This window comes from Pinus tabuliformis, chromosome 1_2, assembly GCF_031772625.1.
Source record: "Pinus tabuliformis cultivar Carrire ecotype Pingquan chromosome 1_2, CPIR1, whole genome shotgun sequence".
Lineage (NCBI taxonomy): Eukaryota > Viridiplantae > Streptophyta > Pinopsida > Pinales > Pinaceae > Pinus > Pinus tabuliformis.
This window is the reverse complement of record NC_142298.1, coordinates 78,653,703-78,725,791: the sequence shown is the minus strand read 5'-3', so window position 1 is coordinate 78,725,791 and position 72,089 is coordinate 78,653,703. Positions and strand designations below refer to the sequence as shown.

Genomic DNA, 72,089 nt, shown 5'->3' with positions numbered 1-72,089 from the left:
GGTGGTCATTGGCCACAGGGATTGGCACTCTCTCATCCTCGTCCTTGATTTTGGGTTAGAAAACTTTGCTCTGGAGGTTTATGCAACTAAAATAAAGTTAAAATCGTCAGAAAACTACAATGAAATAAAAAGAATCAAATTTAAAAGATGGCTAGAACATTTGATTGACATGTGGTTAAAATCCTAGCATGAGCTATACCCCCCTCTTTAGCCATCACCCGATTCCTAAAGCACATGATTCTCCATCCATAAAAGGAACCCTTTTATTGTCCCAACCCCAATGAACGATAATTGCCTCATCATTAAGGTATATTAAATGCTAAATATCAAAAGGCAAGCTTAGGCTCCTAAGCTATGCACCAAAATCAAAGCATGATCATAAAGAAAGAAAAGGTGCACTAAGGGGTGGAAAAAGCAGGCCACCGAAAGGGGTAACTAATGCCTCCATGACTTATCCCTCCTTACATCTATACATTCAAGATGTTGGACCACCCTCTTCTATTCACTTGGCTATGGCACCTTGCCCTGAAGTCATGCCCACTCCTTTGTCACCATCTTCACACACACCTACGAATTGATGGGATAACTTGAGACGTATCACTTCCCCTTAGGGGCTAGAAACACCTAATAGAATTATCCATCTAACCATCCTTAACATAGGGATGAAACACTTATACAAGATTCAATCTAATTAAATATTTGAAGGTGATCTTTCTATGAAGTATTAATGTGCCCCTGACATTAAGTGTGATCCACCATGATGCATCCATGGTTATTGTACCTAATTATTATTGATTTTCAGTTGATCTTGTGAAGGTTATGTTAGGTGGTTCTCATCACAACAACATAGGCTTCTTGAGGTGATTACCTCACCTTCTTAACATAGTGACAAAGGCGATTTTACCCATTGTAGAGAGAGTATGGCCTTATTGATGTATCATTTCCTATATAGAGTAGAGTGTTGGGTTACTTGATGATCCCACATGATTCTTGACATTATAAGGGACCCCTATATGTTGAACAATTGAACCCATGAAGCTTGGTGCCGGAGATAGTGATGATGTGCCCAATAGAACCAAGATGCCCCTAGCTTAGCCTTGACACTGTTTGATGGGCATCACTTGTTTCAAGCTCAAATGATGATGGTCATCCTTGAGATGATAGGGGAGGGCTTACAATTCACTTTGGAGCCCCAACGCTTGAGCTAGAGAGTGCCATGCATCCCTCTTTCCCTTTTGAGGGTGACATAGGGCACCATGGACATGGCGGATTGACACAAAGGCGCTTTGGAGGCTTGCATATGACTTAAGAGATACATCTTGGAGCATGGAGCACTCATTAGCCCTCACTCGATGAGGCTTTGCACCAGGCCTACTAGATTTTGAAACAACATGCCCAATTCTATCCATTGCTCATGCTTGGAAAAGAGATCGAGGTCTAGACCAAGGGAAAGCAAGTCATGCCATGTCCAATATATGACCCAAATAGACTGATAGACATCACCCAACTACACCATTGTATAACTCCTAATCACCCACAAAAAAAGATTGAAGGCGAAGTGAGGAAGGTAACAATGGTGTATTAACTTATTATCTCATTGGTGTTACCTGATAAAACATGTGTTCAAATGAAATATTCTCATCATAAAATCGTTGCATGTCTTGTGGGAAAGATGGGAGAGAGCACGATACTCCCCATTTAAATTACAAACCCCCTCTTGCAACCTAACCCCTTTGTTGGATTTTACGTGCACAAGCTTGTTTTGCCTCCACAAAACATGAAAAGACTTAATCTTTTCAAAATATGGGACCTTTATTAAAATTCTTTACACAATTCCAAAGAGTTTAAATTTCTTCACAAAATTTTTATAAAATATAGATCTCATAATTGAGTCGAGGCTCATTCTATAGCCCAATATAATGTGTAACATTGTCCGTCCGTCATCAAAGTTGAAATTTTGCTCATGTAGACAAAACAAAACAAAAAAACATAAAAAAAAAACATCTAAATAATATCTAATTAAAAAAATACAAGTGAAAAATTTAAATCCCTCTCAATTCATATTTAAAATAAATATACACTAATTATTACTGAATCCCTATTATCATTACTATTCAAACCCCTTTACTAAATCCCTATTATCATTACTATTCAAACACCTCTATCTTTGCATTAGTAGTAACGAAATCAATTGAAATGGACCATTGACTATAATACTAAATTTAGTGGAAACTCACGTCAATGTTCGAAATAAAAGCAGTAGGTTCAATGTTTATGCGACTTTGTATTAAACTTTAAATATTCAATGTTTCCATAAATGTTGACATATCTTATCGAGGGGAAAGACGCCCTTGTCATTTCTCCTTTTTTCCACTTTTAAAATATTAAAATAGTTCAACCTTCATATTATGATTTTTGAATTGAGATAATTATTGGCGTATCTTATTGGGTGGAAAGAGACCGTTTTCATCTCTCCTGGTCCCCATTTTCAAAATATTAAAAATGTTTCAACCTTTATATATTTTTATTAAACGTAAAATACTTATTTTAATATAAATATTGTTTTTGAATTGTGACAACTATTTATAAGGTTATTATCGATATTGTTTTAATTTTTTAGTTTTATATATAAGATTGAGGTTTAAGGTTTTAGAAATCACAAGATTTTAGTGGTAGGAAAGGATATTGATTTTTTTTTATATATTATTTTGGTTGAATTTTTTTTATAGTAAAATCTAATATTACTTTGTAGAGGTGGTAGTTGTGGGTGGGTGGTGCGTGCTCTATAGTCTTATAGAACAAACATAATTATCGTATTTTTGGAGTCTAGGAAAAATATCCAATAATCAAGTAGAGATGTATGCTCTCCTACGAAGAATTAACTTGGCCAAAAAAACCCCAATTCACACACTCATTATAGTGGAGGACTCCAACAATACAATTAAACATCTCAACCTTGGGACTACTTCTATCGGGTGAACAATGACTCATCTTGTAATAGGAATGGAACCTTCCTTCAACCGTCTTAATTAAAGTTGGAACCTTCTTTCAATAATCTTGATTAATGTTGGAAAGTAAACAATGGACCTGAATGGAATTATAACTTGTCAATCGTCGCCAATTTCATATTTTTTTTTTGGGTATGTCTTTGACGATTTAAGTTGAGTCACACAACTATGCTTGAAAGATTATGTAGAGATTATTGGAGTGATTATTAAGAGATTTAAAAAAATGATAGTTTCCTAGGACATTTCTCTATGTATAATATATATTTTTTGAGATAAATAATTTGAGCTAATTATACATTATTGTTGAATATTTATTTTATATTTACTAACATAATTCTTCAATAAATAACTTAAGTATTGAAAAATCATACACCTATAAATATATATTTGAAAACATTAGCAAATCGAACGGTCTATTTTAATTGTATGAACTTATTATTTAAAAAAAAAAAACAATCCAACAACAATATATTTTAATCGAATGATTCAATTTCAATAATGTAATAATATTACATGAATGCATGAACATATTTATTTTGAATTCACTTTAAACCCTTTTGAAAGATTTCACCATGGTTTATTCTTTCACACTCATCATTTTTTCCTTCAACACGTAATCAACATCCGCAACAAATGGATTTTCCACTTTATCAAGGGTACCAAATGCTAACATTCACATATATTTTTTTTCCCAATTTCATACATTAAACCCTTTTGAAAGATTTCACCATGGTTTGTTCTCTCACACTCATCATTTGTTCCTTTCAACACGTAATCCACATCAGCAACAAATGGATTTTCCACTTTATCAAGGATACCAGACGATAACATTCACATATATTTTTTCTAATTTCATATTTACACTTGCAACTAAAATCCCAAATTTCCAATTTCATATTTACACTTGCAACTAAAATCCCAAATTTCATATTTCATATTTACACTTGAAGCTAAAATCCCAAAACATTAATTCCAATACCTATATGATATTCAAGCAAATCCAATAAAATCAGGTCTATAACTTCCTAATCCAACGAAATTATAAAGGTGGTGTCTCACTTAAACAACGCTCCTTGATCTGGGATAAAGAATCTCATAATGGCCCGAGCAATACAATAAAACTACATAGGGCTCAATTGTTTATGATCCTCGTTCTTCTTTTAAAAGGTAGTTGGAAGGTATGAAATCATGATGATTGACATCCGTCTTACCAACATCACATGAACTTCGATCAAGGTATACAACTCGAATTGGCACCCCAATGCATCTGATAGTGCAATAATATGGACATGATCACTCTCTTCTCCCATGGGCTCCAAAAATGTTTTACAGAACTACAGGTAGCAAGACAAAATAAGAAAACCAATTGATAACTAGAAGCATTGTAGAAATTGAGATTCATTGTGCAAACTCATGGAAGCTTCCTTATCACCTGGTCCATTGTCCCATTGCTTAAACCCATTATGAAAAGTAAAAAAACTTTGTCATCTTCACCCGATGTCACAAATATGAAAAACATCACAACTATACAACATAGGAAGAAATGAACCATTGCAAAGATGAATCAATTAACTTATTAAATGTATAACATAAATTATTAAAATTTGGTTTTATCATAATTTGAAACTAATAGATCTCGGCTCCTCTCGATGAGGGTATCAATATTGCACAATGGAAAAGCAATCATCTCGTTTATAATAGCTAAGAAAACCAATGAATGAAATGTGAATGCATTGTCATTAATGGATTTATTTTCTCTTGTTGTAAAATTAATTTATTATTCTCAGTGTTATTTTCGATATATCAAAAAATTCTTTCAATATCTTACCAAATTTGCTCAAATTCAAGGGAAAACCCCCTAGGATTTAAATAATGTTCTAAATTTAGAAATTATTGTCTAACTTTTAACAAATTTAACTAAATTCAACCGTAAAGCTTCCTCCGAAGGGTTGATTTAAGTAATTAAAAATAAAGAACAAAAGAATTATATATAAATTTGCACTCCTGAGCGTATTCTTGATTTCTTAAAGATTTGTAGGTCCGATTCACTGAGCACCGACCGCAAGCTCTTCCATAATTTGCCTCTACTAAAGCTTTAAACTCTCATGCACTTTTAAAGATTCTCTATCTCCTACAATTTAACAATCGTATCGCACAGTTTCTTCCATATTTGCTACAAATAAAGAAATCATGATGTGTAACAAGACAAGAAAACGATTACACGAAATTTTAAAGCAGAATTGGTTACTTAATCTAAATAGACATAATTTCTCTCGATTCACGTATCTTACTCAATACATTGACGTCCTGAATGAATTCGCAAACAACACCAAACACTGAGGTACATGACCTGCATTATGTTAATCGATTATAATTATTTTTATTTTAAAGATGAACAAGTTGAACGGTTGCACAAATCAAGGTTATGTTGATAGTTAACCCTGTGGGATCTAATGGTGGAAGTGTTGAAGGAAAGTGTAACTAGGTTCGGTCTTCATAAATGTATTGTTGATATTTGTACTTATTCAAGAAAAAAATAATATTATTTTATAATATATGTCAACGAGTTTCTTGCTCATTGAAGTAGGTCTACCACATGTCAAAGTGTTATATGTGAGTCAAATAGTCAAAAGGAAAGGTTGAAGACCTTAAGGACATGTTACACCTTGTATGAATATGTATTAGGGTCATAAGAAGTCCTCCAAGCATAGTCACAAGTCTCCTCCAAGCAATGGAACCATCAAGAAGCTCATTCAAGCATACAACTCCACCAAAGAACCATCCAAAGTCCACTCTAAAAGTCGGCCTACAAGCATTCAACCAAGTTGGCCTAAATGGAGGGACAATCCTCCATTTATAGAGGTTGTCCACTCCAAATAGAATGCACCAATTTGGCTCTGAAATCCCCAAGAGAAAGAGAACAAGAAGAACGAAGGAAGCTGAGGTAAAGGGTCTATTAGGGTAGCGTAATAAAGGAGGAAGTACAACGAAGATTAAGGGACTGTTTTCTAGGGTATACACAGTCACATGTGCGAGGAAATGAAGGATAGTTTGCGGACATATTAGCAGTAAGATCACAACTCTATATTCCTCCTTGTTTGGGCTAGTAACTAGGCCTACAAGGCCTCCTACTCCAACTTGGAAGAAAGACACTCGAGTGAAGTTAAAAGGGTTGTTATAAGGCCCATTACAGTCACACGTGCGAGGGAAAGGAGGTTGCCTCTGCTGTCATAACAACCCTCCCATTACAGTCATCCAAGTTAGTTAATTGGTGAAAATAAGAAAGGAACCATCATAGGAAAAGGGTCTCATTAAGAGCAAGTGCAACAACGTTTACTAACAAGTTGAAGAACGAAGTGCCAAAAGAAGGAGGACGAAGTACCGGGAAACGAAGTGCCAAAGTATGAGGTGCAAAAAAGGAGGGAAGACTTTACTTGTGCTTGGAGGATCCTCTTGTCATGGGTTTAGGGTTTGGCATTGATCAGTAGAAGCTTCAAGAAGAGAAATCTACTAAAGGGTTTTCCTCTCAAGAAAAGAGAGGTTTTGGCCCTGGTAGAGAGCCAACATCTGGTGTTCCTGTTTTTAAGTTTTGATAGCAATTTGATGAAGTACACACATATGATCTAATAATAATAAGAAGAAGAATAAGTTAATAAGAAAAGTAAAAAGACTCCACAAATTCTTATCAAGTAATGAAGAATCACACTACACTAATTTGCCCTAGATTCTTCAACATGGTATCAGAGGGTAGGTGACACATCAAGGAAAGGGCAACTCAAGAATACTCATCAAGGAGAAGCATCTACAAATTTGAAGCATCAAGCCTGGAAGTCTCAAATCACTTTAAGGACAAGAAGGGTCTACAATCCATCATTCATCAAGAAGGTCTACAAATCTAGAAGAATAACCTTACATAATGGCACCTACAAAGAAGAGCAGATTGGAGTAGGACCTACATCAAGCTACAAGTCTTCAAGCAAACCTCATCACCAAGCAAGTCCACTTGGAGAAGGCAACTTGAAGAACATCAAGATCCAGGGAAGACAAGCCATCAAGTCTTCAAGGAGGAAGCAAATCCATTACATCTCAAAATCTATCAAGTAAGTACATGTCCCCTTTTGAATATACATCAATGTCTTTTTGCAATGAAAGCAATAAATTGGTAAGTACCAATAACTTTCTTGCATGGAAGAAGAGGATTGATCTACTTCTCAAGGAGAATGAACTCCTAGAACATGTCAAAGGGAATATCACTATCCCTGCTAAGGAACAGACTCAAGCCTTAGCCAAGTACAATAAGGATGAGACAAGAGCTCAAAGGATTCTGATAGAATCAATTAAATACTTTCTCATTCCCTATGTCTCCAAATTTGAGACATCGAAAGAAATTTATGATAAGCTAGTAGAGCTATTCTCGGTATCCACAGATGGAGAAGTAATATCTCTGAGGAATGAATTGTACAAAATGAAGATAACAAAGGAAGGAATAGCTCCCTACTTCATGAAAATCTATAAAATAAGAGATCAACTTCAAGAGTTTGAGGAAGTCATGTTTGACAAAGAGATGACAACTGTATAACTCAATGCTCTACCTGAGGAGTGGGTAAATTTCACATCAAGCATATATGCTAAGAAGGAACCAACCACTCTCAGTGAAATGTGGTCTCTATGCAGAACAAAGGAAACTAGTTTTAAGGCAAAAGAAGATGTGGGATCAAAGGAGCAAGAACTTGCTACCATGGCAAAGAGAAAGGGTAAATTTGGCAAATTTGGTCCACAAAGAACAAACAACAAATACATGTCCAAGATCCAATGCTTTGGATGCCAAGAATATGGACATTACAAAAGGAATTGTCCTAAGCTTAAGAAGGACAACAACAACAAAATAAAGTGGGAAGAAGCTCACATAACTCAAGAAGTGAAAGAAGAAGGAAAGAAGCAAATTAAGGAAGATCCTCCAGATCTCTACTATGACTAGGTCAAACTCTTTACTTCTAGACTTCTTTCAAATTTTTGAGTAGTGTAGGAGCATGTAGGAATAGAATAAAATTGCATGGCTAGGAACATCCTCTACAATCTAAAAGCATGATGTACATAGAAGTTATAGATACTCATGAAGATGTAGCATTTATGATAAGAACAAAAATGCATAGAAATGACTTCTATAATATAGGAACATGGTAGATATAGCTCAAGATACTCATGTAGAAGAAGCATACCTAGTATAGGACCTCATCCACGATGAAAAGAAAATTGATCATGCTTAAGAATCTTAGAAGACCTACATCATTAAAAGAAAGGAAAAAATTGCAGGGAAAGGATATTTAAGATCCAGAAGGGTCATGGGCCAAAGCAAATGTCTCATTGGGAATCCCATTCATGGGATTCTAGAAAAGGATGATATGCAGGGAAGCTAAGATGAAGTAAGAAGGGTCACACCAAGGATGACCAGATGAAGCTAAGATGATCAAAGGAGAATCATGATGAGGTATGTATGCATCAAAGTTTAGTCATGTTATCATTTGTGTAATATTGAGCCATGTGATAGTTCTATAACATGATCAAGCATGAAATAATCTCTTTCACTAAAAACATGCTCGAAGGCATGAACCACAATGCAATGAAGGTCAACAAAAGCATATGCTCACATAAGGAGCATAAGATTGTTGAATAAGAAGCAAGAAGAAATGCTAACAAGTCCAGAAAGTAAGAAATGAAGGAATGCTCTAACAATAAGCATTAGATGGTTGACCTATCTAGCTGAGAAGAAGCAAATGAAGAAAGAGATCAAGCATATGAAGAACACCATGATCACCGAGAATCACTATCTGACAAAATTATTTGAAGATATCTCCAGAAAGAAGGCAGGACAACTCTGATAAAGGAAGAAAGGAACCTTGACACCTATGAAGGCCTTGGAGATATAAAAGGAGTAAATAATTGATTCTACTCTACAAAGATGTCATGATGAAGAAGTCATCCAACAAAAGAAAAATCAATGTTGAAGAAATCTTAGGATGAAGTCATGATGGGCTACTAGGTCAAATCATGTAAACAAGCAAGTACATCGAAGCATCCATGAGAAGAATATTCTGAAGCATGGACAAGATGACAATAAAGCCACTTTCCACGAAGGAAACAATGACATGACAAACCAAGAAGGAAAATGATCAATGGATGGTGCCCTACCTAGAAGAAGTTTGAACAAAGACTTATTGACATCAAGAAAGGAAGGAGATCAAGTAGTTGAAGGACCCACGAAGAAGAAGTTGTTGATGAATGAAAGAGTCCCTAGTTAAGAGGGACCTCTAACAGGTCCCTGATCAAGAGGGAGTTTTGAATCACCCCTGATTACAAAGGAGTGACAATTGTGGTTTCCATTTCATGGGTCATGCACTAGACCAGGACTAACAACCGTAAGTCTAGATAAAGACCATGAATGGAAATGTAGACACACGATAAACACAATATTCTCGTCTTCACTTGGGAAGAAAGAATAGGAGGATTAGGTAATCATCTGGCATTTGATACTCTTTGAGGATGTGTAGGGCATCCAAGACAAGAGTAGGCAAGAGGACCAATATTCTTTGAGGGTTGGGAACCCAAGATAAGAATAGTCCTGGAAGGTCACACTCAGAGAACACCCGGGTGGGTATGTACCTTGAGAGACAATGATGAAGGTGTTTATAAATCATTGGTCTCGCCAACATTGTAGCTCATGGTCTCGTAAAGAGATGGAGCTGTTAGTCAAGGCCTTGCACTATGACAATGTTGATGGATATGACGCTATAACAGATGGATTGCAAATCCGATTTATCTTATGTGAATTCTTCGAGATTGATAATAGCCAAACACCTTGTAATATTGTATGAATACCTCCCTAGTTAAGAGGGAGTGTTGAAGGAAAGTGTAACTACGTTTGGTCTTCATAAACGTACTGTTGATATTTGTACTTATTCAGGAAAAATAAATATTATTTTATAATATATGTCAATGAGTTTCTTGCTCATTGAAGTAGGTCTAGCACATGTCAAAGTGCTATAGGTGAGTCAAATAGTCAAAAGGAAAGGTTGAAGCCCTTAAGGGCATGTTACACCTTGTATGAATATGTATTAGGGTCATAAGAAGTCCTCCAAGCATAGTCACAAATCTCCTCCAAGCAATGGCACCATCAAGAAGCTCATTCAAGCATACAACGCCACCAAAGAACCATCTGAAATCCACTCTACAAGTCGACCTACAAGCAATCAACCAAGTCAGCCTACAAGTCAACCTAAATGGAGGGACAATCCTCTATTTATAGGGGTTGTCCACTCCAAATAGAACGCACCAATTTGGCTCTGAAATCCGCAAGAAAAAGAGAACAAGAAGAACGAAGGAAGCTGAGGTAAAGGGTCTACTAGGGCAGTGAAGTAAAGGAGGAAGTACAACGAAGATTAAGGGACTGTTTTCTAGGGTATACACAGTCACACATGCAAGCAAATGAAGGGTAGTCTGCAGTCATATCAGCAATAAGATCACAGCTCTATATTCCTCCTTGTTTAGGCTAGTAACTAGGCCTACAAGGCCTCCTACTCCAGTGTGGAAGAAAGACACTCAAGCGAAGTTAAAAGGGTTGTTCTAAGGTCCATTACAGTCACACATGCGAGGGAAAAGGACATTGCCTCTACTGTCATAATAGACCTCCCATTACAGTCATCCAAGTTAGTTTATTGGTGAAAAGAAGAAAGGAACCATCACTGGAAAATGGTCTCATCAAAGATATCTTATCTAGAGCAAGTGCAATAAATTCTACTAACAACTTGAAAGAAGAATGAAGTGCCAGAAGAAGGAAAACGAAGTACTGGGAAACAAAGTGTCAAAGTATAAGGTGCATAAAAGGAGGGAAGAATTGACTTGTGCTTGGAGGATCCTCTTATCAGGGGTCTAGGGTTTGACATTGATCAATAGAAGCTTCAATAAGAGAAATTCACTAAAGGGTTTTCCTCTCAAGAGAAGAGAGGTTTTGGCCCTGACAGAGAGCCAACATCTGGTGTTCTTGTTTTTATGTTTTGATAGCAGTTTGATGAATTACACACATATGCTCTAATAATAATAAGAAGAAGAATAAGCTAATAAGAAAAGTAAAAAGACTCCACAAATTATTATCAAGTAACGAAGAATCACACTACACTACTTTGCCCTAGATTCTTCAACAGGAAGAACTCCCAATCGTCTAACAATGGATCTAAGGGTGAAGAGTGATACACAGTGGCATATGGGGGAATTCTTCTTAAAGAGAAATGCCTTATGGCGTAATTATGGGACTATAGATCTGTATTCATATTTAAGCAACATATTACTATGACTATGTAGATTTCTATGATTAATCAAACTACCGTTAATAATAGCCCAGTTAATTTGTAAATAGTTTTTGTTGTGTTTTGAACGTGGTTACTTAGTTAAGAAATCTCGAAGAATACTTCATATTTTCTCTACATAGTCGTCATTGTTGTTTTTAATATATCCTCATACGTTTTTATAACTTTCAATTCTCTGCTCAAATAGAAATATATGAATTGTGCAGAGTTATCAATGGAATGGTATAATAAAATATAACTCTTATGTTCTCGAGAACCTTGATTGTTCTTTAAAAACCTTAATTTCCTTAATTTAATTTGTTGTATAACATATACTACAAGAATACTACGTAGAGTGAAAGTGTGGAAACCATGCCCCTTTCTTCAAAACACATATCTTGGTCCTTATGCAATATCGTAAAAACACAACAGCGTCAACATCAAGCTTTTTTATTTATATATATATATATATATATATATATATATTATTCATTGTATTATTTTAATAAGATATTTTCTTGTATTATTTTCTAGACAAAAACCACGTCAAGACAATGTCCAAAAACCAAGAATAATGATTGTTATCTCTATAAACATCTACTATATCTAATTTTTGAATCAAAATTTTTCTCGATAAATTTATCTCATATATATAAATAATTTATTCATTATATTATTTTAATAAAACATTTTCTTATATTATTTTCTAGACAAAAACCAAAGTCCAAAAACCAAGAACAATAACATTACCACCACTTAATTCTGGTTATCTATATAAGCATCCACTATACCTAGTTTTTGAGTGAAGTTTTCTCGACAAATTTATCCTTAGCAAAGTAACTACATGATAGCCATAAACTTGGTGACAAGTTTTAGATGGTGTCCTAAGTTTAGAAGAAATATAAAAGATTTTTTATTGTTTTAAACGAATAAATATAATGCTTCTATATATGTTTCAAATAAAGATAATGATACCTTGTTAGTACCATGTAGATTTCCCAACATCTCAATTTTCAATATGGAGGGCAATAATAAAATATTTGATTAGGTATAAAAAATAATAATATAATTATAAATAATCAATCTTTTAATTTTTACTATTTTGATAATTTTTATTTTAAATTATCATGATGAAGAAATGGTTTTTAAGATTGTATAGATTTATCTTAATCATGGATTAAATGTGGAAAGATATTAAATGCTTTGAAGTGCAAATAGTTTTTAGAGTGTAAAATTAGAAAAAATGTTTGCAACTCAAAGTATTTGGTCTCTATTGCCCCTTGATATATTGGGGGATAAAATGTCTCTCTATATATATATATATCATTTTTACATGGTTGAAATTGTATTTTTGAATGCATAAATGAATTTTGTTTTTTTTTTTTGTTTTTTTTTTTTGTTTTTGTTTTTTTTGTTTGTTTGTTTGTTTGTTTGTTTGTTTGTTTTTTTTGTTTTTTTTATCACTAGTAATACTCTCTTTATATATATATATCAATTTTACATGATTGAAATTGTATTTTTGAACGTATATTTTTATTTTTATTAATAATATTTTTTAATGTCACATGTTAATTTTATTTTAAGATTTAAATGAATTCTACATCTTGCTCTTATTATTTTTATTAGGAATTAATGAAACTTTTTTACTTTCAATTTTTTTTGGCATTGAAATATTTAATTATGATCAATATTAATATACATAGTCTAACCTATAGCCGAAATGGCCTTTTTCATGACCAATTTTCAGGTTAGTTTTAATTAGATTTTCAAGGGTGCTGAATCCATTTATGCATTCAAAAATGTATTTTAAACAACAAAGGGTCCTGAAAATGAACCACACTGGCTGGTTCAAAACACGTCGACCAAATATTCTCAATGTGATTTTTTCCAAAAAAATTCATTAACAAAAAATCTTGAAATTATATCGCTGAATTTTAATAAATTATAATGAAAAAAACTATTTCATATATATATATAAATAAATAATACTTTCACTTTATATACATATATATCGTTTCAACTAACCTTTACTAAAACGGTTGAATAGTACAGGTAATGTGAACACTGGTAGTAACATAAAACAAACTGATGATTGGTTATGTATAATAGTAAACCCATTGCACTTAAGCTTATATAAATGTTGCCCTGTATAGAGATTCCACAATGACAGTTTATTCATATGATCTACATAACATACAAGGATAGTTTGATTACTAATATAGCTTGGTTAGTTTAAGAAATAAATTAGTTTGTGTAGATATTTAAATATTTTATTTAAGTGTTTTGAAATATATTTTTTTAAAGTTTGGTAGGACTGCATTTTTATCATGTCTAACTTCTCACTCCGATCAGAGGGATAGCACAAGATTTGAACCCAAGCTTTTGGTTCAGTGAGACTTCATTTCCACGGCCATTGTCAATTGAGTTACCCCAAGTGGATTGTTTTGAAACATTTTTAAAAAGTATAAGAATTATACATTTCTCTCACGATCAAAAGTGAAAATATAAGATTTTTTTACCTTTAGCTACTTTATTCCCCTCTAAAGTTAATATAAAATTACTATACTTCATATGGATATCAAAATATTTTATTTATGGTTATGAGTGAGATTGAAATATTTTTACCATATCTCCTATGCATTATTCTTTTTTTTTTTAATTATAGTGGATATTGTTCTTTTTATTTAGATAATATTTTAATTTTCTTTTAAAATAAATACATGCCAACTTTACATTGAACATGAACACAATTACACATAACCTTCATACTGGGTTGTAGAATGTGCCTCTTAGCACGATAATTGTAAATTTTTTGTAATTCCATTTTATATTATTTTTAATATCGACTAATAGAAAAAGGCAAAAACATTAACTAGTAATCCTACTCCTAAATCAAAGTGGAATTACTTATTCATGAAATTACACTTATCTTCAATGAAGACATGAGGAAAAGAAAGAAAACATGGGTGAGGCAAAACAACAAATGGATGCAAAAATAAAATATTTACCTCAATGCATGTCCCACAAATAGCAAGGAGTTAAAGAAAATTGTTATGGAGAAGTTTTGTAAGCGTACGTGGGGAAAGAGTGAGGTATAAAGAAGTATTATGTTCAAGAATTCAACCCCACTTGCGATCTCCAACAAAAAGAATACATTGGAGCTATCATTCCGTGGAGAGCAAAGATTCTTATTACTCAATTAAGAACTAACTCGCACCAACTTCGATGTGAAACAGGACGGTGGAAAAGACCTAAAGAAGCTTGGGAAGAACATGTGTGTACTTTTTGCACCTCTGGGGCAGTGGAATAAAAAAACATTTCATTTTGGAATGTGATGCTTTCACAGATGTCAGAGTCAATTATAACAATATGTTAACATCGATCCCTTGGCATTGTTTGTTTAGTGAGCGAACTGTTAGAAGGTTGGGTCAGTTGTAACAACCCCGGGTTAAAAGTTCATGTAATAAAAGTTAATAAAGGCAAAAATAAACGAGACACGTATTCCAAGTTGAACATTAGGCAAAGCATCCTAGTGGGCATCACTTGTTGTTGATTATGGCTAAGGGAAATTGGCAAAGGCATTAACAAAGGCTTTGAAAAGACAAAAAAACATTATTGGCATTTCATTTATGAAAATAAAGGAAAATAGGAGAAAATGAAGGTGAAAGTTCACAAGTTGCATGTGAGGAGGAAATTGAGGAAAATAGAGGGAAAATGAAGAAATTAGAGGCATCAATAATAAAAAGGCATCAGAGCATCAGTTTGAGGCTTTTTGTCAATTTAGTTTTGGAATTGGTTTTAGAGAGAAAAAGAGAACCAAGAGGAGGAGGAAAACAAGGACAAGCAAAGGAAGGATAAGAAAGCAAAGGAAAGTAAGGATCTATCAAGGATCAAGCAAGGAAGAGTTGGACCAAGTGACTTCAACATGAATACTTGCAAGTAATAGGTTACAAGTGTGATTTCCTAGCTGGTTTTGGCATGCATGGTACATGCATGTGTGTATTTGATTCATATGTTATCATTGGCATGGGGTTTTCCTGGTTGGACAATGGTTTCAGCCTTGCCTTGCCATTTTCGGATAGTCATGGTGTGATGAGATTCATTCTTGATTGAGCTTTGGATTGCTGGAAGGTTTTGGATTTGGGTGAGACGGTCTCAGGAAAATCCCAAGGGTTGGGGGTGGAGATGGTTTTCTCTGGGAAGCCCTCAACAAGTGGGTGGAGATAGGAAAATTCCTCAAGGGATGGTGAAGGAATTATGAGGCATCCAAGCTTGGTTTGGTTTTGTGATCTCGAGATCAGTTTAAGTGAGATCACGGTAGTGTGAGGGTGGAGGTGGTTTAACCTTTAGATTCCCTTGGTTGTTTATGCATTGATTTATCCCATGAAATCCCATATTCATACTTGGAATATGGCATGGGGGTGATTAATTGAAAGGAAGATTTGGTTCAACCCAATCTATGGTCAGGTGGTATGTGGAAGTCCCCAATTTGGTTGACTTTGCATATGTTCATAAGAGCTAATTTCCTCTTGTATTTTATGAGTAAATGTACTTGTTATGATGCAACTTTGATGGTTGTTCTATCATTGTTATTATTATGGTTATATGTCGATTATAATCATGGTTTTATAATAGATTCTAGTTATGGCTCTTAACATAAATTGATTGGTAAATGAATGGTTATTAAATGCACGACCTAATAGATGATATTGCAGCTATTGTGAGAGGGCATTAGACCTTCTGGATGATTCTAAGATAAGTTTTAGATCTCTTTGTTCAGATATGCATTCATGGCTTGTAGATTTCATGTTCCCCATGTGTTTGACAGAATTACTGTCATGGTTTTGCCTGTTTAGGTCAAGTTTTTGTCTAAGTTTTGTGTTAATGGATTTTTCCTAGTGTCATTTATCATTCTAGAAAGTTATATCAGGTTTTGGGTAGAGGTCTAGATCCTAGCCCTTAAAAAGTGGCTCAGATTCTAGAGTTGCATGCAGAAAACTCAGAATTCTAGACTGCAGTTGTTGGGAGGCAGGGTTATCCATGCGACTGGAGGGTTACAGTCACTGGCTTTCCTTGTTATGCAAGCGATTGGGAGTCCAAATCACTTAAAAAGCAAGTTGGCTTAGGGTTTGGGCACCTGGAGTGGTTGTTTAGTTCCTGTGGGCCTTGTAGCTCCTGAGGAAGGTCAGTAAAGTTTTGGTTGGTCGATTCCACTTCCTTAACTGTACTTAGGAGGTTGAGTCATGTCATAGTATCCCTCTGCTCATGTTTACCCCGACAAGCCGGTGAAAGTGGGTAAACGTGGGAGGTCGGCGTTACATCAGCTCATCATCAATTTGAATAAGAAAATGATTGAATCGAAAAAGGCAAAAAATAAGGAGTTTGGTGGTCCCATAGACTATTTTTAGTCTCATGTATGTTAAAATATCATTCACACTGGGCTGTAGAAAGTGCCTCTTAGCACAATAATTGTAGAATTTTGTAACTCCATTTTATATTACTTTTAATATTAACTAATAAAAAAGGCCAAAACATTACGTAGTAACCCTACTCCTAGATCAAAGTGGAATTACATATTCACAATGCCATTTAAAACCCTAGTTGGTTGTTTTGGTACCATGCCAATGCCACATTATATACTCATTTAAGAGCTCTACATCGTTTGCTTTTTTCAAGAGGTTAACTTTTCATTTTACTAGATTTAAATGAGAGAATAACAACTATTTCATCCAACCACCCAAACTAAACCCAATCAACAGATTTATGAAATTATTATTTTCAATATAAAAAAAAATTCAATACACTTAAATACCCTAATATAATTGAATTTCACAATATTATCATTTGATATTTGCACCTCTATCTTATCCAAAATGATTTTTACTTATTTAAATAAAAAATACGATTTTTTTTTTTTTTTTTTTTTTTTTAAAGTTAAAAATAACTATTTGCTAGCATATTTAGACTATGACCCATGCACAACATTTTTTTAAGTTAAAAAAATCTGTTTGCTAACATATTTAGACTATGACCCATACACAAATTATTTAAAGTATGACCTATGCACAAAGTAACAATATTGAAATGACATTCTCAACCAAATTTTATAATAATAATAATAATATTATTATTATTTATATTCAAACGTATACACTCTTCTAACATGTTATTCTTATACACTCTAATAATAATATTTTATCCTTCTAATAAAAAGATATCTACTAAAGTATTGAGAGGTGTTTCCCTTTTAATAACAAGGCATCTACTAAAGTGTTAAGAGGCAGGATTATCACGATTAAAATATACTTTTCCTTTTTAATAACAAGGTATCTACTAAAGTATTAAGAAGCAGGATTATCACGATACTAAAGTGTTAAGAGGCAGGATTATCACGATTAAAATATACTTTTCCTTTTTAATAACAAGGTATCTACTAAAGTATTAAGAAGCAGGATTATCACGATTAAAGTATACTTCTTTTAGAGACTAAGAAACTTTAACAGTGTTTGATATTTACAAATGATTTGACATTGAATATGTTCAAATCAACTATCTCACTTACATATTTAAACTTAAGTCAATATATACACTTTTGAATCCATAACAAAGTATATTCCAATGTATACATTCATGTCAATTGTAAATTACTTGAATATTAAATGTGTGAATAAACCATCTCACTTATCTAATAAAATGGAAAATGGAACTCTGTATATATGTATATCCCAATTTATATATTCAATATCATCACACTTATCATTTATGAATAATTAACCCCTCGATATATATCCAATGTATACATATTTAAACTCAAGTTTGTTTGATTTTTTTCCTATAAAAAAACGCTGATTTTATTATAAAATAGTACATTTGGATACAATATGTTAGCATCATATTACTACATAGATTATAGAAATATAGTAACCTAGTATATCATATATAAAAAATTAGTCCAGTGTTTTACAATAAATCACTGTGTACACATATATCTTTTAATGTTCCAAAAACAATTATGAAGGAAGAAACATATAACAATGAATAGTTATTTAAATCAAAACAAAAAAAAAACAAATTTGCAAATTCCTTATGAGCATCAATATGATGTGGACATAGCAGAAAAACAAAAACAGTGTCAATTGCAGTGAAAACAAAAACTCAAGGGAAAGGCATAAAACTAGCATCTATTGAGCATCCATCCACCTCCAGAGTGATATGAAGCCCATCCATGGAGGCGAGTAGACCCTGTTTAGACAAGGCATCCGCAACAGTGTTGTGCACTTTGTGGATGTGTTGTATAGTGACTCCTGAAAGTGTATCCTGTAGATATGTGATGTTCAGAGCCAAACATGTAGATAGGGGTGTGAAATAATGAAGGTGCCCAATGCATAATTAATGATGGCCTGAGTCTGGATGTGTTGTATAGTGACTCTTGAAAGTGTATCCTGTAGATATGTGATGTTCAGAGCCAAACATGTAGATAGGGGTGTGAAATAATGAAGGTGCCCAATGCATAATTAATGATGGCCTGAGTCTCCATATATGCTTAAGTTGTGTATATCTAAAAAACGTGCAAACCAAAACAACCCCAAAATGCCATAACCTCCGCCTTCACATTAGTTCTACATCCCCACTATATCCTATCACTATATCCTATACCATATGTCATATTCCACACAAATCCAAATAACACATCCGCATCTACCTCTCTCTTCAGCTCCATAAAATAACCAGCAATATTTACACTTTTAAACCCATAACAAAATATATCTTTATTTTATATAAATTCTAAATTACTCGTAAATGCTTTATATTAAATGTGTAAATAAACATATATATATATTCATGATGATGTATATTCCAATGTATATACACCCTCAACCCCATAACAATGTATTCCAAATGTATATACTCTTCAGAACACAATGCTTATTGCATGTCATTGCCCTGCCAATTGTCACCAATACAATCCAACACAAGTTCGAATATCATGTCTCGACGTGCGCCTAAATAGTTCCTCTTCATTTGAACACTCCCATGGACGCTTCAACCTCCTCTGTATATAGGTGTCGCAATACACTTGTCCTTGTCATCCGGGTGGCGTTTGCCCATACGAAGGAAGTTTAAAGCAAGTGGGTGTGTGACATATATTAGAGATGCCTTTTCGATTTTCTATTTTGGCAATCGGTTCAGCTTCCTGAGGGCGAAACGTTTCTTCGACACAGAAATCTTGGAATTCATCTGCTTAAATCGCTGCCCGTCTTTTCCCGGACCGTGTTCCCACACCATCCGATCACGTATGTATGTTTGTTTTTTATTTTCTCAGGGTCTATTCCATTCTGTGATTCTTTTTCAACGGCTGAGAGGGGGTTTTCAGGCATTCTTTAGGGTTTCGTGTTGAGGAGTGAGAGAGAGATAATGTCGTCTCCCAATTCCAATCCTAATTCGAATTTGAGGAAGCCCGTGTTTACCAAGATTGATCAGCTTCGACCGGGAACTTCCGGCCACAATTTGATAGTGAAGGTAACAAGTGCCAAGATTGTGCTTCAGAAGGGCCGTCCTGACAGCCAAGTACGTCAAATGCGAATCGCTGAATGTTTAATTGGCGACGACACAGGCATCGTTATTTTCACGGCCAGAAACGATCAAGGTATCCTCTTTACCTACCTCTGACATTTGCAATATCTTTATTATTATTATTATTTGTTTTCACCCGACATATGTTGCCCTTTGTTTGTATTTTACAAGTCATATGTGCTCAAAGGTATGTCGTGATGAGGCAGTCGCTTATATAAAATGGAATCAGAGATAGTTGTTGGTTTAGAACCGTGGATTATAAGAATTCGTATGAACCATGATGTAAATGTGATTGAAAATGCAAGGAAGTTATAGCTAGTATATTATTGGTCTTTTACATATTGCTACATATTTTGTAAACCATTCTAGGGAGATTCTAATTATGGCATTGCTTATGAGGGTTTCTGGATAAAATTTTATTCACGAGAGAAGTGAGGGAAATCACCTGTCAATAACTTCCCTGGATAACACTCTGATGAAAAATTGGAAAACGCATCCAACTTGTTCCCTGGATATATTTATATAGATACATCCAGACAGTACTGCAACTCATTCAGTTCTACACAGCAACCGTCAATTCAGAGGGAAAGTTAATAGTTACTATATTATTTACATATCCCCACATTTTTTTATCAATAATTTCAGAGACAATGCTTGGAAGGGTTTCTGGTATAGTGTGTATGTACAAGAATAGATAATGCATTCACCTTCTCCTCCCGGCGAGATATACACACAGCATTGCATCTTACTTAACGCTCCGAGTCAATCTATTCTAAAAACATTTTTGTTTTAATCAATCAAACTTGCGTCTGAGTTATGCAGTACTTCACAGCAACCATCAATTCAAAGGGAAAGTTAATAGTTAGTATATTTTTTACATATGGCAACATTTCTTTTAATCAATAATTTCAGAGACGATGCTTGGAAGGGTATCTGGTATAAAGTATGTATGCACTAGAGGAGTGAAGCAAATTACCCGTCAGTCACTTCCCTAACTGGATATCATAAAAAGTAGATAATGCATCCACCTTCTCCTCCTGGCGACATACACACACAGCAATGCATCTCAGTTAACACTCCGTAGCAATATATTCCAAAAACATTTCGTTTTAATCAATCAAGCTTTGCCTCTCTCGTTCCACCAGCCAACGAAGCTTCTAAATCTTTGTTCAAATGTTGATATAATGTTCTTTCTTCAAGAACCCACAACCAGCATGTGGAATGTATCCATAATTTTTTTTGTCCGAACACACTTTTATGTCTAACTTGTCCATCAATTTTGATGGCCTGCTATTTTCTTTTATTGACTTGGTTTTTTATACTTACATAATAACTGCATGTAAGTTATGATAATTGGGTTAAATTGATTCAGGATTTCATATTAGATGTCTCATTGCTGATTCGATCGGGAGGTGCGTTGGTGTGCAGCTCATTTTAATAAATAAAATAAAACCAATCTAGATCCATCCCACTCCTGGATCTTTTAATCACCGATAAGGATAAAATTCCTTTGAGGTGTGAATGCCATGGTGCAGAAACTTGAAAGGTTTTCACCTAGAATGATTTGATCACTCATACCACTCCTGGATCTTTTAATCACCGATAAGGATCAAAAATTCCTTCGAGGTGTGAATGCCATGCAATGCCATGGTGCAGGAACTTGAGGAAAGGATTTCACCTAGAATGATTTGATCTCTCATCTCTAATAGTGCTTGATAGATGCAGGTTTAAAATGGATTTACACTAATATCATTCAGTGTGGTCCACATAAAAGATGAATTTGTTGTTTTTTTCTACCTTCCAATGCAGACTTTCACCTAGAATGATTTGATCCCTCATAGTGCTTGCATCTAATTGATCCCTCATAGTGAATTGATCCCTCATAGTGCTTGATAGATGCAGTTTTGAAATGGATTTAGAATGGTGTCATTAATTATCGTCTACATAAAAGTTGAATTTATTTGTTTTTTCTACCATCCAGTGCATGACCGGTGCCCCCAAAACTTGACTCAAAATATATTTGACTCTTATATTTTCTAGTCTTCCCATAAACATCTATAGGTAGTTATTTCTATCGCTACTAGAAATATTAGAAAGATGATAAACTCCAAAGTAGTTTTGAATCAATTCAGTTTACATCTTTATATCCAGCATTATCTATTTTGTATTATTGTGACAACGTTTATGGCATACTATGATATGCATTTGCTGTGAAGCGTGTCCTTGTTTTATTAACTTACTTTTCCCGGCATTTCATTAGATTTTAATGCAGATAGGTTTGGTTATCGTATTTGTTTTTTTCTGACTATTTCAAATACATTTTCTAGTATTGACTGCAAATTCTCTAAATTGTTTTTTCTGACATTGTTGTATTGCTTGGTTTACTGCTTTTGTTCTCATTTGGTAGTTTTTGCATGTTTTGACAGTGGATCTTATGAAGGAAGGGTCTACAGTCATCTTGCGCAATGCTAAGATCGACATGTTTAAAGGTTCAATGCGACTTGCTGTTGATAAATGGGGTAGGATTGAGGTGACTGAGCCTGCGGAATTCTCCGTGAAGGAGGAGAATAATCTCTCTCTTGTGGAGTATGAGTTGGTCAATGTTCAAGAAGACTAAAACTTATAATTCTGCATAGTGAGGGGTGCAATGCATCCCCTGGATTTCTAATTAAATGTTCACTTAGTAGGCAAATGCAAAACATGGAATGGACAGTAAGCGATAATACTGGTAATGGGTGGCAGTTTCAGCTTATTTTTGATTTGATCACAAATTCCCCTTCATAGAAAACATTGAAATATGGTGAGAATCTGGGCAACAACATGCTTGGCCTTGCTATCTCAAGATTCTCATTAGAACACTGACTTGCTTTCAGTGAAGGTTAGTTAGGTTGGGTTGGGGGCAGCCTGTTTTCTACTGTGGTATATGGGAGATGCATCTTTTGTGTCATACTTCAAAATGCTTATGGTAATAGTTAGGTTATCCACTTTTTCTTGGGATGTCAGCTTTTAGTCTTTGCTTAGATTTCATTGTACAGAATGCATAATGTTACAGTACACTAATAGGCACAAATCAAAATTACTTGTAATACAACCGATTTTCGTTCACTTAATTCTGAAACTTTGGTCTACAGCCAATTTTTGGATCATTTGTTTGCAGAGATGGTATGCAATTCTATGTGCATTCTTATATTTAGTATTTTTAATTAATTGGTTGAGGTTGCCTTTGTGAGTTGTCTTTTATCAATTTAAAAGTTTGGAAGTTATGGAATTCTTGATTCTTTATGAATGGCTGTTAGACTGGTTAAATTTTTCAATTAATGTTTTACAGACCTAAATAATGGGCTTTTCTTTTCAAAGAAATCTATAACAATCCATAGACACTATTTGGCAGGTCTGAATAGTAGGCCTTTTCTTTTAACGAAGAGATATCTATGGAATCGTAGACACAGTCATCTAAATCGAGGATCCTTACGTTGGAAATTTACATTCCTTTCCCAAACTGGATGCTAAACCTGGATTATAGTATGGTTTTTGTACACATAATTTCCCAAAGATGAGATTCCATGTGGTTGTCCAATCATCTCCAATGCAAAATATTTTTTTCCCTTAGGTATGAAGCATATTCCCATTGCCCCTGATATTTTAATCCAAATTTGAAATTTCCTAAAATAATAAGTCACGCTAATCTCTTAGCAAGATGGTCATTGTATACTATGCTGTCTGCTGCCCCAACCTCGAACACGGAAGGAGCTTACTTGATTAAGCAGCATATGATGACATGTTAATGTGGCACACGGGGCTCTTAGGTGATAGGTTTAGGATTGGTGCCAACAACTAAGGAGATAAAAGAGATGATTGGGGTTAGCTGACGGCTTTGATTATATGTAAAAGTGGAACTATCCACCCGTGGGGCCATTAAATGCCCTCTGCGTTGACCCAATTTGTTGTCACTATTGTCGTGCGTTTTGAAATCTAAAACAGAATATTTTTCGATTCGTTGTTAATGCAAAATCTCGGTTTGTAGTATAGGAGGGCAGTACGTATAATCCATGAAGCGCATGATCTGTAAAGAATTAACTTATTAAGAGCACCGTTTATGGTTTAACAGAAGTAATCAGAAGATTCTTGTCTTCCAATCTGAAATGGCTGCGGCTAAAGAAAGGAATCAGCCATGAAAAGCAGATCACTGCATAATCAGTTATGAGAAAGAAGTGCATGGTATAGAGGCATCTTTTTCCATTTTAAAAGAATTGGATTACCAAGAAATATAAAACAGAGAGGAAACCTTCTGAGAAGTGCAATGGACCAATGAGTCTGAGAGTGAGAGTACCTCTTGGTACCCCTATTCCATATTTTCGAGTTGCTTTGTTTTCAATAGTAAAATACTCTTGGTTTTCTTATTTTGTTTCTTTAGTCTAGAACCCCTCCTCAGGGTTTGCACAAGACAGTGGTGGTGTGTGGCTCAGCAATTTCTGAAATTGGTTATACACTTAACGTTTGTATGATAATAAGCACTGAAAATATAAAAATACACCTATTCTGAAAAATTGTGAATAATTAATTAATGGTTAGCATATTATCACTTATCACTAAGTTTGAATATGTGGGAATATTCATAGGGACTGGCAATAGACTAGGATAGCTTAGGAAGCATGCTTTGAGGATGAATGCAATAAGTGGATAATTAATTAATGGTTAGCATATTATCACGTATCACTAAGTTTGAATACGTGGGAATATTCATAGGGATTGGCAATAGATTAGGATAGATTAGGAAGCATAATTTGAGGATGAACGCAATAGCCGGAAGCTCTCCAAGGCAAAAGAGGAGGATCCACCAAGGCTTGATTGAGTAAAGGCAAGGATGGGCGGGACCCTCGCCAATTTGTGTGGCATTAAGGAAGAGGACCTCGGAATTAATTAATGGTCAGCATATTATCACTATCTCTGAGTTTGAATATGTGGGAATATTCATGGGGATTGGTCAGCATAGTGGCGCTTATCTCTGAGTTTGAATATGTGGCAATATTCATGGGGATGTAAAGGTAAGCCTGGAAGAGGACTCAGTCCAACTTGTGTACCAATAAGGAAGAAGACTAAGGTCAATCACTAAGTTTGATTGATTTTAAAATCCCCTGTTTAAGTGCATATATGCCGAGAAGAAAAGTTTGACTGATTTTAAACTCCCCTGTTTAAGTGCATATATGCCGAAAAGAAATGTGGTTGACAAATACATGGAATTGAAAATAATATGGAATTCCAAGGCAAAAGAGGAGGATACAAAGCTTGTTTGGGTAAAGGTAAGTATGGAAGAGGACCCACACCAACCAATGTGCCAATAGGGAAGGGACCCAGGTCAACCACTGAAGTTTGACTGATTTTAAGTGCATATATTCCAAGGAGAAAGTAGTCGATAAATAAATAGCATTGAAATTAATTTAGAATTTTAAGTGTGAAGTACAGCCAGTGGAGCTAGTTGCATCCCTATTTATAGGGTGAAATCCCATCCCTTTTACACCATTCTATATTTTAACCAGAAGTCATCTAAAAAAACAGTGGCATAGATTCAAAGCAGCACAAAATTCTATTTTTTAACTAGAGAAATGGTTTAAAAAGAGAAGGTAACATAGAATCAAAATAATTAAGAACAGGAAAATAGTGAGATACAATCAAAGTATGAAAGAATAGGAAGGCAACAGATTATCTACCTGTAGCTTTCAGCCTTCATAAACGTTGAAGTCTGAACTTTGAAGTGATTATCATCCAATGTCCAAGAGTTCTATTAGTCAATGGCTTCCTAGCTCCATCACCTAGTTCTTGGACTTTGAAGTGATTATCATCCAATGTCCAATAGTTCCATTAGTCAATGCCTTCCTAGCTCCGTTGTCTAGTTTTGGGCTTCTATCCAAAGCCCAACTAGTTAATGGATGTAAAATGATTTTTTGTTTGCTAGGTTGGATGTATTTAGGGTTCTCACTACAGTCAGACCTCTCCTCCATTAACAATGTGATTTTGGTTGGATTCGAAATCAATATATCATTGGAAACGTGTCATTATAGTGGGAAATAATTTTTGTTGTATCTATGTTGATTTGGATTTGATATGTGTGGACTCCATATGTGCGAGCGATAGATCTGGTAAACGTAATGTGGACTTTGGCAGCTATTTAGACCTTCAATTTTGGTAAACGTAAACGTAATGTGGACTTTGGCAGCTATTTAGACCTTCAATTTTGGTAAACGTAATGTGGACTTTGGCAGCTATTTAGACCTTCAATTTTGGATCTCGACGAATATCGATTCTGGCAGCTATTTAGACCTACGTAATGTGGACTTTGGTAGCTATTTAGACCTTCAATTTTGGATCTTGACGAATATCGATTCTGGCAGCTATTTAGACCTTCAATTTTGGATCTTGACGAATATCGATTCTGGCAGCTATTTAGACCTTCAATTTTGGATCTTGACGAATATCGATTCGATATTCCAATAGCATATATGATGATGAGCACGAATAGGGTGCACAAAGGGATGACCGACAACTAGTACGAGGAAGGTGATTGAAAGCGAGGGGGTTGATGTGCCAACCTTAATACCACCTTTTACACACGATCCACAACTAGTATGGGGGAGGTGATAAGACTCATCTGGCTATTGACTTGTCGACTCGTACAAGACTTAGGAACGACTCGTATAAGACTTGTCAAAATACAAAAAAACTTAAAATATGTTAAATTTTAAGCACAAAAAAGAAACTAATGACAATGCCAATATTTATAAGATATAAAAACCACAACATATGCAATAATTCATAACATCATATTATACCTATAAAATTACAACATAACATATTCGATTTTTGTAAGCAAAACATTTAGATATTGAATAAGAAAAAGAATCATGATTCCATAATTAAAATAAACAATGACAACAAGTTCAAAATTCAAATACATATCTCAATCACTGAGAATCATGATTCCATAATTAAAATAAAAAATGACTGCAAGTTCAAAATTCAAATACATGTCATAAATGATAAATGATTGTTTCATAACAATCTTGAGTGTCATCGCTCATGGATGACTACGCCTACAATAAGCCCTCATGGAGCTAGTGCCAACATTGGATGGCTGAAGCAACTGTGAGGCAGGTGTATTTGGATTTTAGATGGCAAACTAGAGAGATCCTTAGTCTCTTCATCAAGCCAACTCAAATTAGGGGACTCCTCTTCCACAGCCCAATCTGACTCTAAATCAATAGTATTCAATAAAATTGGATCTATATCCTTTGGCTGCACTTGTTTTGTGAGCATTCGAAGGCTATAGTAGATGAAAACCAACTTCTCCAACCTCTCATGCTCCAACTTGTTTCTCTTTTTGTTGTGGATGTGCTTAAACATTTTCCATTGCGCTCACAAGAAGAAGAATTGCATGGTTGACTCAGAAATTTGATGGCGAATTCTTGTAATTGTGGTGCTTCAATGCCACAATCTATCTACCAGTGAGCTGTAAAAAAATAACAACAAAGATTATCAGTTTGCGATGCCAAACATATAAAAAAGAACTAGCAAAATTACAAGCTAAGTTCTAATAATTTGCACTTACAAGGCATTTTCTTGTCCTTGAGACGTTGGCTTGAGCTGAATCCAAACATGCCAGATGCTCTCTTGTACATATTTCGTTGTATGATGATTTTGTCTTGAATATCTTGATCTGGGAACATTTTCTCAATGCATATCATGACACCTTTTGTCACCTCGGGATCTCTTTGAAATGTTAGACCCCTCATTATAGAATAAGCTCGGATTGAGATATGCTCCTGTTGCATGCAATCGTGAATGTAGTTGCCTGCCCCATCTACAATCAATAATTTTCCATAAAAGGGAGATATTTCCCTGTCCATGCCCTCATAAATATATCCCATCGCATGTTTCTCTCTATCCATCAATCTTAAGACTTTCACAAGGGGCTTAGTGACGCTGACAATCTCAATGACTTTGTCCCACAAACTATCACCAAAGACAAATGATTTCATAGACAAGGCTTTTGGTTTTGTGCTATCTTTCCAAAATACCCATTGCTCGCTACAAAACATTCTGATCAAAGCTTGGTACTCATGCAAAAGGCTTTGGAGGGAAAGAAAATTTGTTGCAAACCGTGTGACAGTTGGGCGACTAAGCTCACCTTGTGCGAATTTCCTCATAAGGTTCAACACCCAAGCATGGTTATAAATATACTTGGTAATTTGCTTGCACTCTTGCACAACATCTTGCACCCACTCCAACTTCCCAATGTCCTCTAGTATCAATTCTATGCAATGGGCAGTGCATGGAGTCCAAAACATGGTGGGATATTTGGCACAAAGCAACCTTCCAGTTACCACATAATTTGTTCCATTGCTTGTGATTACTTGAACAACATTTGCAGCCCCAACTTCCTTCACCACATCAGCCAACAATGTAAAATTAAAATGTGCATCTTTTACATGTGCAAATGTTAGGAATGTGGTTCCTTTAGGGCAAGCTAAAACAAAATTTACTATTGTTCTACCATTCTGATTTGTCCATTCATCAGAGATAATTGTACAACCTGTAAATTTCCATGAGATTTTAATGCTCTCCAATTGTTCCTTGACACACTCAAGCTCCTCATCTAGCTCTTTCCCCCTAAGTGCATTATAAGATGGGACTTTGTATCCAGGGCCAACACGTGCCATGGCATCCACCATTATGATAAAAATAAGACTTTGCATAGTTGAATGAAAGACTATTATGGTACCAAAACATTTTCACTGCCATATTTGCCTCCTTCCTCTTCTTTTCATTAAAAGTCTCCAAGGTTGGTTGAGATTGTAGAGTTTTACGAGGATTGAAGAAAGAAGAGGTTATACTCCTGTTTGCCATAACACTTGAAGATAAGTTACCAATACCTGCACTTTGAATATGTGGTTCACTCTGAGATGAAGATCTACCTATCCCAACAATCTCAACCTTCCTTTTTTCCCTCTTAGAACATTCTTTAATGGCTTCCAAAGCAATTACCATTTCAACAATGACTTCATTAGGGCAATTTTCACAACATCCCACACCCCTCCCAAGAATTCTAGCTAGGTGGTATTTTACTTTGTTTATGCCTGCATGCATTGTGGCATTGAAATAATTGCACATGACATGGTGGTCATTATCAGCAATGTGTTGTTGATCGTGTGCCCATGCCAGATCACGAGACTTTCTAGTACACTTTGGTGGCATGGTGACAAACTTTGGAAGATTTTTTTTTTTTGTTAATTTAATTGATATTATGGAATCTGCAATTCTAAATTAAATAATTTAAATGTAATTTTTTTTCTTTATTTGTTTCAATTTTTTTAACTGTTTTTTGTTTCAATTTCATTTTTAATTTTTTTTTGGCCCTAGCTTTGTGGGTGGTTGAGAAACTCAACCACAGGGCTTGCGGGCTGAGTTGAGTTTCCTTAGCCCACAAGCCTTGTGGTTGAGTTTCTCAGCCATGTGGCTAAGAAACTTGACCACGGACCCAATTTTTTTTTTAAATTGTGAATGAAAAAAAAAATTAAAAACCAAAAGAAATTTCCTGTAAAAAAAAAAACAATTTAAATTGAAACCATTTTCTTTTACATGGAAACCCAAAAAAAATTCAAACAAGCAATCCAAAGTTTGTTCATGAAGCCTACTTGTTTGTGATGAAGCTGGGTTCGATATGATGAAGCCTCCTTTAGCCTCCTCCAAGAACTCCTTCACTGTGCAATGGAGTCACTCAACACTCATAGAAATGAGTCAAACACTCAAATGACAAGTGAATGACAAATGGAAGGGAGAGAGGTGCTTATAAAGCATTTTCTTCCCAACACCTCGTATCCAAAAAAAAGAAAAAAAATCCCAAATTGAGGGTCTTGACGGGTCGAATAAGGGTATGACATGGATCGAATGAAAAACTCACGGGTCCTATACGAGTAGGCGGGTTCAATACAAGTTTGCGTGGGTATGGGTTTAGGTCATGGGTGTTACGCGAGTGACCCGTCTCTCTAAAGGAACTGCCAAGGCCCGCTGGTACTTGCGGGTCCTATATGGGTGGTGCTACACTGCTTATTACCCACCTTCTACACATGATCCACAACTAGTAAGGGGGAGGTGATCGAAAGTGAGGAGGTTGATGTGCCAGCCTCAATGCCCCCTTCTACACAGAGTGAGACACCCACTGAGGTCATTCATGATTTCATCTTTGGCTAGAAGCCACCCACCAAGGTCATTCATCTTCATCCACAAGTCTTCGTTAATGTGAGGACACTGATACCCTTGCCTATAAAATGGTTGGAGGGAATTGTTATCCACCTGCTAGATTAATCATTGTAGATGATTTATGAATTTATTTATTTATTAGTCTTATATATCACTCTATTTTCATATCATATTTTGTGGCAATGTGGTTATTTGATTTTGTTGGAACTTTGGTTTATATTTAAAAAAGTTGGAAAAAAGATTTATTTTCTATTTTTTTTAATAGTGGTCATATATATATATCTATATATCTATGCTTCATTTATTTTTATTTTTGTTTTGTAATAAAAAATTGTTGAGGGAAACCCATTGGGCACTTCCCCTTATTTTGATGATGGTATATTAAGTAAACCAAATTATTTAGGGCTCAAGTTTGTTACAACAATATGCTCATTAAGAGCGCAACTTGTTATTAATGGGAAGTGAGGGTAGGCAGGATAACACCCCCCTTAACTGCTTGGGCTAGACCCAATTAACTCGTGCACACACACACACACACACACACACTGAAATAGTTACCATTTGTACTAAAAGAAGGCTGCTGCAACACCATACAACAAATTAATACAAGGAAAACTTGAAATCTCTAATCTCAGAGTTTCAAAAAGAACTAAAATTTCGAAATGTCTACCTACTATCTGAATAGGGCTTACAGTTTTGGCAACATAACTAAAAAGTCTTCTTGTCAAAAGCCTAATAAACTGAGCTAGTAATGAAAATGCCATACATAATAATAAAATACAGGTTTAGAAGAAAACATGTCCACTGAGGGCTTCTTGCTTGATGTTTGCCTAAAGGTTGAGTTTCAAGGCTGCATTTTCATTTGCCATGTTGCCATGCACTTCTTAGACTGTTTCTTCACCCTTAACTGCTACTTTGATAGACCCAATAGACATCATTGGGAGAGAAACCAAAGAATGCGAGCACCTAGCAAGACACAGAACCAATTCACATAGCATGTTGAAGTTTTCTTTGACAAGACACGACTGTTGACAATTCAACATTCTTGGATCTCTGAGAAGTTAAGCCAAGTTTTACCATTCTTCTGCTATTGCAAGAGGAGGCTAGACCTTCTATGCTTTTCTAAGTCTTGAAAATGGACTTAAAGCTAGAACCAAAGAAATTGCTAGGTGGATTCCAAATTGGAAAGCAAAACATAGAGTTAGGACCTCAAACAAAGCCCCAAATCACTTGGAGAAGTAGGTCGAATCCAGACCGCATTGCTTTATCAAACATGAGAAATGGGGTGAACCAAATTGTGCCCTTAACTGGAATTGCAAAGACCAAAAGCCATGAGAAATAAAATCCCACCTTGTTGCACATAGCCATCCTCTAGTGCAAGTGAATAAGTGAGGAAGAGGTACGAACAAGCATGCTGAGATTATTTCCCATCTCATTAATCTGAGGTTGACATGCTACTTGTCCTTAAATTCCATTGGCATGCAAATCCTAAGGTTTGATATACTAAATTTCTTGGGAGGTATGTGATGATAGGAGCCCCCCCATTTAAGGTAACATTTCAACATTTAATGTGACCCCCTCATTTACCTTGATATCCACTAGGTTATTTAATGCTCTCAACACTTCGTGGTATTCTATGGTCTCAAAACTTCTCACCATCCCATGAGCTCTTTGTATCAATACGGAAAATCTTGAATTTTGAAAGATATACTGATTTTACATTTGTCAAATTATGATTGAAGAGTCATTTATATTTTTGACTTCCTTTGATTTAAGAATATTTGATCCCTAGTAGAAAGCAAATGCTTACCCCTGATAGAATTTCTGCTTGATAGTGGGTGGATATACGGAAAATCTTGAATTTTGAAAGATACACTGATTTTACATTTGTCAAATTATGATTGAAGAGTCATTTATATTTTTGACTCCCTTTGAATTAAGAATATTTGATCCCTAGTAGAAAGCAAATGCTTACCCCTGATAGAATTTCTGCTTGATAGTGGGTGGATTCTACTAAAACCAGGCAAAGCTTAGTTCACAATTTCATTTGTTGTCAAAGACATCCCCTTTGCCCCCTAGCCATCCTTCAATTAGTTTTACATATTGCTACGTGTTTTATCAACAATTTCATGGAGTCTAATCCTGCAAATGATTACAAGGGTTTTTGGCATAAGGGGCATATGCTAGAGGAGTGAAGGATAACACTATATGAGAGAGCATGATATTGTATCCACCATTGTGCAGATGCACATGTATAGTGATGGAACTTACTCAACAAGTCCGAACAACCAAAGGGGAAATCAATTCACCATGTATTTTGAAATCAATTTTGTTTCAGTCTATTTTGCCTTGCAAGTCCCACCAAATAAACTTTTAATTTTGTGTTCAGATGTTGAGATTTATCATTTTTTAAAAACCCACTAAGGATGTGGAATGTATACATATTTTTTTTTATTCTCACAACACTTTAAATCTTTGATGACATAGTCTTTGTGTTTATTGATCTGGGTTCCTATCCTACATATTGATTGCTTGCAAGTTATTATCATTAGATTAAACTGATTCACACACACACACACACATAATTAATCTAAAACTAGGATCTTCTATTTCATAATATTCACAAATTCTACAAAAATAATAGAGTCTACCACTTGACTCTGCTGCCCACTTGGGAAACCAAGACCTCTGCTGCCCTTAAAGTCCAAAGTCTAGTTGTCACTAAGGCATTGTTGTTCATACTAAACATACTAAAAACATAAAATATAGGACCCATATCTTAGAGGTTCCTATCCTACAGAATGATTGATTGATTATATATATATATATATAATCTAAAACTAGGACCTATTTCATAATATTTACAAAATTTCACAAAAATAATAGTAAATAGTAAATACAGAGTTTCAGATGAGGCCTACCACTTGGGAAACCGGGACCTCCTTTCTCCTTAGAGTTCAGAATCTAGTTTTGTCTCTAAGGCATTGTTGTTCATACTAAGCATACTAGAAACATAAAATATAGGACCTATATTCTAGAGGTTCCTATCCTACTTATATATAAAACTAGGACCTTCTATTTCATAATGTTCACAATTTTTTACAAAAATAATAGAGTTTCAGATGAGGCCTACCACTTGGGAAACCGGGACTTCCTTTGTCCTTAAAGTTCAGAGTCTAGTTTTGTCTCTAAGGCATTGTTGTTCATATTAAACATACCAAAAACATAAAATATAGGACCTATATCCTAGAGGTTGGACCATGTCATTAACAAACTATATAGCAACATAATTAAATACCAGAAGATGGTGGGCTTTCCTTTAAAGCAATTTCGAGGGTTGCCTCCTCTCAGCTGCATCACTTAGACTGTATTGGTGGATTGGTTTGTTGGTTCAGGCTCCATTGGTTGATGATCTTTTAGGATAACATTGGGTTTGTCATGGGTACCACGTGAGCCTTTTGCTTCCTCTAGTGCTTGCTTACCCATCAACTTTTTTGACTGATATACCAATTGTGAAAATCCCTTTAACAAAGGCCTTGAGTTTTCCTTCAAATATGCTCAACTGATGCCATAGGTCTGCTATTTCCTGATGCTCCAAAGCAATTGCTTAGGCCACTGTTACCTTCATCAACAAATACATCTCTACCAACTGAAAGAATTCCATCTCTCTAGGTCCTTGAATTGCTTGGGTCACACACCCATCCCTTCGTTTGGGCTATTTCCTCCTCAATTGCTACTTCTCTATGTCCCCACCTCACTTCCTCATTTGGTCCTCTATGGTTGCCTTCCTTGTTGCGAGTAATTGTGGAGGAATCTACTCTTGGCCTCGAGCATATCTTGCTCGACCTTTGTCATTCTGCTACCACGTGGAGGAGCCATTGGACACCAAACATAAAGCTTGGTCACCCTGATTATGCTAACAACTATGTTGCTGTGACCAACTGTGTTGACCCGGGTCTAAGCCTAGTAAATCATTCTCTTTGTTAGTTTCACTGACCCCTTGTTCCTCCTCTTTATTTGTCTTGTAAAGCCTCACAATGACCTGCCACTATAAGACAAACTCGTGAATTTATAGTCTCCTTGCTCACAACTTCACCACTCTGCCTCCACATTCCAGAATGAGGATGCATTGCCCTTCTAGTTTCCCAAATGATGTGTAGGGGAGGAAGTACCTTTCCATGCCTCATCCCTTGTCTATGTACGCTATCACGAATCTCCAGCATCCAGCATCCTTCCCTCACTCGGCTGATAATTGCTTCTCATCATCTCATTGAAAGTGGGGAGTGGGACTGTACTATCCCAGGACATTCCTTGATGGCTTCATAGTAGCCTCGTTCAGAACCTTCGCCACTTGTTGCTATGATTGTTGTCACCGTCCACAACTGCCATGTGCCTCAGCTCATTATTTGTACTTTACCCATGGTCAATCACCCCATTGAAGGTTCCATGTGCGAGTTTTTATTTTTGGAGGTAGTATAATCTCAAGTGGGTTAACTTTTGGGGTTGTCCAAACTTGGAGCAAGTTTTTTTGGGTGATCACCTCATTGCTTAATTGATTTGCTAGAGCATTTCCATTTCTCCTTATGTAAGATGGGATGAGCACTTGTAGTTTATTGGTCAGTTCTGCCACTTTCCATAGTCCTCATGTCAGTCACCAATTTGTGGAGATGTTGGATTCTCTCCAAAGCCCCAATCAACAAACAAGAATCACCTTCAATCACCACATTCGAAAGGCCTTGCTGATTCACCATTTGCAATCCTCGAATGACCCCTGCCCTATTGTTAGAGTTATGGCCCAATCTTTTGGTGAAAAAAGGTAGAATTTTACCTTCATGATTTTCGAAGACTCCTCGTGCTCTTAACAATCCAAGATTACCTTTTGAAGCCCCATTGAAGTTGAACTTGATTTGGTGTGGTAGTGGAGGAGTCCAGTGGTCTGGGAATTGAGTCCTGTTCCCCCCCTAAGGATTAATTGAAAGTTTAGTACACCTGTTTAATTGCCAGTTGTCAAAAATAATATATTCATCGCCCTATGATTCTTGAGGGCATTTTTTGGTGCTGATAGATTCCCTAATATTTTTAGGATTTGGTCTTTTAGATCAAATTCATAAGTGGTTGAGATTTAAAAAGATCATTTATTTCTTTCTTTGTAGACATTCAAGAGGAAGAAGCCAGTGAATGAATTCCAAATTGCATTTAGGATACTGTTTTGGAAAGGATTTAATGGTCGTTGCTCTAGGGTGATCACAATATCCCCCTGATGGCAGTTTGCTTGTTTCAGCATTGCCACTCTTATGCCCCATAATCTTGGCTTTTTTCTTGCATCTATCAAATAGGTGGTTATGTGTTGTCCCAAATTGGACATATACATGGGCCGAAAAATTCTCTCCAGACTATTTTATCACAGGTTAAGGTTTTTCTATTCACCAACAACCAAAAGAACGTGGATATCTTTGGCCAGAGTTCAGGATTCCACACCTTGGACCAAAGATGCAATTTGCTTGAGTTTTCCTAGCCTGCTGCTAGTCTGTAGGTTTCTTTGACTCAAAAGTTGTCATCCCCTTACCAAACCCACCTCAGAATATCTTCCTCGTCACTGTATTGTATGGTTCGTAATTGAAGCCTAGCTTCCATGGTTGCTAAGGATTTGTTCTCCTAGATTAGGGGCTAAGAGTCACAGGGTTTCCATTTACTGGTTCAATGGGATAAGGGGTCATCTGGATCATTCCAATAGTGTTGGAGTTTTCTCTTGCTTGCTTCAATTAATGCTTGTTTTGTGAATTGAAGAGATTCTTCTTTCCCTAATATTGGTTCTTGCTGCGAAGCATTGTCTCAAAAGAAAACAGTGGCCATTGTGCACTGTTAGAAATAGTATTCTTGTACTAGCTTTTGATTTAGCTGGGCGTTATTCCAAATTAGGGATTTTGGACAATCCCCATCCTTTCAGACCAAAGAGTTCTCAGGAATCATCCTTTCATATTTGACCCTCCATGCCTCTGTGATTGTTTTGTGGATTGAATAGCTTCTTCTTTCCCTAATATTGGTTCTTGCTACCAAGCATTCTCCCAAAAGAACACTAAGTGGTCATTGTGGACCTACTAGAAGTAGAAACAATATTCTTATACTACCTTTTGATTTAGCTAGACATTATTCCAGACCATGGATTTTGGACAATCCCCATTCATTTGAACCTAAGATCTTTTAGGAAAGCCTCTTTCATATTTGGCCCTCCATGCCTCTGCTCAAATTTCCTTTCCCCTGAAGCCATCACCATCATGTCCTGATTGCTAGAGCTTTGCCCATATGAAGAGGGTCCCTGAGGTTTAGACCTCACTCTGCCTTTGGTTTGCATGTCTTATCTTAGGATACTAGAGACCATTTTCTTTCTTTAGTAGGACCCCCTATAAAACGGATCTTTGGATTTTTTATTTTTATTTTTTTATGATATTCATCAATGTTGCTAGGATAAAGAAAAAATAGAGGCTTGGTGTGTAACAAAGATTTGATGAGAAGGATCCGACTAAGCAGGGTCAAGAAGTGAAAGTTCCAACTGGACAGCTTGGATTCTAATTTGACCAGAAGTTCTTGCCAAGAGACATTTTTGAGAGCCTTGTCTATCAGTCGGGCTCCCAGATATTTTGAGGGAAGATAGGCTTGTTGATGTCTTTTTATTTATGGGGGGCGTTGAAGAAAAGAATTTGGGATTTGACCCTGTTAATTAGAGCACACGATGCTTACATGAATAAATCTAGGGCATTTTTGATGGCAAAGGTTTTGCGCACAGTGGGTTTCCCCAATAGGAGGGTATCATCCATGAATTGCAAGTGAGAAAGAGGGGGAGGGGGTTAGGGGATAGAGCTAGTCTTTTGGTCCTGTGCTCAATTTCTTAATAAATCTTGCTAGCCCTTCATCTATGATAATGTAAAGGAAAGGGGAAAGGGTCTTCTTGTTTGATACCCTTGGAAGGGTTAAAGGTTCTAGAGGGGTAGCCATTGATAAGAATGGAGTAAAAGTCTGAAGAGACAAGGTTGCCAATCCAAGAGATCCAATCCCTGTGAAAACCAAAAACCTAAAGCATTTGTCTAAGGAGGGGCTAGTTAAGGCAATCATAGGCCTTAGACATGTCAAGCTTGATAAGCATCCCATTATTTTTTAAGAGTTTTAAGAGAATAGATAGCTTCTTGGACCAGGATAATACCATCAAGGATTTGGTGTCCTTCCACAAAACCACCTTGCTCAGGTGAGATATTATTGAGAATAGGTTTCAACTATTTGGCAATGAGATTTGTTATGATGTTATATACAACATTACAGAAATATATAGGTCTGAACTTATCTACAATCTTCGCTGCTTGTTCTTTTGGAATGAGTGCCAAAAAGAGGAGTTGAATGCCTGGAACAAAGCCCCTGTCTGTCTCGATTCCTCCACAGCCTCCCATATGTTCTGTCCAATGACATGCCAGCAAGTTTGGAATAAATTAGTGGTAAATCCATTTGGACCTGGGGGCTTTTCTATTGCCATATCCTTAACCATCGACTTTACCTCCATCAAGGTGATTGATTAAATTGAGAAGTTGTTCATGGATGACAAATGGGGGAATAGCTGCCATGATATGTTGATTGCATCATCCCAATCTACATTAAATTGAGAAGTTGTTCATGGCTGACCAATGGGGGAATAGCTGCCATAATATGTTGATTGCATCAATCCCGATCTACCTTCGGTTCTCTCGTCAGTTGCCTAAAATGCTGCAATAGTTATTGTTCTATATCTTCGTGTTTCACAACCTTCTCCCTCAATTCCGTTTTCAGGGAGGAAATCCTGTTGGAGCAGGGAGTTTTGGAAGAACTTGGTGTTCTTGTCTCTCTCCCTCAAACCATCAAATCCTCGATTTTTGTTGCCATAGAATTTTCTCTTGTTTTTCTCTTTGACAATCCTTGCCTTCACATGTTTTAGTTTCTGTTGGATATGGTACATCTTGCTGCCATAGAGGTCTTGCCTTTCATTCCACCTTTTCTCGTTTTTCCCTTTGATGATCCTTGCCTTCACATGTTTTAGTTTCTGTTGGATATGGTACATCTTGTTGCCGTAGAGATCATGCCTTTCATTCCACCATTTCTCAATATCTGGGAAAAGTCTGGATGTTCCATCCATAATTTCTCAAATCTAAACGGCTTGGGTCTGGGTTTTATCCCACATTCCCATGGTAACATAATCAACCAATGTTCGTATCCTGCAAATGGAAGAATCTTTGTCAATATTTCTTGGCGGGATTAAAACCAGGTCTTTGAGACTAGAAATCTTTCCAGTCTCACTGCAAAGCTACTACTGGAGTTATTTCCCCTTGCGTGGCTGATTTATTGGTTTTATGACGTGACTTCCTCTTATTCAAAACCCTGGTGAATCCATTCCTGTCTTTGGTCTCCTTGGATTTATTGGGTAGATTAGGACCACTCGGATTTATCGGGTGGATTAGGAGCGTTCAATGGATAATCTCTGAACGGGTAGCCATGTCCATGGCATTTCTTGCATTGAAACGTATGCTTGTAGTCCAGTGTGTGAACTTTTAGTCTTCATCTCGATGAGAGGGAACGATTGAGTCTAGTAAAACCCTTACGAAATCCATATAGACACAGTCTAGTAAAACCCTTACGAAATCCATATAGACACAGATCCGTGCTAGGATGTGTACCTTGTAACTTTGGTCACATCTGAGACTTATTGGGTGTTTTGACTTTCTTTTAAAGAAGTAATCTTGTACCTTGGGTTTGTAGGTGTCTTTTCCAGGCACCCGGTCTTCAGTCCTTCAGTTGTCGATCGATTTGCTGATCCCCATGGCCTTGTTCCCCCGGTCCTCCTTCCTTGGCCGTATTCTTCCCTGTACTTCCCATTTTGTGCTCCATCAGGGTTGGGGCAGGTTCCCCTGTCACTGCTGCATTGAAGGACATCATCGCTGTTGCTGACTGCTTCACCTTCTCTGCCATTGGAGTACCTGCCCCTTGACCGGCCTGACTCATTTCTACCATCTCTGAACGAGCTGTTGGCCAGGCCAATATCTTGCACTGTTTGCTTGCAGTACCTTCCCGGGAAATCTCAAGCTGGAAATTGCAGGCATTTTACCCTAACCCTCGTGCCCATTTCTTCCCCCATGGATCCCATTCAGGTTTTCATATTAGATTGTCTCCTAGTATCATATATTATTCTCCATACAAAATTTGAGTATGTAGCTTTTTCTAGTTCCCAATGAACAGTCCGTCGTGATCCTCACACAATTTGAATATGTAGGTTTTTCTACTTCCCAATGCCGATCCCCGTCTATGAATTCTCTTTGGTATTTGTGGAACCTACCTTTCTGGTCTACCTGTAAACATTATCTTTCACTCTACTAGAAATATTACAAAGTGGTTAAATTGCAAAAAGGTATTGACTCTATTCGGTTTACAGCGTTGTCCATTTTGTATTTTATGAAACTGTCAGGTTTTTACCACAAAGTTTAGGGCATGCTATATATACTTTTGCGGTGAAGTGTTTGTCCTTGTTTTATTGATTGAATGTTGGGCAAAAGTTAAAGCTGGAAAAGTATCACGTTGAAAGAGAGCTTGTTATATCTTTTATTGCTAATTGGTTAACTTATCGTATTTGTTTTAACTCTGTGCTTCCAAAAACATGTTTTAGTATTGACTGTACATTCTCTAGTTTGTGTTTGTGACGTTGTTCCATTATTATTTTCCTTCAGTATTTCGGTTTTCATTTGCTAGTTTTTGCATGCTTAGAGAGTGAATCTTTTGAAGGAAGGCTCTACAGTCATCTTGTGCAAGGATAGGACTGACATTTTTAAAGGTTCAATCTTACCTGCTGTTGATAAATGAGATAGGATTGAGATTATTGAGCCTGCAGAAGTTGTTGTCAGAGGACAATGATCTCTCTCTTGTGGTGTTTGACATGGTCGATGTGCAAGAAAACTAGAACTTATAATTCTGCATACTGAGGGGTACAATGTATCCCTTGCATTTTCTTATCAAAAGCTTTATTAGTAGGCAAATGCAAAACAGGTTATGGACAGTAAGTGCTAATCATACTGGTAATGGGTGGCAGTTTCAGTTTAGTTTTTTGCACAAAATCCCCATCATAATGAAATTAAAGTAGTGAGAATCCTGGGAGCAACATGCCTGGGCTTGCAATCTTAAGATTTTCGTGGAATGATTTCAGGCTTTCTTTCAGTGAATACTAGTTAGGTTGGATTGGGTTCAGTAGCCTGGTTTATCCCGTGGTATAGAGGAGATGAATCTTATATGAGTTCAACATGCCCATATTAAGAGTTAGGTTATCCAGCATTTCCATAGGGTGTCAGCATAGTCTTTGCTAAGATTTTAGGTATGACTTCATGGTCATACACTCTGTCACACAAGGTTTGAAATTCCGTGAACCTAATTTTTTTTCTTTGAGGTTTGGCAAACCTCATGTGCATTGGCCAAGTCCACAGCTCAAACTCTCCAAGTTCATAGCTCAAACTCATAATCTCATGTCACAATTCAAGCTTGTAGTCTTGATAATATTTTGTTATGTGTATGCTTTTTCCTGTTTCCTGTTCACGAACCATGGAGATTGGCGACCACTATATCCACAGAATATTTATACCAGGCAGATCAACCCAAAGGGATCACTATCTGCAGGCTCAAGCTTGAAGTCTGACCTTGAGAGTGTCGAGAAAATTGAACCTATGACCTATCAATACGGGGGCTAGACCAATTGAACTAACCCTTAAGGCTTACTTATTGATGTTGTTTATATTTCATTTGCCATATTATATATATATATATATATATATATATATATATATATATATAATGGCAAACCTTGTCAAAAATTTTGAGCTTGAATCAACCAAAATCACAGTGGAACCCAAACTGTGTGACTTAGATTACAGTGCAGAATCATTGTGGAACCCAAACTCGAACCCGAACTATGTTACTTAGGTTACAGTATAGTAATAGGCATAAACTTGAAAACACTCGTACTATAAGCAATCAGGATACTCTTAACGCTGAAACTTTGGTCTACATGCAGTTTTTGAATCATTTGTGAGCAGAAACGGTATAGAATGTTATGTACATTATTGTATTTAACTAGATAAATCGGTGGGTTGATATTGCCTTTTTGAGTTTGTGCTTTGCTCAAATTTCAAAGTTGGTGGGTTGATATTGCCTTTTTGAGTTTGTGTTTGCTCAATTTTCATGGTGTTTGAAGTACAATTTTTTTTTTGGTTTTTGTTTTTAAATATCTTTATATTCCATTCGAGGAATATATATGTTCTGGTTGTCAAGGGGCTATTCATTTTTAATAACAAGCTTTGAAGTCATTACATTAAAGCTCACAATTCAGTTGCGAGAATTGAACTAACCTGATCAGGGATGATCCCAATCATTCCTTCCAACCACCTGAGATAAACCTAATTGACAAAATTTGAAGTAAAATCTTATTGTTATACAATATCTAAAATTAAATAATGTTATAGTAGGTGATAAGCTTCAATTTGGAAAAAAGCAAATATGGAATTCTGTATTATTATTATGAACGGTGCTCCTAGATTGGTATTTCAAATCTAGGCACCAATCTGGTCTATATGAGGACACCAATCCTCTTAGGCGAATTCTGTATTATTATTATGAATGGTGCTCCTAGATTGGTATTTCAAATCTAGGCACCAATCTAGTCTATATGAGGACACCAATCCTCTTAGGCTCCAACCTATACAAACACTTAAAAAATACTTCAAAACTTTGCCAAGACACTGATTTAAGCGGTCATCCAAGTGGCTTCAATCTTGCTCCAAAACTCTCCAAGACACTGTTTCAAGCTGTCATCCAAATGACTTCAATCTTGCTCCAAAACTCTCCGAGTCTGCTCAACAAAGGTTCTCCAATTTTGCTTTGGGTCTGCTTAAAAAGAGAGCTTCTAGGGTTGCTTCAAAAGGTCTCCAAAATATGCTCTATAGTCACTTCAGAGTCTCTTCAAAGTTTGCTTCAAAAAGGTCACAAGGTCTGTCCAAAAGAATGTCTTCAAGTTTGCTCTAAGGTCACCAAGGTCTATCCAAAAGAATTCCTTGAAGTTTGCTCTTAAGGCCTACTCCAAGTCTGCCTATAAGTCTGTTAAACACATACATGGCGAAGGCAATATGAAAGATAAATATTAGAATGTTTTTCTTATTCACAATGATACATATTTATAATACATAGGACTGACCCTTGGGCTCCCTTTGGCTGTTCAACTTCCACACCAACCCTTAGAGGATTAGGTGTCCAACATTCCCCCCCTTAATCCAAAGGGTTATGTATGAGTCCAAGAAGAGAGTTAGTAATACAAAATGTACAAAAACATGCATGGTAGCACTAGGTTGAATGTGCTCTCTAAAATGTTGGTACAAGGGCGGTGGTTTAAGGATGACCACCAACACTGGAACGCTTAGTGCAGTTCCTGGAACTCTTCTAGGTCTGGCAAGAAGTTGAGGTCTTTTGCTAGAGGAAGTGCTCTTGATGTTTTGGAGAGGGAAACCTTCGACCATGAAAGTGAGGTCTCACCCCGCATAAAAGGCAGAGTCTCAACCTGAAAAGGGAGGTCTCAACCTGTGATGGTTTAAGGATGACAACCAACTCTGGAGTGCTTAATGCAATTCCTAGAACTCTTCTGAAATTTGGCAAGAAGCTGAAGTCTTTTGCTAGAAGAAGTGTCCCCAATTCTTTGAAGAGGCATCACCCACTGAAGGCATGCTCAGGGGCATCTTTGTCTCTGGCTAAAACTCTGAATCTGGTATGGTAGGTTGTGGCTCAGTGTTGCTTGATGTGGCTTTGAAACTTGTAGATGACCATCACTTCCCCCTTGTCAGATACAAAGTGAGATGATGGAGAAAACTCAACTGCAAGATTTTTCAATACTCTAGAACAAGTTCTGACATATGCCTGAAATATCTTCTTGGCTGTTGAAGCCCATTGCCAAGAAGCGATTCATCCAAGATGAATCTTTGTTCTTGCAGGAGGTTTGTTTTTGAAGCATCTGTTTGAAGAATCACTGGTTTTATGACAGTGCCTACATGGATGAAGATCAAAACAATGATCTTTCATATTGTCAACTTGGTCACAGTGTTGGCATTTAACAATCTGTTGTGGCTGTTGTGCAGAATCTCGAACAGTAGAAGGTGAACTGTCATGAAGGAATCCAACACTCTGAAACTGGATGGACTTTGAGTAATCTGGAATATGAAAGGAAACCTCCTTATCATATCCAAGACCTGTTCTGTGCTTGTTATGGACAAGCTCTTCCCAAGGTCTGATGACCGACTTGGGAAGTGCAGGCTGAATTTCTGCTTTTGCATGCAAATCTGTTGTTGCATTAGGCATTGAATGTGAATCTTCCTCAACCTTACTAATTTTATCACTTGCTGGTTGTTGATGGGTGTTTGTTTTAACCTTGAACAAAGGATTGTTTTGAGCAGAAAACAATTTAGAATGACAAATCCCAGAAGGTAACACCTCAAATGAAATCTGTTGAAGTTCATCTCGTTGGAACTGGGACTCCAACTGCAAAAATTCCATGTTTTCTTGTGCATTTTGTAGACAAATTTTAATGTCAGAAAGAGTGTCCTTACTGATTTTTACCATCCCATCAACACTGGAATGTATCAGAGTATTTAACAACTCTAATGCATTATCAAGTTAGGTCATTTTCTTCGTTATCAAACTTACACTTTAAAGAAACTGATCACAACTATTAACCAATGAAGAAGAAGCGACAATCACTCACAATTCAATGTTACTGTAATATCCTTTGTAAATGTGCACCAAATAACTAGTGTGCAATAGTTCTATTCAATGTACATACCAGGACTTAAACAGAGACTTAATCCTCCAACCAACAAGCAACAATGACTGTAATCCACTACATATGCATAACAGTTCACTCATGACCAACATATAAAATTAAATAGAGCGACCAACATTACTCACTACAGATATAACCAGCCTATACCTCACATCAAAAAAGTATTCATCAATTTCTTGACTTGATCCTTCCTCGATAATTTGTGGGAACTCATCAATTTTCCTTACTTAAAAATAATCCCTCGCTATTGAGCCTCTCAAGGCCTTGAAGGATGGTTGAAGGCTTGAAGTTTTCTGTATTATTTTTGTTTATAAAAGATGCCCACCTTTAGTGTTATTGCCTTCGACAGATGCTCAGAGCCGTGGGTTTATTTCTCCAGCTCTCTACGCTACCCCTGCTCGCAATACTCTTCCACTCCTCTGCCTCTAAGAAATCATCGGAACATTGGAGACTGGAAAGATATCTCAACTAAGGATTCAACATCACAAGGCTCAGAGCTAACCTTTTCGTAACTATTTTCCTGTTGAACCTCTTTCTTATTCTGTTTTTCCCTTTGGCTTTTTCTTGCAGTGAAAGTCTTCTTCGTAACTAGTTGCAGGGTTTGAAGGTGTCGAAATAGTGGATTATCGTCGTTTCAAAGAAAGGAAAGCCATGGAAGGCACGCTCTCGGATGTATCTCAAGTATTCGATTGCTTCAAAGTCGCTTATACCAGAAATGATCTGTCAACATGTTCAACTTTACTGTCTCAACTGAAGGTTATGTTGACAGGATTTCCAAGCCTCCCTCCCTTGTACTGTGAATCACCTGCAGCGATTCATGAACTGACGCTAGCAAGGGATATTTTTGAGCATGCTGTTGTTCTCAGTGTAAAAACTGAAGATCAAGATGCCTTTGAGAGGGACTTCTTGCAGCTGAAGCCATATTACACAGATACAAGAGATCTTAGAGGGGGCAACCTCTTAGAGGGGGCAACCTCCTTTACATTACATAAATGAACAATTCTTGGATGATACAAATGACAAAACCTCCTTTCTATATATAGGAGTTTAAGGAGTCACAATATAATCTAGCCGACCTAACAATAATAATATAAAGCCACAAAAATAACAATAGAGGGATTCTATGGGGCACAGAAATAACAATATGGGGGTAATAGGGGCACAACAATATAAATAAGGGGTATAACTACAATAGTAATGGGGTAATCACTAGTATTATAGGGACCCAACATGCCCCTCTCCTTCAAAAAAGTGTTGTCCTCAACGCTTGAGTAGTTCTGGATACTTCTGCATAAAATTCTCATCCTCCCATGTGGAATCTTCAGCGGATAAGTTCTTCCACTTGATAAGATACTCTGAAATTGATCGATTTCGTAGCTGTCGAGTTCTTGTTTCTGTGACTGCTTCCGGTTCCAATATAATTTTTCCTTCCTCGTCAAGTTCTGGCAATATTGTTTGAATTGGGAGCTTGTCACCTATAACCTTCTTTAAACATGAAACATGGAAAACTGGGTGCAATCGAGAAGCTGCAGGAAGCTCCAATTTGTATGCCATAGTACCAATCTTTTGCAACACCTTGTACGGACCATAATACTTTGGTGATAATTTATTATCCTTCTTAGCTTGCTTTAGGGACATTTGCTTATATGGTTGTAGCCGTAGGAATACCCAATCACCTACATCAAAACTTCTTTCACTGCGATGTTGATCTGCCTGTTGTTTCATTCTATTTTGTGCCAACACGAGGTTATCCTTTAAGAGTTGGAGGACTTGTTGTTGATGTTCGATGTGATGTTCCACTGCCTGAACCTTAGAATTTTCTCTTAAATATGATGTGATGGATGGTGGTTGATACCCATAAAGTGCCATAAATGGGGTCATTTTTGTTGCTGTATGGAAGGAAGTGTTATACCACCATTCAGCCAGAGGCAACCATTTGACCCATTGTGTCTGTTTATCAGATACAAAGCAACGAAGATATCCTTCCAAACATTTGTTTACTATCTCAGTTTGCCCATCAGATTGAGGATGATAAGATGAGCTATGAGCTAACTGAGTACCAAGACAAGAAAATAATTCTGTCCAAAAATTTCCAGTGAAAATGGGATCTCTGTCACTTACAATAATCTTTGGGTTTCCATGTAGCTTTTGAACTGTTTCCATAAATGCAGTAGAAACTGTACTGGCTTTAAATGGATGTGATAATGCACAAAAGTGTGCATACTTGGTAAGTCTGTCAACTACCACCATGATGACACTCTTTCCCTCAGACTTGGGTAAACCTGTGATAAAATCCATTGAAACCTCCTCCCAACGTTGGCTTGGAATGGATAAAGGTTGTAATAGACCCGGTGTCTTAATTGTTTCAACTTTATTTTGTTGGCAAACCAAACATTCCGCCACAAACTTTTGAATATCTGATTTAAGGCCATCCCAAAAAAATTCCTTCTTAACCCTGTGGTAAGTTTTTAAAAATCCTGAGTGCCCTCCTAAGGGAGAAGTGTGCAATTCCATAAGAATCTTTTGTTTTAGCTGGGAATTCTTACAGAGGTATAAGCGATCTTTGTACCATAACGAATCATTTTTCCAGCTAAATGTATCAGAAGTACTGGAATCTTGTTGTAGCTTTCGAATAAGTGCCCACACTTCTTCGTCATTCTTCCATTCCTCCCTTGCTTCGTTTATCCAATCTGGTTGGATAATAGAAATGGCACACAACAATGCTTCCACATCCTCATCCTTTCTTGAGAGTGCATCTGCCACCACATTTTGCTTCCCTTTTTTGTAGATGATTTCAAAGTCATAACCCAACATCTTTGTGACCCACTTTTGTTGCTCTTCAGAGGATAATCTTTGTTCTAAAAAGTATTTAAGGCTATCATGATCCGTTTTTACCTTGAAGTGTCTTCCCATTAGGTAGGGTCGCCATTTCTTAAGTGCATGGAGTATTGCCAACATTTCCTTCTCATAAATAGCTTTGCTTAAAAACTTTCCCTTGATTGGACGACTTTCAAAAGCAATGGGTCTTTCATCTTGCATTAGAACAACACCAATTCCATTTCCTGAAGCATCACATTCCACAATAAAGGTTTTTGTGAAGTCCGGTGTAGCTAAGACCGGTGCTTGGCACATTGCCTCTTTAAGATGTTCAAAGGCCTTTGTTGCTTCCGGAGTCCATGAAAATGAATCTTTCTTCAATAATGTTGTTAGAGGTGCTGCTATTCTCCCATAATTCTTAACAAACTTGCGATAATACCCTGTCAACCCAAGAAATCCTCGCAGATGCTTTATGGATGTGGGGATTTTCCATTCCTTAATGGCTTTAATTTTGCTAGGGTCTACCTTAACTCCTTCATGAGATACAATATGACCCAAATATTCCACCTCCTGGACTCCAAAGAAACATTTGGATCTTTTTGCATATAATTGTTTCTCCTCCAATAGTTGTAGCACCCTGTCAACATGTTCAACATGATCCTTCCAAGACTTGCTGTAGATTAGTATATCATCAAAAAATACTAACACAAATTTTCTAAGGAATGGTTTGAAAATTGAATTCATCAAACCTTGAAATGTTGAAGGTGCATTGGTAAGGCCAAAAGGCATGACCAAAAATTCATAATGACCCTCATGAGTTCTAAATGCCGTTTTCGGAATGTCTTCAATCTTCATTCTGATTTGATGATATCCCGAACGAAGATCCAACTTGGTGAAGTAAATTGATCCATGCAATTCATCCAGTAATTCATCAATAACAGGAATGGGGAACTTATCTTTAATAGTGAGCTTGTTGAGCTCCCTATAATCTGGACACATGCGCCATGATCCATCCTTCTTGTGCACCAATACTACTGGAGCTGAGAAAGAACTTTGACTCGGTTGAATTATACCAGCCTCTAGCATTTCTGCAACCATACGTTCAATTTCACTTTTTTGGACATAGGGATATCTGTACGGCCTGATGTTTGGAGGAACACTTCCTGGAATCAGATGAATAGCATGATCATGATCACGCATAGGTGGGAGACCTTTGGGAGTCTCAAATACCTTGGAATGATTGTCCAGGACTTTTTGGAGATCTGGAGAAATAGATGATTCCAATGTGGAAACATCTAGCGAACATAATTGTGCAATTACACCTCTTTGCTCCTTTTTTAGAAGCTTTGTCATGCCATTAGAGCTGATTATCTTTCCTGGTTTCCCTGCAATACCCCTTAATTCAACTTCCTTTCCTTCAGTAGAAAATTTGATGAAAAGTTCTTGAAAATTAAAAGCTATTGTACCCAAGGATTGTAGCCATTGGACTCCTAGTACAACATCAACACCTCCCATTGGAATGGAAAGCATTGGGCTAGTCAATACATATTCTCCCATGGATAGCTTGATATTATGGCACTTTCCAGAGCAATTTATTGTTCCTCCATTTGCAATCATCACTTGACACTCTGGTGCTGGATATAGGAAGCAATTCAATTCTTTTGCTACCCTACAATGAATAAAATTGTGGGTGCTTCCTGAATCAATCAACACTATTACCTTTTTCTTCTTGATTTGTCCTTCTATCTTGATGGTTTGAGGAGTGGTAATTCCCGCCAATGCATTACAAGATATGGTCGGATTTATTTGTTCTTCATCTAGGCTTTGTTCCTGGAGTATATCTTCTTCTTTTGACCTTTCTTGCTCCTTTTCTTCTTCCTCTTCACAATCTATGTAGAATAATTTCTTCTCAGCACACTTATGACCTTTAGTGTATTTGCTATCACAACTGTAACAAAGCCCTTTTGCTCTTTTTTCTTCCAATTGTTGTGGTGTCAACCTTATAGGTTGTGGAAGACTAGGGGCAACAACACTTCCGTCTTTATAGTTGTGAGTGGTATGCTTCCTGGTTGCCATAATTTTGCTTTCCATTTTTTTGCTAACCTGAATGCCTTCTCTAATGAATCAGGTTCCCAAAGGCGAACATCATGTTGGATATTATCCTTTAAAGACCCTATGAACACATCAATCCTATGCTCCTCTGGAATATCTTTTACCCTTATGTTCAATTTTTGGAACTCCTCAATGTGCTCCATTACTGAACCCTTTTGTTTGAGACTTATCAATTGGCTAAAAAAAGTGTTGCTTTTTGTATCTTCATAATGTGCTATCAATTCTTCCGTAAAAATTGCCCAAGTGATAAATTGTTTACGAGAGCAAAGCCATTGATACCATACAAACTGATTTGGTTCCAAATATACAGTTGCCATACGTACCTTTTGTGCGTTTTGCACATTATTGAGATCGAAGAATTGCTCCATCTGTAATATCCATGTGGCGGGATCCTTGCCATCAAACTTCCTCATATCGATTTTTGGAATATGGTGATTCTTCGATCCAACATTAGTATCTATGGAATCATGATTAACATTTCTTTTGTTCTCATCATGAGTTTCCTTTACTACCTTTTCACCATTAGTGACCCTTTCTTGTAGCAACTTTTTCAATTCTTCCATGTCTGTCTTCAAATCTATCTTCAAATCTGCCATGTCTCTCTTCAAATCTGTCTTCGAATCTGTCTTCGAATCATCCATCTTAGCTTCCATGCCCTTTATCTTAGATTCCACGCCACTTATTTTAGCTTCTGTTAGCTTTTGTGAGCGTGACATTTGTTGCACTTGTTCTTGTAATTTTGATATATCATGTAGCATTTCTTCCTCTTCTTCATGAGTCATGCTAGAGCTTTCAGGTTCCTTACTAGGTGTTTGCATTTTCTTTCCTCGGGGCATCAGTTACCGATAATAATGCTTTACTATGCCCTTTGAATTTCGTTAAACCAAGCTTACACCAAAATTAAAAAAAAAAACTAACCCTTTTTTTTCACCTTATAGAAGCCTGATATTGAATCTGATGTATCTCTGTAATTTCGGATCATCCAGTTCTGAAATTGCTACCTGTAGTAGCCTTCTGCGTCCTCTTTCCAATGCCACAAGTCTGAGCCAAATTGGATTCTCCAAGGAAGAGTTATGTGAAATCTCCCACAGTGACTTGCTTTTAGACTAGTTCAGTAGAGCGAACTTGTACGACGTGCCACGAGTCATTGTTTCAACCTTTGAATCTAAAACACACACACAAGAAACTACAGTTCGTCCTCTTTTTGTACCTTCTTACGAAATTTCAATCTGATCCCCAGAGAGAAAGTTATGACGATTTTCCCTAGGTCACCTGTTTTGAATGTAATTCAGGAGTCTGCAAAAAGACCAACTTCCTCAGATCATATCTCCGCAAATATCGTGTGAAAAGCTCTGAAATTCGGACCCAAGGTTCAGCGTGATTTCTTCTCAAATGGGTTTTTTTTGCGACTTCTGAAACATCACAGAAAAAAAGTTATAGCTAAAATGCCACGATGACCTGTTTGGAGCAACGAAACCCTAGAATCCAAAGCTTTGATACCAAATGTTATGAAACCAGCTCAAGAAAAGATAGAAAAGATAGATCAACGCCTTAAAATTCAGCCTCTTAGAGGGGGCAACCTCCTCTACATTACATAAATGAACAATTCTTGGATGATACAACTGACAAAACCTCCTTTCTATATATAGGAGTCTAAGGAGTCACAATAAAATCTAGTCGACCTAACAATAATAATATAAAGCCACAAAAATAACAATAGAGGGATTCTATGGGGCACAAAAATGACAATATGGGGGTAATAGGGGCACAACAATATAAATAAGGGGTATAACTACAATAGTAATGGGGTAATCACTAGTATTATAGGGACCCAACACCGATCCTCCACTCGGGCGAAGGCAACATGTTGAATGAGTCGGCTTGGGCGTTGGGCGTGGGTCGGCTGGGTGACGCAACCCGCCACCCGCTTGTATATATTGGAGGGCGTTTGAAGGCAAACGACCATCATTCGGCCAACACAAGTTCGGTTGAGGAGTTCTGCGGTGTGTGGATGAGCCCGCACGACGGGCAGAACTCGGGTGAAAAACTTGTGCAGAAAATTCGGGTGAGAAACTTGGGTGAGAAACTTAGGTGAAAAACTCGTGCAGAAAACTCGGGCGAGGTCGTCGGGAAGCATTCGAGTGAGGTCGTTCAGGCAGGACTCGGGCGAGGTCGTTCAGGCAGAACTCGGGCGAGGTCGTCAGGCAGGAAACTCGGGTGAGGTCGCTTGGGCGAGCTGGGTAAGGTCATCAGGCGAGCCGGGTTAAGTCATTCGGGCGACCCGGGTGAGGTCGTTGGGCGACCCGGGTGAAGTCGTTCGGGCGAGTCGGGTGAAGTTGTGTGGTGACTTGGGTGAGGTCGTTCGGGCGAACCGGGTGAAGTCGTGTGGTGACCTGGGTGAAGTCGTGTGGCGGCTTGGGTGAAGTTGTTCGGGTGAACAAGTTTGGGTGAACGGGTGGACGTGCCCTCTCGTGCACGACGGAACGAAGAACGGACGGGCGACTTGGGTAGGGCGCGCTGCGCACGACGAAATGGTGGAAACGGTGAGGTGTTGGAGTTGTGAACGGAGGTGTGACTCGTGCGGAGGCGCCCATGTGTGGCGACTTGGTTACGACGAGGCGTGCCCATGTTGGGAAAACAACACGCTCGTGCGACGAGGTGAACAAAGGGTTGGTGAGTCATGTGGCGATCGTGTGGAGGCGTCGATGAGCTGGGGAACCGAGTTTGCCGAAGTTGGAAATTTGGCTAAGTGTAAATTTGGGGTTTCCTAAGATTTAACTTGTACTTATAAAAGAAGATTATATATATTAATTCAGGGAAACTCATATTGCAGGGAGTTGCCCCTCCCTTTATACTCTTGTGCATTTCGATTGTATAACGCTGTTTATGTGAATGTTATGGGCTTTCACTGTATAAAGAACAAAGATAATACTTGGTAATGAAAAAATAAACTAAGTATGAATGGTTAGGTGTAGACCATGAACATAAGTATTGGTGAAAAGAAAGTGCTCGGTGGTGCTGCACCTTGCTATAAGTGGTTGGAAGATTACCGCTAGTGTAGGAGCGTGACGATAGGTATCAGAGCTGGTGAACTGAATCAAGGCGCTGATTCTACAAAGACTGAAAACTTGAAAGGGAGTTCAAGTTTTGCAGGCGATAGGTGGAATATCAGGGTGATTCAGGGGAATGGTGAAACAGGTTTAGCAGAGGAGAAGCTTAGTGCTTGGGCCAAGCTAAACGACAAGGCATGGCAAGTTTGGAAGAATGCGAAGGGAATCTCTTGCTTACCTTATAAAGGTTGAAGTGGTTGAAAGAAGAGAACCCCCAGATTCGAAAGGAACTTGAAGTCTTGGAAAAGAATGTTGAAGACAAACCTCTTCAACTTGGTTGGACAATGGAGCAGGGTGAAGTTGCAGATTGTGCTGACAAAGAAGAGGAAGCCGTGATGATTGAGAATGTTGCAGATGTGACAACGATGGAGGATGAACTTGAGGTTGATCAAGTTGGACCAGGATCGTGCAGTTTGTAGACATGGTTGGATGAGGAAACTCACATGGAGGAGCCTCATGATGATGATGTAAGTACTATTGATACTTGTGTTTCATTTGAGCATTTGGTAGATGGACTGTATGCAGGGAAGAGCAAATTCAGTGTGCCAATGCAAGGGAGCATCTTACCATGGATGTCTATGATGAGACCTTGTATGGAGAAGCAAGGATTGTTCACTGTTGCAGGACTTGTTGGGGTTGTTTGTGACCTTATGGTAGAAGGTACAAAGGCCCGTGACAAGGGCGGAACATGATGATCGTTGCGGAGGATTGGATCATGCTTTAGCCACATGGAGAATTGGCTAAGTGCCCGGCATGACTCATGGACAGATTGAGGAGGGCACACACTTAGGTATGATGATACTTGGGTGGACTTCTCATGGCCGAGAGCAAGAGCAAGTCTTGGTGGATCCTTTAGTGGGGGAGCTATGATGGAGAGACTCGTGATGATGATGCTATGGTTGGGTGACCAAGTTCACTAGATCGAGGATTGTAGACTTGGATGGGGATGACCGATTGTTGTGATGGGTCTACTTTGTTGGACTACATGTGCAACTTAGTCATGGACATCAGGTTGAAAACATGGAGCATGGCATCTTATGCAGGGGCACTTGTAGAGGTGTCACTTATGGGCATCCAATAAGGAGTGCCAAGGCAGGGATGTTGTGCAGGTGGATTTGTTGTTGTGACATGGAGGTGTTTTACTTATGAGCCGATGGATAGGTTGTGCATTCTTGTACAACAAGGCCATGGACTTGGATGGAGTTGTGAGCAGACTATGGAGCATTCCTACTACATGAAGAGCTGAGGCATCTTGCAGAGACCTTTGGGCCGAGACTTGAATGCTTGCCGAGATGTTGGTTGGAGATGACTCATGGAGCTCATGATGACATGAGATTGTTGTGACTTTTGGAGACTTCATATACGGTGGACTTGGAGGATCTGATGCATTAAGGAGGAGGATCGATATGAGACACTTTGGAGTGATGGAGTTACAACACTGATGATGCTTTGGTGGCAACACTTGGGCATGGGTTGAGCTGAGACTCAACCACCTTTGACACATGGGCGCTGATTGATCTATGATCATAGGTAGCACATGGGAGATGAGACAGGTGTATACTTATTTCTATGGCAGACTTGAGGGATGGCACATATAGATATGATGGAGGTTGCTTCATGGACCTGGATGTGGCACATCGAGAGTCGGAGTTTGATGAGATGATCTCTTCACTTTGAGGAGATGGATGTTTTGCAGATGGATGATGTTGTTGGATAGAAAACATCATGGACAACATGTTGCAGATGAGATGGAGACTACTTCATGGACCTGAGCATGGCTTACACTTGTATGGAGATGGATTCTTGATCGAGTTGAGGATGTGACAGGATGTTCAGAGAAACAACTGATGGTGGCATGAGGATGTTCACTCTCATGGTTTGAGCGTGATGGTTGGATTAGCTACCCAACTAGTTCAAACATGGGGTCGCGAAGTGTGCAGAGATGTGTTAGCATTTGTTGGAGTATCATGGTAGCAGTTCACACGAGGACGATACATGATGAGGTCGACACGATATGTTGCAGGAAGCATGTAGCTTGAGATGGAGCGGCCAGCCTTCCACGAGGGGGAGCAACGTGTGGAGATTGTGACAGGGTGGTTGATGATCATGGATTGAGATGATCTTCCGATATATGACATACCGGTGGAGTATATGCCTTGGTATGGATGTCTTGGTGACATGTGGTTGCCGGGATGAGATATTGTCGAGGACGACAATGATTTCAGGTGGGGGAGGATGTAAGGACCCGCGGTTTGTGCGATAGGCAGGGCGACTCCACCGTGTGAAGGAGACATGAACAAATGCGTGCGAAGTGTCTTGGAGACGAGTTTATACGATGTTGGGCGAGTTGAGAGGGTGGTCCCACGAGTTGGGCGGGCCGACCCTCCACTCGGGTGAAGGCAACATGTTGAATGAGTCGGCTTGGGCGTTGGGCGTGGGTTGGCCGGGTGACACAACCCGCCACCCGCCCGTATATATTGGAGGGCGTTTGGAGGCAAACGACCATCATTCGACCAACACGAGTTCGGTTGAGGAGTTCTGCGGTGCGTGGATGAGCCCGCACGATGGGCAGAACTCGGGTGAAAAACTCGTGCAAAAAAGTCGGGTGAGAAACTCGGGCGAAAAACTCGTGCAGGAAACTCGTGCAGAAAACTCGGGCGAGGTCGGTGGGCAGAACTCGAGTAAGGTCGTTTAGGCAGGACTTGGGCGAGGTCGTTCAGGCAGGACTCGGGCGAGGTTGTTCAGGCAGAACTCGGGCGAGGTCGTTAAGGTAGAACTCGGGCGAGGTCGTTTAGGCAGAACTCGGGCGAGGTCGTCCGGCTGGAAACTCGGGCAAGGTCGTTTGGGCGAACCGGGTGAGGTCGTTCGGGCGACCCGGGTGCGGTCGTTGGGCGACCTGGGTGAAGTTGTTTGGGCGAGCCGGGTGAAGTCATGTGGCGACCCGAGTGAGGTCGTTCGGGCGAACCGGGTGAAGTCGTGTGGCGACCCGGGTGAAGTTGTGTGGCGACTCGGGTGAAGTTGTTCGGGTGAACGAGTTTGGGTGAACGGGTGGACGGGCGGCCGGGTGAGGGTGCGTCGTGCACGATGAAATGAAGAATTGTGCGGACGGGCGACTTGGGTAGGGCACGCCGTGCACGACGAAACAGTGGAAACGGTGAAGTGTTGGAGTTGTGAACGGAGGTGTGACTCGTGTAGAGGTGCCCGTGTGTGGCGACTTGGTTACAACGAGGTGCACCCAAGTTGGGCAAACAACACAATCGTGTGACGAGGTGAACGAAGGGTTGGTGAGTCCTGTGGCGACCGTGTGGAGGCGTCGATGAACTGGGCAACCGAGTTTGCCGAAGTTGGAAATTTGGCTAAGTGTAAATTTGGGGTTTCCCAATATTTAACTTGTACTTATAAAAGAAGATTATATATATTGATTCGGGCAGGGAATTGCCCCTCCCTTTATACTCTTGTGCATTTATATTGTATAATGCTGTTTATGTGAATGTTATGGGCTTTCACTGTATAAAGGACAAAGATAATACTTGGTAATGAAAAATAAACTATGTATGAATGGTTAGGCGTAGACCATGAACATAAGTATTGGTGAAAAGAAAACGTTCGGTGGTGCTACACCTTGCTACAAGTGGTTGGAAGATTACCGCTAGTGTAGGGGCGTGACACCGAGGCTCAATTTACTGCGTCTTCTAGTGCAAAATAGAATTGCAGAGTTTCACACAAAGCTTGAGCTCCTTTCACCTGAGGCACTTGAGAATCTATGCATTAAGCATGCCGTCGAATTAGAGCAATCATTCATGGAAGGTGCCTATAATCGTGTTCTCAGTGCTCGGCAGGCAGTCCCGCACGAAACTTATGTTTATTTCATGGACCTTCTTGCAAAAACTGTCAGAGATGAAATCACAGGTTGTAGTGAGAAGGCATATGATTATTTATCACTACAGGATGCTAAGCAAATCTTGATGTTCAGAATGTCTTTGAGGAGCATCCAGAGTGGGAGATAAGGAATGGCTGTGTATTTCCAAAAAGCGAAAGAGTTTGCTCCAAATAAAGAGATTCCTTTATTGCAACTCATTAATCGAACACTGGGATATGCAAGGGAATTCAAGGGAATTGGAGCACATTGTGTAGAGAGACTGGAATGGTTCTTAGCTTGGGAAGAGGAGCGATATATATTAACAAAACCGGAGTGCGGTGATATTAAATGAGTTGTGAACGCATATTCTATGAACCAGTGGTATAAAACGCATATGAAACTACCGTGTTCATTCCACCACAAGAGAAACTACCTAGGACATTGCTGAGGAGGTTTTAGGCCTGACACACTGACAAAGAAACGACCACCGACATACTATTCGAGTAGGCAAAGACTGAGAGGTAAATAAATGCAATGCAGGAGTGAAGGAGGAGCGTTACTACGTGCAAATGTGAGCAGAGATTGCAGCTAGAATTTAGTTGAGAAAACATTTATGAAATGCAGAATTGATGGTAGAACTGACCTGCATAGAAAGGCCATAAAATAAGTGGCTCAAATATGAGTAGGGCAGGATATCGCTTGCTCTGATACCATGTTAAACACATACACGACGAAGGCAATATGAAAGATAAACATTAGAATGCTTTTCTTATTCACAATGATACATATTTATAATACATAGGGGTGACTCTTGGTTTCATATTCCAACTGGTCCCTTGGACTCCCTTTGGCTATTCAACTTCCACATCAAACCTTAGAGGATTAGGTGTCCAACATCCACTCAACAATGTCTCCAAGTCTCCTTCAAGGATTACCAAGGTTTGCAAATATGCTTCAAAGTTAATTAAGTATGCTCCAAACATGCTACAAAAATTCTTTAAGGGACTTCCAAAGGATACCATGTGCACAAAAGGGCTGCTTTAATGGTCTCTTAAATTCCTCAAGAATTTGCTCAAAGTTTACTCCAAAAGAGAGCTTGAGCCCGACATCTATCACATTGTTGAAGTCCACAGAGAGGGGCCGAGTCTGGTCTTTACACAGATCCGCATAGATAACCAACTCTGTTCTTACCTTAGGGATGAGGTCTGTTCCGAGTCTGGTCTTTACACAGATCTGCATAGATAACCAACTCTGTTCTTACCTTAGGGACGAGGTCTGTTCCTTCCATAGGGTTGAAGCCTATGTTGCCTTAGGTCCGAAAATCGACTACCTCAGGGCCGAAATTCGCAGGTCACAGAGGGTCAAATCTCAGGTTTGAAATTAACCACAGGAAGACATAGTTTAGGTTGAGTTTTGTGCTTAAAAAAGGGCCGAAATCGGGCTGCAAAGGGAGGTCGAATACCATCAAAATTCTCCCAGAATCTGATTGAAAATCCCAGAAAATAACCTTTCCCAAAAGCTAAAGAAAATCAGAAACCAAAGGATGCTTTCCCCTTCACTTTGACACAAGGTTCATGTTCATGAGATATAAACCTATGAATTATTTCTGAGATATAAACCTATGAATTATTTCTTAGACCTTAGCTCTTCTTCACTTCTTCTTGCTTGGACGAGTTAGAGGTTGAATGAGAGAGAGTTCTCTTGTATTTATACAAATCAATTTGCTCAAGACAAGGTTGACTTGCCCTTAAGTATGCCGACTTGACAGAGGTAAAAAACAAGTGAATTTTAACATGAAAAATTATTTTCTCCTCAATGGAGAAGAGTTAGGAGGTGTGCAATAGCTCATTAGAAGGGACTTAAAGATATTTTTAAGCCTATGCCACTCTTTTCCTCAGTTTGACATCCTTTGATATCAACAAGGCCGCATAGCTAGTGTTCCTTGCCGATTAGTTTAATTATTGAATTTTGAAAGATATAAAGCAAGTGTTTATGACATATATTTGAATGTTGAGCTCCAATTTAAAATGTATTTTTCCGTGGTTGATTGTGTGTAAAAATAATGATTTTTTGTTTGTTTAATACGTAAGGAAATCATTGGAGCCAGCGCATATTATTTCATGTTCTTCATCATTAATGGAAATTTATATACGCTTTGCATGTTCTCCCATGTGCAACTTTATTACTCATTTGCAAATATAATTAGAAATTTGTATTTGTTAATTTTTTTTTTAAAAGCACATGGAACCAATGGAATCTTTGTTATAAGATTAATGGAACCAATGGAATCTTTGTTATAAGATTAATTGCATGACATCTCTTTTATTAAAGGCATGCGTTTGAAAATTTTCAAAAAACTAAATAAAGTAAATTGATTACATTTCGTAAGGAGTACAAAAATTATATGGAATGCTTTAGAAATATAAAGGTTAAAGGAATTTACCAAACAACCAACCAAATAAGAGGGGTCATTTATTGACGGACAATAAAGAATCAAAGATTCGTATTGAAAGGAAGTTTTTGAGTTGTATAATGTTCCATAGCAAATTACTAGATATAGCTTGAGGGGCGACCACTACCCCAAATAGTAAGCTCCTTCATTAAGGTTATTTTATACTTTCTTGTAGGTTGTTGCGTTGTTTGACACAACATGCATTAAAGTCCCACTACAATCTATCATTAATTCACTAAAAAGGAATATTATTTCCAATATTAAGTTTTGTATATGATTTAAAACGAATTGGATGTAAATTGGGCTTTATTCTGTCTTGAAAAGTCAATCAGGTATACGGATTTTTAGACAAATAGTAATTTTAATTGGCAGCATCTGATGTGAGGGTATGGTGTGGGATTGGAGGCAAAAGTGAATGCTAGTGTCATTACCAAATTATTTATGCTAGAAACAAATGTAGTGATTATAAAATCCTTAAAATAAGGACCATAAACCAAAGTATGTTAAAGGAAAAAAATGAATACTAGTATTCATCTAAAGACAAATACCTCAGGCGAAATATGTGAACCTAATAAAAATAATCGCATCGGACTTTTATGACCGTATACCATATTGTAGGATGTGACAATTTTGATCATTGTGCCCCTCATCGGCTAGATTAATTGAAATCAAAATTTCTCATTCATAGATTCCAATGGGATTGTACTTCAATTGTCAGGGCTGTGGCTTCTCGAGCCACCCACCAGGGTTCCAACCTCCAATCGCTCTAGTGGCATGTGCTTAAGCGAAGCACCTAAAAGACCAGTGCTCTTGCACAAGCAGGCTCTTATCTGGGGAAGCGCCTAACCAGCCATACATAGGGTATTCAATACGCCGGGAAATGCACCGGACATAGCCCGCTAACACGCGAAATCGGAAACTCGCCACTAAATAAGAAAGGGCAATTCGCGTGTTAGCGGGCTATGTCCCGTGCATCTCCGGCGCATTGGTCCAATGGGATTGTACTTCAATTGTCAGGGCTGTGGCTTCTCGAGCCACCCACCAGGGTTCCAACCTCCAATCGCTCTAGTGGCATGTGCTTAAGCAAAGCACCTAAAAGACCAGTTCTCCTACACAAGCAGGTTCTTATCTGGGGAAGCGCCTAACCAGCCATACATAGGGTATTCAATGCGCCGGGAAATGCACGGGACATAGCCCGCTAACACGCGAAATCGGAAACTCGCCACTAAATAAGAAAGGGAAATTCACGTGTTAGCGGGCTATGTCCCGTGCATCTCCCGACGCATTGAATACCCTATGTATGGCTGGTTAGGTGCTGCCCTTATCTGGTTCCCCCTGGTGGGGCGACTTTCCCACACAAGTGGGGCAGAAGCTTGCAATTATTCCAATCTAGCCTTGCATAAGAATTATTTTAAATAAAAAACTAATGTCATCTAACACACTGAAAACAAGCCCATAATTGTCCTTAGCTTTACGTCTAAACCCACTATAGGCTGGAATCCATAGAGAGCTATAATATGCTAAATGTGAGACGTCAATATACAATTGTGGCAGCTGTAGCTTTTTCACATTTTCATTGTTTGGTTTCTGGTAGCGTTGCTTTTCTTCTTCCGTGAGAGTGTGACATTGGTAGCCATACAGACCCCTGTCCCCAACAACAAACCATGTGACATAGCTCTGTCTTGTAACGCGGATGCCGAATTACATAGCGGAGTTCCTCGATCCCGTGTGCAAACTGGCATCGATCTCCGAAGGGCACGCTCTGGTATCCTGCCATTTGTTACACAACTCAGTCTTGAACATCCCCTGGTTGTAAACGTCGTATTCCACATCATGTGCCCTGTCGACATCTTGGCCAGTCGTCGTATTCCACATCATGTGCCCTGTCGACATCCTGGCCAGTTAGCGACTGGAAACAATAATGTCATCACAATTATGTTTATATTAGTTTCACATGCTGAATGAGAGAAAAATCAAAACATAATTCCAATTATTATTATGACAACTGATCTTACAACAACATCGACGCGTACAATGCCAGTCGTTGCAGTGAGCCTTAGAAATGATTTTCGGTACAAGGGAGCCGAATATTAAACATGACCATAGAATAATGCAAGGGACATTGTAAATTAGGTGGATGAGCAGGACAAGTAGATGTTGATATGAAATCTATGAGGATAATCTGCCAGTACGATCCAGATATTTGATATGAAATTTGTCAGTACGAAATCTATGAGTACGAAATCCTGTGTGAACCGCGACAAAGTACAATGATGGAAAAATAAGAGCCTAAGCTAATTAACCAATCAAAATTTAAAATAATTAAATTAAAAAAAAAATAAATAAATAAAAATTTTCTTTAAGGTTTACATTAGAAAACCTATTTTAATTTTTGGTGAACTTAGATTTATTTTAAAAGTCAATGCATTTTGAATGCGTTATTACCTTGCCGCGGCAGGGAATAATAACAATCAATTTCTCAACAATATTATCTTAATTGAGAATCTTTAGTAGAAATATACCGAGATCGCGATTCTGGATTATAGTATGATCGATGGTCCTATAGCTGGAATTTACATTTCTCTACAATCAATACACTATCATCTATTCTTTCAACAAAGAAATATCAAAACAATCAATACACTATCATCTAATTGAGAATATTTATAGCTGAAATTTACATTGCTCTACCTAGATTATGAATCTGGATTATATATGTTAGCTTGGCATCTTTGTTCATATAATTTAACAAATAATTTAACAAAGATGAGGTTCCATAGTACTGTGTGTGTGGAATGCAAAACTAAATTATTACTTGAGAATAGAACATGTGTTTACACTATCATCTAATTGAGAATATTTATAGCTGAAATTTACATTGCTCTACCTAGATTATGAATCTGGATTATATATGTTAGCTTGGCATCTTTGTTCATATAATTTAACAAATAATTTAACAAAGATGAGGTTCCATAGTACTGTGTGTGTGGAATGCAAAACTAAATTATTACTTGAGAATAGAACATGTGTTTATTGCCTCCCCACATTTTTAATCCAAATTTGGATTTTTCTTAAATAAAAGTTCGCACTTAACTCTTAGCCATTGTATACTTTTGAATAGTCCCACTCCGTTTTCAAATTATTGTTGTCTGCAACGTTTCGTCATGTTTTACATTGTTGTGTTGAGTTTGGAAACAAGTACATATTTGCTCTCATGTTGTGGGTTATACCTTGAAGCGTGTTGTTAATGGAGATTGTTCTCCATTGTGAATTGAGCCAATGAAGAGCACACAATTATTGAACAAAAGATGTTCATTTGTAGTTGGGCGAAACATTTTCTTTGGTGGAAAGAGCAATGCTTCCGCAAAAATGTTCGAGAGTTGTTAATGGAGATTGTTCTCCATTGTGAATTGAGCCACTGAAGAGAATGCACAATTATTGAACAAAAGATGTTCATTTGTAGTTGGGCGAAACATTATTTTTGGTGGAAAGAGCAATGCTTTTGCAAAAATGTTTGAGATATGTCAATTGCTCATTAATGATTTTAGTAATTGCTTTTATGCCAAGCTGGAAACTTCTTCCAATACGTATTTTGTGATGGTGATAACGCAACCTAAGTAGGAATGGTGCTAACAAAAAACATTGTGTATGGGTAAATCTTTGACATGGCATGAATACAAACAACATTTTGTGTATGGCCAAATCTTTGCAATGACATGAATACTAATGGGTGGTCCTGTGTAAGAGTTATGCTATATTTATATTGTTGAAGTTGTTGATTTTTGTGTGTTGGAGGCTTTTTACTATGGACATCTTCATGTTCATAGTTTTTTGATGCTTGAAAGTATGAGTAAGCACGAAGTGTAATTTAGTTTACTTTTGTCATTGTCGTCACAATATCAAAGTTTTACGTAGTGGTAGTTCGATTTATTGCTTATATTTCCAAACATTGTTGTCCTTTTTGGAAGGTTTTGTGAAAGCATGACATCCCTCAAACATGCCTTGAGCTATATCAAAGTTAGATTCCTAGGAAAGGAGATGAACAAAGTTTTTGTGAAAGCAAGACCTTCCTCAAACGTACCTTGAGCTATATCAAAGTTATATCCTTAGAAAGGGAGAGATAAAACATTCCATGGATCCTTCCAAGTTGCATCGTGTGATGATGACAATCCAACAATAGTAATGTCATATGTTGTGGATTAATACACATATGATGTATGTACTCTTGGGATGGTTTACTTGTAAAACTTGGTGATATGTTGACCAGGATGGAGGTGCATCCTTTCCTTTGGTTCTACTTTTTAGTTTATTAAAACCAGGTGATCATGCAATGTGGAGGTCTACTTCGAAGTAGGAACATTGGATCACTGGAAAATCAACAATAATAATGGCATGTATTGGGGATTAAATACACATATGATGCATTCACCCTTGGGATGGTTTACTTTCATGCTTAACAATGGAGGTGCATCTTTTCTCTTCTTGTGCTCGCTGGTTTATTACTAACAATTGGTCATGTTAGGACATACATTATGCAAGATTCCATCTTGTGATTGTCATCAGATTGATGGAGACTTGTTGGTACTATAGAGCATTGCAGTGACTTGTGGGATATCTTTGCATTTGATCAATTGATGGATATATTTGGTTGGAGAAGTCTCACTTATCCTTGGTTGAATGGTGATTTGTGCTTACTACTTGGTAGTCTTTTCAAATATGCTTGTCTTGTTGATCATCCCTTGGTGGCACTTTTGATGGATGTGGAGCATACTATCTCATTATGGTGGTTTGGTGTATATGCTCAATCTTGGATGTGGATGATTGTTTAGCCCACCAAGGCGTTAGATGTTGATGTTTAGGAGATGTATATTTCATGATTGTTGATGTTTCTTAGTAACTTGGTGTGTGCATAATGTTGGTGTCATTAGGAGGGGTGTTCTACATGGTCCTTAGTATTGGATGTGTATTGGGGAACACACTTGATGGTTGGATGGATTAGCCTCTTTGTTATGCCCTTTCTCTTTTGATGTTGTTATGGTGCGATGATTCATTTTCCTTTATGAGATTTTTTAGGTGCGAAAACTTTGTAATGCCACATTTACTAAATATCACCTAGGGGGAAGGTGTTTTGTGATGCTAGTACCTTCAATGACATGTTACTTTCTAAGTTTGTGTTAGTATGATTATGATTTGCAGGTGAGCTAACCATTCTTAAGATCTTGTACCCTAAACTATTTGGAGATGTTATGTTGACGTTCTCTAATAGTTCTTGTGTTTTAATGTTGCTCTAAGCAAACTAGGGATAACAACCATCCGAAATTGCATTCTTCCTATAAAGGAGAGCAAGAATGACAATTTTAGTGGTTGAATGACCTAGTCTAGAGGATTTGTGGAATGTTGCGTACATTATTGGAGATTTTTGAGCAAATGAGTCTGTCATTCAAATCAATGACTTGAGGATTGATGTCAGTTGCCTGACAACGAGAAACAATATGACAAAAACCATTTAAACCTAAGTAGAATGAATTGACGTTGAAGTGGCATTGTGTGTGGTTGCATTGTGCTCACTGCTTGTTGTGGTTCAAGATATATAAAAATGGCTACTAGACTAGAAGCCCCTTTTGGATTTGACAAAGATAAGTTTATTGGCTTGCTTAGACTTGCTATGACAAATGGAATTTTTGGATTTGACAAAGATAAGTTTATTTGCTTGCTTAGACTTGCTATGACAAATGTATTCCAAGGAGATATAAAGAAGGCGAATTGAACATAGGAGAATGCAATGTGATGATCATTGTGTTGCCGAATATTCACAGGGATCATCTCCATGCTATACTAGGGCATGTTAAACAAAATGGCTAGATATGTTCTCATTTCAAGGAGTGTTGTGAGATGAAGCATTGTACATGATGTGTAGAGAATAAGCCTCCTACACATTTCCCCTTACATAATTGATGAGATGTTCATATAATATATTTGTGAAATAAGCTCTTTTTGTGGAGTGTTATCTCTATAGCTATTACATGATGCGTTGAAGAAGTTATATATGGACATCAAATATTTGAAAGATGCATTCTCTCATTTATTTTGTTGGTGTAGTGCTCATTGGCAAGGAGAACTACCAAGAATGGTCTAGAAAATGTAGGCACCCTTATTTTTAATGACTTATAGAAAGGAATATGTGAAGGAGAAGGTAACAATGCACTTGTCAAGCCCAGATCAGACAAGTAACTATCCATTTGGGAGAACAAGGACAACAACAACCATGCTTTAATCGATTCTTCTGTAAATGAAGAGGTGAGCATCATATAATTCCAATTACAAATACTTGTGATGTGTTGAAGAAGTTAAAATATTTATATGATTCACTCGAAATTGGAAGTAGTCCAGTGATCTAGATTGGATAATTGTATTGTTTATCATCCATCTCGATGCTTTCAAAATGGGAAAGTGGAGGAATCAACTCATATGACCTTTTTTTACTAGTGGGACCTAGTTTGGCGAATTGGGGTTTGAAACTTTCTGGGAGAATTTTGAGGCATCAAATAGTTTTTTTGGGGGTAAAATGTTGTCGTTTTTTCACTGCACCTTCTTTTTACCAATTCTACACAAAGAAACCTTTCTAATGGCATAACAATTGCCTCAATCGGAGTTTGTATGCAAAAGTTATGTTACGCGAAAGATGACCTTCCTATTTTGGCCACCGTAATTCGAGACGATGCCACGTCAGCCCCAATTATTATGGAAAGGGGCTAGCCATGATAAATAAGACTTTAGAAATGTCCATATTGTAGCTCTAGTTAAGAATTGGAGTCAAACCTAATCACTAGTAGGCTATCAAGCTGTGTTATAACTAGGCCACTAGGAGGAAAATGAGTTCCATTTTTTTCGAGGGCATTTTGTTTCATAAATGAGCACCCTAGTGAAGAGGGATAGGGAGAGAGTACATAGAGGATTTGTGCATTGTATTAGCCCATAAGCCACAAACCTTACTTGTTTGTACTTGCAACCATTTTCTATTTAGAGAAAGGGAGCAGAGCGATCTCACCTTCTAGCTGGGGTTTTCCCAAAATATTTCTTGTGTTAATTGTGGTTTGTGAGTTTTTATTTTGTTGTTCTTTATTTTTTGTATAATTGTAATTTTCATGCATATACATTAAACAATAATTTACAGATTTTGAAATCTAAAGAGAAGTAAAACCTCATAATGTAGATGTTGGAATTCTAAGTATTATTTATTAGACATGTTGTGACAAACTGACTAATGGAATATCCACCACGGCAATTTATAAATCATATTGGTATTAGAACATGTTTCTTTAGGTATATTGTGGATATTTGTAGGGGGATCTAGATTGGCTAAGCCAAAAGTCATAAAACCCTAGTCATGGCCGACGGATTTGTAAATATTCCTCTTGATCTTGCAAAGGAAAGGTTTTCGTGGCTGGAAGCATAATTTTACCTTATTGGGTATGTAGAGGACCAATGGATATCGTGGCACTATGTTAGGCAAAAGAAAGAATGAACTATATAGGTGTACACCACAAAATTTAGAAATATGGCCATAATGTTGGTTATCTCCCCAAGGAACCCATATGTACTCTTCAGGTATTTGAGGGGTCTACACAGTGATTTGTGGAAGCAAGTGATGATGTTCAAACCCAAATCGATGGACGAGGTTTGTGTACAGACACAGTACATGGGGAACATAGGCCTGAAAAAAGGGAAATCAAGTGGGATCGAAGTTGAAGGAGCACTAAGACACTTCTAAGGAGGGGAAGAAGAAGTGGAAAGAGGGAAAAGATAAAAAGATGGCAACCACAACACACTAGTGCAAAGATCCCAACAAATACTACAACCACTATAACATTGATGAAGATATAGAGAAGAAGTGAAAAGATCCCAACAAATACTACAACCACTATAACATTGATGAAGATATAGAGAAGAAGTGTTGGAAGTTGCATCTAGATCTTAACTCGAAGAACAAAAAGAAAATAAGAAGAAGAATCTTATGGCTATTGATTGTAGCAAGTAGGTTGAAAGCAGTTCATATTTGGATGAAAAGATACTCTATACATTAGTGAAAAATAAGGTGAATCTGAGTAGTCTTCAACAACAAGAAGACAATGAAAAGGTCAAGCTCTTCCATGTAAAGATATAGGTTAAAAAGACAAAGATTGATGCTGTGTTTGAATCAGGATCGTCAGCAAATCTCATTCCAATAGAGCTAGTCAACAAATTGGAATTGAAAATTTGTGATCTTCCAAACCCATATCCATTGGGATGGGTAAACAAGAATGCATAGAGTAAGGGAACAAAACAATGCAAAATAAGATTTGCTATTAGTGTTGATTCTATTGATGAAGTAGAACTAGATGTAGTTCCTTTTGATGTATGTGGAATGGTGTTTGGAAGTCCCTACATGTACATGTAGGATGCAATCTTCACGCAAAGATCCAACCAATACTAGTTTGTTAAGGATGAAAAATCATTCACCATCAACGTGGACAAAGGCAAGTCAAAAATTTCGATGGTAATTGCCAACCAAGTTAAGAAACTGATTAGTTTTAGCAAGAATTATGTTTTACTATTTTTAAGAGAAAATCAGTGTATAGAAGAGTCAGTGAGAGAAAAGACATCCTTGTAGGGGTGTACTAAGAAACAGTAACAACAATTGGAAGAGTTGTTATAGGCATACAAGATGTGTTCCAAGAGCCTAAAGGGCTACCACCCAAGAGGAAAATGGAGCACGAGATCTAGTTATTGTTGGATTCACCATTGCCAAACATTAGGTTGTACATACAGTGTATTATAGAAGGAAGTGAGGTGAAGAAACAATTGTAGTAGCTACTGAAAAAGTCGGATGGGATTTGGTGAATGTGTATAGATTTTTTCCAAAGGGAAAAACCCGTAATTTTATTCAACTTTCTAACCACATCAAGGAACATCAGCCTCTCGACTTATGTGCATTAAAAAAAAGGTCCTCACCACGTTTCAATTATTTAGACCCTTCTCCTAGTTCAGATCAGTTAGTAAAAGTTTTTTTTGTTTTTTGTTTTTGTTTTTGTTTATTTGTTTGTTTGTTTTTTTTTTCAAGATCCATGTGGATTCCAAGGCAAATTCTCCTCCCGACCCCGAATGGGAGGAACATGATCTCATTTCCATGGAATTCCATCTTTTGGTCATCTTGTAGAAATCTCTTGGAGCGAAATATTGGGGGTTGTCCCACAAATCGGGATTGTTGGAAAACCACCAGATATTGACAATAATTGGTCTCCACAAGGATATCGTACTCGCCGAACTAATGAGGGACAAAGGAATTTTGTTAGGTTTACCTCCATGGTAGGGGCTTGTCGTTGTTCAATAGTGTAAGGTCCAAGATTGTATTGTGGTAGATCTAATGGATTAGAGCCTTTGCCCCATGTTGCATCCTTGTAGGAAATAGAGCCTCTCTGGTTTTTGGCTCTTGAAGCACCCCCTTACAGCCTTGGATTCGAACCAATGGTGGAATTTCTTGAGATATTATAATCCTGCATCTGTAAATGATCTTGTAGTTGCTTCCCTTCACGAAAGAGACATTGTGTATCTACAGGATATCCCAACTGATTCTCTATCCGTTGTTTGAGATGCATCACATAATCCAAAGTCGAAACCCAAAAAAGGGAGGACTTCCCGTTACAGGTTTTAATGAAGAGTTGAAAGTCATCCCCATGTTTCAATTCTTTAGACCCTTCTCTTAGCCCAGATCAGTTAGTAAAGTTTTTTTTCTTCTTTTGGTTGGTATATAAGTTCAATAGATATGTGTCTTTCATAAAGTTGTGCAAGTTGTATAAACCTAGATCTAGCCTTACGGCCAAAGAAGACCAATGAAGTGAACCAATACTGGCTCTTGCAAATTCTCCTCTCGACCCCGAATGGGAGGAACATGATCTCATTGGAGATATCACGAAGTTCGAGTTAGAGAAGAATATACTTGGAAGACCGGCTTCAAAATCAGACAAGGATTGTGTGAGTGGTTAGTCATGCTATTTGGCCTATGTAATGCACCGACTACATTTATGAGGTTAATGAATGATATATTGTGCCATTTTATAGATTCATTTGTTGTATATTTGGATGATAAATTGGTATACAATGCTATCTTAAAGGAGCACATCTCACATCTAACACAAGTGATGGGGACATTAAAGAAACACAATTTGCTAGCAAATATCAAGAAGTGTGAGTTTGCACATCAAGTTTTGGTGTATCTAGGGTATATGATAAGTGGATGAGAGTTGAAGATAGATCCCGCCAAGATGGAGGCCATCATGAAATGACCGGTGCCTACTAATGTTTATGAGGTTAGGAGTTTTATTGGAATAACAAGTACCTAAGGAAATTCATATCCTCGTTTTCAGTGCTAGCACCACCACTCCACGCCATAATAGAAAGTGGTAAGAGTTTCATATGAGGAAAAGGTTAGCAGAGGGCTAGTGAGGAGTTAAAGAAGAAGATAAATGTAGCACCAGTTTTGGCATTACCGAACTTGCAACAACCCTTCAAAGTGGATACAAATTCCAGTGGGTATGCTATGGGAGCGATCTTGATGCAGAGTGGAAGACTTGTATACTACTATTTTGAAGTATTTCATGGGGCAATTCTTATCTACCATACCTACGACAAGAAGATCTATGCCCTGGTGCAAATTGTGAAGAAGTGGAAACACTATTTGATGGGAAATGAGATAGTATTCCACACAAATCACCAGAGTAAGCTAAAACAGACCATGCATTACAAATGGATGGGTTTTCTACATCAATTTCGTTTAGTGATCAAGTATAAGAAGGGCAACACAAATAAGTTGGCTAACATGCTTTCAAGGCCACTCACATCAAATATCACTACTTTGGGAACTTTGAAGCACATGGAACCATTCACCTAGGATGCATACAAAGAGGCATATTCAGAGGATGGGGACTTCAATGAGGTGTTTCAACAATTGTAGAGCCACAATCATGTGCACAATGGTGAGGACAAAATTGACTACCATCTCCAGGACGCGTTACTTTACAGGATGGAGAAGTATGTATTTCTAAAGCTGAGCGATTGCCGCTGATTAGATAAGCTCACACCTCCAAGGTTGCAAGGCACTTTGGTGTATGGAAGATAGTGGACAACTTGCAAAGGTGTATGTCTTGGCCCAAGATGTAAGAACATGTAGCTAGGTTCACAAGAGGGTGTGTGATTTTTTGTACTAGCAAAGCCTAGTAACAAGAAACATGGTTTATATCATCCCTTTCCTGTACCCACTCATCCTTGAGAAAAAAATTCCATGGAATTTGTGGGAAGTTTACCAACAACCAGGAAGGGACATGACTACTTATTCATAGTAGTTGATAGGTTCAACAAGATGTGTGTTCTAATGCCCTTTAAAAATACCATCAATGTGAAAGAAGTAGCAATCTTGTTCTTTGGACATGTTTGGGTGCACTTTGGGATACCAAGGAGCATCATTTCAGACATGAGCATGTAGTTTCAGATCTGGTCTGCAAACTTGCCGCCCCAAAAAATTTCTTGCAAAAAAACAAAAAAATCTCTCAACTTTTCCCAAGAAAGTGCTTTGATTCCACTTGTAATAGATTTGACTCGCAAATATATGATAAAATAAAATATGCCTAGAAACAACAAGATCGAAATATAGAAATGATTATCTTTATTAATCAAAACCCTTAAGGTAGGGTAACACCATACAATCACTCCTTAAGGAAGGAGAACACTCCACAAGCCATATGCTTGCCAATACAATAATCGTTGACCTCTCCATGGGGAGTCTCTAGCCTCTATATAGGATTCATACATACAATACCATGGGTCATTACGATGGTTATCTTAATACCATATACCTAATAAGGCTTATCACATTATTGCTAACTACTTGTGGTCCCTTACATGATGCGCGTTAACCACTTTATTTATTAACTATGGCTCATCACATTATTACATTATTCCCTTGGCTACCTCCCTCTGTACCCCATAATATCCCCCCTAGGTATACTACATAGCACAATATTTCTCAGTTCATTTTGGACTACATTGTGGGAGAAGATGGACATAAAATTTAAAGAAGTTTACAACATTCCATCCACAAGCAGATGGGAAAACAAAAGTAGTCAATAGGAATTTGGTGCAACTTTTGAGGGGTTACAATCAAAAGCATCTGAAGACTTTAGAAGAAAATCTGGTATATATACAACACTCTTATAACATAGCAGTTCACACTTCTATTAGTAAGTCTCCATTTGAAACTTGTTTTGAATATGATCTACCACCTTCACCTTTGGATATTGCATATGGGAAACAAGGAGTAAGGAAGGTTCTTACAGGGGATGCCTTAAGGGCATAAAAAAATGTTGAGAAGATCTGAAAAATCCATATATAAGTACATGAGATACTATAGAAGTCATGGGAAAAATATAAGGCCAAAAATGATCAGCACGGAAAAGAGAAGTCATTCAAGGTGGGAGACAAAGTATGGTTGTAGTTGAACAAGGAGAGACTAGAGAGTCTTGGAAAGAAAATCAAGGCTCTGTGATATGGTCCCTTTAAGATATTGGAAAAGGTGAGAGATAACACCTATAGACTCAGTCTACCACCACACATGCACTTTAATTAGTTGTGAATGTGGAGAATCTGAAACTCTATGAGCTTTCCAAGCTAGACCAACAAGATGAATAGGTCTTACCTTCTGTAGAAGATTCAACACTAGATGCTTAAGCAAAGTTGACAAAAGATGCAATTTTACAAAAGAGGTTCAAAACTACAAGACATGGGCAACATAACCTTTGGTAGAGTTGTTGAAAGGATAACTTATGGGCAAGGTTAAATGGTACACCTGAGAGAAGGTGGAGACAAATTTTCCTCACCTCATTCAGTGGAAGCTTTTTGGGACCAAAAGCCTTTGAAAATGGGAATATGTGATATGGATTGGATTAATATATTGTTTGTCATTCATCCATATCGATTTTTTTAGAGTGGAAAAAGTGGAGCAATCAACACACATGACCATTTTTACCAATGAAACCCAATATGGAAAATTGGGGTCTGAAACATTTCTGGAGCATTTTGAGGCACCAAATGACATTTTTGGGGTAAAACTTTAATTCATTAGTGCCACACGTTTTCTTCCTATTCTACACAAACCTTTCTAATAATGCAAGAATTGTCTCAATTGGAGTCAATATGCAAAAGTATTGGAGTCAATATGCAAAAGTTATGCCACTTGGAAGTTTACCTTTCTGTTTTGACTACCTTAATTCAATAGGATGCCACAACAACCCCCATTATTCATGGAAAAGGGGCTAAGCATGTGATCATGATGAAGAAGACTTTAGAAGAGTCCATATTGTAACTATAGTTAAGAGTTGAAGGAGTCAACCCTAACCACTAATAGGCTATTTAGATGTGTTATAAATTATAACCATGCCACTAAGAGGAAATGAGGTTTCATTATTTTTGAGGGAATTTTGTTCCATAGACAAACAAAATAGCCAAGAGGGACATGGAGAGAGTAAACATAGAGGATTTGTGCACTATATTCGGTGACATGCCACAAGATTTATTTGTACTTGCAACCATTTCTATTCAGAGAAAGAGAGTAGAGTGACCTCACCTTCCAATCGAGTTTTCTCTCAAAAGGGTTTCCT

At 37.6% G+C, this 72,089-nt stretch overlaps 2 protein-coding genes and 1 pseudogene across 4 annotated transcripts; 2 read left to right on the top strand and 1 right to left on the bottom strand.

Moving 5' to 3' along the window:
- The first annotated feature begins 19,365 nt into the window (after positions 1 to 19,365).
- LOC149204509 (uncharacterized protein At4g28440-like) lies at positions 19,366 to 22,918 on the top strand. 3 transcript variants are annotated; one of them, XM_089394735.1, is made up of 3 exons: positions 19,366 to 19,641; positions 19,733 to 19,994; positions 22,348 to 22,918. In XM_089394735.1, exons 2-3 carry the CDS (start codon positions 19,763 to 19,765, stop codon positions 22,536 to 22,538), a joined length of 423 nt encoding a protein of 140 aa, XP_089250861.1. In that variant the 5' UTR covers positions 19,366 to 19,641; positions 19,733 to 19,762; the 3' UTR covers positions 22,539 to 22,918. The 3 variants fall into 3 exon arrangements, with proteins under 3 accessions (XP_089250861.1, XP_089250859.1, XP_089250860.1); XM_089394734.1 differs by having other exon boundaries at positions 19,367 to 19,641; positions 19,722 to 19,994; XM_089394733.1 differs by having other exon boundaries at positions 19,366 to 19,994.
- A 4,496-nt stretch (positions 22,919 to 27,414) lies between these two features.
- Positions 27,415 to 28,647, bottom strand: LOC149204508 (uncharacterized). The gene is made up of 2 exons (XM_089397144.1): positions 27,525 to 28,647; positions 27,415 to 27,425 (listed from the first exon to the last, which is right to left on the bottom strand). Exons 1-2 carry the CDS (start codon positions 28,645 to 28,647, stop codon positions 27,415 to 27,417), a joined length of 1,134 nt encoding a protein of 377 aa, XP_089253270.1.
- Positions 28,648 to 44,555: 15,908 nt separating this feature from the next.
- Positions 44,556 to 56,322, top strand: LOC149204507 (26S proteasome non-ATPase regulatory subunit 8 homolog A-like; annotated as a pseudogene).
- The last annotated feature ends 15,767 nt before the right edge of the window (positions 56,323 to 72,089 follow it).

What these genes read in the sequence shown, in the direction of transcription:
- LOC149204509 (XM_089394735.1), top strand. Translation starts at nt 19,763, where the DNA reads ATGTCGTCTCCCAATTCCAATCCTAATTCGAATTTGAGGAAGCCCGTG. An exon ending in CACGGCCAGAAACGATCAAG is followed by an intron (nt 19,995 to 22,347) that starts GTATCCTCTTTA and finishes ATGTTTTGACAG; the next exon opens with TGGATCTTATGAAGGAAGGG.
- LOC149204508 (XM_089397144.1), bottom strand. Translation starts at nt 28,647, where the DNA reads ATGGTGGATGCCATGGCACGTGTTGGCCCTGGATACAAAGTCCCATCT.